The 58,235-nt window shown below is 45.0% G+C and overlaps 1 protein-coding gene across 1 annotated transcript; it reads right to left on the bottom strand.

The window, feature by feature from the left end:
* Positions 1-8,504: 8,504 nt before the first annotated feature.
* On the bottom strand, positions 8,505-32,705 carry Dhcr24 (24-dehydrocholesterol reductase). Its single transcript, XM_076860295.2, has 9 exons — positions 32,381-32,705; positions 29,729-29,884; positions 22,249-22,354; positions 21,473-21,591; positions 19,321-19,584; positions 16,281-16,424; positions 11,824-12,021; positions 11,345-11,523; positions 8,505-11,229 (listed from the first exon to the last, which is right to left on the bottom strand). The coding sequence occupies exons 1-9, from the start codon at positions 32,609-32,611 to the stop codon at positions 11,076-11,078; spliced, it is 1,551 nt and encodes a 516-aa protein (XP_076716410.1). The 5' UTR covers positions 32,612-32,705; the 3' UTR covers positions 8,505-11,075.
* Between the last annotated feature and the right edge of the window lie 25,530 nt (positions 32,706-58,235).

The following is a 58,235-nucleotide window of genomic DNA, read 5'->3' as shown; positions in this document are numbered from 1 at the left end:
CAGCTTCTTCCCTCACTGTTTTTCGTCAGTGAGGGTTGGATGGGATGGGGGAGTAGGTTGTTCCTAGAGGAGAGGAGGCTGGGACCCCAGACTGAGCCACAAAACTCACATAACAATAAAATATATTTCCAATGCTTCCTTCAGAGGGTGTCTTACAGAGAGCAGTTGCTTTCTCAACCGTGTCAGACGGCACTCCTGGAAGAAGTCAGACCATCTTTATTCACGGACAGCAACATCAGCTCCGTAAAGTCCTCCTGAATCTTCCAAAAAGCTACAAGGTCTGAGAAGTCATTTTTGTAAGATTACAACAAGTAAGATCAATCTACCCAAACTGTTTTCGTATATAGCAACACACAACAAAAAGTTGGAAATTTAAAATACAACTTATATGGCATGAAAAACTATGAAACACTTATTTTGAATTTCGGCAAAAGAGATAACAAGGTCTGTACACGAAAAGCAAAGCAATTATCACTGCGGGGACATTAAAGAAGACAGAAAGGGAGAGATACCACATTCATGGACCACAAGATTTGATATGGGTGTTAAGCTGTTTTCCCCAAATTAATCTATGGATTTAATGCAATGCCAATCAAAACCTCAGTGACCTTTCTGTAAAAGTTGACCAGCTGGAGCTCTGGGGGTGTTGCCTAGGGAGGCCCTTGGTTTGATCTCCAGCACTGCCAAAAACAAATACCCGCAGACTGACAAGCTGATAGCAAAACTCATACAGAAATACAAAAGACATAAAATATCCAAAATAATTTAGAAAAAGAACAACGCTGTAGGACCAACCTTATCTTATTTCCAGACTCATCATCACAAAGCTATAGGAACCAAGACAGTGGAATAGGTGCCAAGATAGATCAAAGGAACAGAGCAGAGAATCCGGGAACAGGAGATATGGACAACTGCACTTCAACAGTGGTGCAAAGTCAGCTGGGGGTGGGGTGGGGAGTCTTTCCACCAAGTGAACTGTGCTCAGCAAGTCCCTCATGGATAGGAACTAACTCCATCTGTGATACTCAGAAGTACAGCATATACTTGGTTTTCCTCTTATTTCATGACTCACAGCTCCTAAAACCCTGGGAACCTCCAGAGCGATGTCTTTCATATGCTAGTTAGATGACTGGTCGCTGAGGACCCTTAGATAGCTTTAGGGTGGAGAATTGTCACCAGAAAGACCCAGGCCTGTTCAAAGAGTTGAAACCTTTAACCCCACACCTCGGAGGAGGGGAAAGAGGCTGAAGGTTGAGTTGATCACTAATGGCTAAGGATGCAGCAATCATGCCTAGTAATGACCCCTCATAAAACCCCCGACAGGCTAGGTGTGGGGAGCTTCCAGATAGCCGAACGCACGGCGGACACACAGAGAGAGCAGGGAGGCTCCCCCTCTTTCCCACATGCCCTGCCCTCCTCATCTCTTCCATCTGGACTGTTGATCTGCATCCTTCATAATGTTCTTTATAATATATGGGTAGACATATGAAAAGCATTTCCCTGGGGGCTGTGAGCCATCCTAGCAAGGCAGCCGATCCCAGGATCCCACACATCTGGCATCAGAAGTGTTGAGTGGCGTGTGAGGGGAGGAAAGAGTTGTTTTCCCCTCAAGATCACAGACCTAAATTTAAGACCTAAGCTGTGAAAATTCCAGAAGAAAACACAGGAGGAAAACCTTTGGACATTATGTGAGGCAAAAAGTTCTGAGATGCAGATTTAACTTTTTTTTAAAAAAAATGAATCATACATATTGTTAAATTGGACTTAATTGAGATTTTTTTTGTTCTTTCAAAGGTGCTATTAAAAGAATGATAGGTCACAGGTTGGGAGAAAATATTTGCAAATCATATATCTGATAAAGGACTTATATTCAGAATATGAATATATATATACATATACATATATATGCATATATATTTTAAAATATATATATTTCAAGAATAAGAAACAACAAAATAGAGGCTGGGGTTGTGGCTCAGTGGTAGAGCACTTGCCTAGCATGTGTGAGGCACTGGGTTTGATCCTCAGCACTGCATATAAATAAATGAATAAAATAAAAGTCTATCAACATCTTAAAAAATTAAAACAAAAGAAACAACAAAAAAAAAAATGTACAGAAGATATAATAGATACTTTACCAAGAAGATAGATGGCAAATGAGCATATGGAAAGAAACCTGAACTCTCATTAGTCATTAAGGAAATGCAGGTTAAAACCACAATGAGCTACCACTGCTCGCCCATTAGTTTGGCTAAAATGAAAAAGGCTGACCCTACCGAGGCTGGAGGAGGACGTGGGGTTCTCATGTAGTGCTGGGGGACATGTGTAATGGTACACCTCCCTTGGAAGACAGGGTAGCAAGAGAAGGAGTGAACCCTAACCCCATCTGACCCCGCTCTTCCTCTCCCAGGTGTTTGCTCAAGAGAAAGGAAAGCATATGTCCATGCAGACTGTTCACAGATGTCTTTGGCTGCTTGATTTCTAAGAGCCCCAAACTAGAAACAAGCCATCCATCCATCAGCCGGTCAATTAAGAGACATCAGTGGTGGTTTTTACCCATACACATGTCAAGACTCAGCCAGTTGATACCTTCAGCATGTGCAATTTATCATATGCTAGTTGCACCTTGGTAAACAACTGCAATTTGAGTCAAAAAAAAGAAAGAAAAAAAAAAAGAATGGGCAGGTGCGATGTAGGATACTGGATAGGATTCTGGAAAGAAATTATGGAGTTAAAGTTGGTGAAATTCAGATACGGTCAGTGGTTTAGTTGACAATGTTATGCAATGTGAATTTGTGGGTTTTGATAATTTTGCTGTGATCATGTAGCCAGTGTGAACATTAGGAGAGAGTGGGGGAGAGGGGATGTTGGAACTCTGTACTATCATTGCAGCTTTTCTGTTAAGCTTAAACTAATTCAAAATAAAAAATACATTCAATAAAACTTTTGTTAAAAGACAGTTTACCTTATAGAATGAGTACATTTCTTGGAATGAATATGTCAACTATCATATTACTGATAGTCATTGACCCCATGGAGGTCAGCAGATTTAGAATACTCACTTTTATATAAGAGAAGACTGTGTAACAACTTGCACTTAGTTCTTTTAAGTATTTTGCTGGAGATAACCAATGAACTTGCATGTTGTTCTGAAAGTCACGTGTGCTGGGGAGGAATGCCCACCTCTGAATGCAAAGGTTGGCTGGCTGCCAGGTCAGGTTTATCAGTGTGGAGGCTAAAGGCACCACACCCTCAGGGGCTGCCCTCGCTGGTGGAAGTTGGTGTATCTGACACCCAGCTCCTTCAACCCCTGAGGGGTACAATTTGAAGTGCATGTTTTACATTGGCTTCTGAAGCTTTTCCCATGCAATTAAACTGGGTAACTGATCCTGTACCCATTACTGGTTGTCATCCCATCCCTATTCCTCTTCTGCTATTTTCTTCACCTCCCAAATAAGCAACTTGCCCTTGAATTCTTTTCTCAGGGTCGACTTCTAGGGAAACCTAAACCAGGACAAATGCTAATATTTATTCTGGCATCATTCCGGTGGATCATCTTGCACACCTCTGGATTTGGTACCTCATTTTGAAGACCATTGTTCTTCTCCCCGACAATCATTCCGTCTTCCAGTCTCCTCTCTCATTCCCCAGACAGCCTCTCTCATCACAGAGAAGCAATGATTGCAGTGTCCTTTGATGTTGACTTGAAATCTTGCTCCTGTGACCTTTGCCCTTTTGCTTGGGCAAGGCCAGAAGAGGACATGAGATGTGAGGTTTATTAACAGGGCCCTGCTGAGGCCTCTAGCACCCCTTGGGGAATGAGGGCACAGGGGCTGGACTTCTGGCTCTACCCTGCTGGAATCAAAGAAGTTCCATGTTGGTTATACAGTGGACTTTTCCTAAAAGCATTTGTTTGGAAAAAAAGAGTTCCATGGCCAATAAATAATAGATGCTAATAGCCACCTATTCTAGTTTGATCTTTTAACACAGTTCTGTAGAAGACTGGGTTGAACACTCGGGAATATAAATCTAATAAAGTTAACATAGATTCTAGCACCTCCCCAGCTGGTCAGGAAGGTAGCACTTTATTCCACTCCAGTGTGAGATCCTGCCAGGTTGTGAGAAGCTCTGAGCAGAACCAAAATTGCCTTTCCCAAGCCACCAGACCTAACATCCAGGTTCCTCACTAGGCTTCCCGCACTGTCCTGCCACACAGACTGCAGGTACTAAAACAAGGAGTGGGCATCACACTCAGACAGTCCTGCTGCAACCAGGTCCTGGTGAACAGCTAGTGGGTGTGGCAGGTGGGCATTGGCCATGCTGTGGCAGCACCAAGAATGAATGCCATAGCTGCTCACTTGACAAGGAGAAACCGAAGCCCAGAGAAGAATCCCATTTGCCTAGTTGACACAGTGTTGGTGCTTTAGTGAACATATAGAACAAGGTTTTCCTTGGCTATATGAGGGTCTTATCAGTTTCTGAGGGCAATGGTTTTGACCCCCAGTGTCTTATTTGGCTTTATATTCACAATCCACAATATTCCAACAACCAGGGTAGATGAGAGGAGTACTGTTCTAGGACCCAGGGTCACAGGCATGCTAGGCAAGTGTTCTACCACTGAATTACATTCACAGCCTTTCTTATTTTTTTTTATTTTGAGACAGGGTCTTGCTAAGTTATCCAGATTGGGCTCAAACTTGGGATCCTCCTACCTTAGCCTCCTGGGTGGCTGGGATCTTCAAAGTTGTTGGCTGCTGGGTATGTGTCCTGGTCCCGAGTCAGTGCAGCCTCACTGCTGGCCCTGCCTGCTGTGGTCCTTGGGCCCTGCAGGCAGCCTCACTCATTGAGCTTGACCCTACAGGTCCTCCTTAGGGCTGTCTCTGTGTGTCCTGGGTTCCATTGTCCACTCTCTCTTCCTAGATCTGCTACAGTATTGGCCAGGGAGTGGGGATTCAACAAGAATGGGAATGAGCGGCTGGGGTGTGGGGAGGATCTCAGAGATGCAGAGGTTCCACAGCCTGAGAGATGAGTGTGCTGAGGCCAGAGAGCTGAGGGATGAGGCCCTTTCCTGCTGAGCTTGCAGTCGGGAGGGTGTCAGGAGCAGAGCTATCTAAGTGGTGTCTGACAGTTGGTTCTCAAAACGGAGCACCTGTGATAGTTAAGGTTATATGTCAGTTCACACCATAGGGTGCCCAGACCCTGGAGCAAGCATTCTTTTGGTTGTCCTATGAGGGCATTTATTGCTCTCCCCAGTGTGGGTGAGCTTTATCCAGTCAACTGAAGATCTGAATACAAAGACTGAGCGAGGGAACCCCTCCTGCCTGACTCCTGGAGCCCGGGCTTCAGTCTTTCCCTGCCTTTGGACTTGAATGGAAACATTGGCTCTTCCTGGGTCTTGAGCCTGCTGGCCTTGGATTAGAACTACAGTATGGGCTCCTCTGGGTCTCTACTCCGATGACTGTAGACCTTGGAATGGTTTAGCCTCCGTAATCATGGGAGCTGATATCTTATAACTCTCTATGTACATCTCCTGTTGTGCTGGTTCTCTGGAGAACTCTGACTCTCATAACACCAGAGTAAAACAGGCCCTGATCTGTAGTGATTGCTAATTTCTGTGGTATAGACAAATGATTTCATGCTGCGGGCATCACTGAGCACAGAGGTGGGAGAAGGTGTGTACAGTGGCTCTTGAAGACAGTTTAAAGCAGCCCAGTACACCGCTGTCGCCTCCTCCACACACCTTCCACATTGCTCCCACTGAGGAGTCAGACTTGGAGTTTGTGGGTGAGGCTTCTGGGAGTTTCAAGGTCATGCATGGGAGGGCTCTTCTCTCTGCAGCTCCACAAGGCTGGGGAGTGGATATGCTGCTGGCCTGACCACCTTGCTCTTCCACCCTCCTGCATGGCTGAGTTGACTGCAAGACAGGGCAGTCCCCTTGCTCCTCTCACAGTCTCAGTGCCAGGTCCCGGGCTTCAGGTCAGGAGCCCACTGCTTCTAAGATTCAGGATTGGAACTGGAGGAGGACACAGCAGTGTGCAGACTGAAGTGCAAACCCAACCCATCAAGGCCTCTGGTCTGAGCTCTTGGGCATCAGCCCAGTTAGCAAGTGGTTCAATTTAAAACAAAAAACATTCCTTGGATCTGCTCCGTAGGAGGCCCGTGGGGAGGTGGGGTGATGGGCAGAGCCAAGTTCAGCTCTTTCTGAGTCACTTGGCTCAACAAAATTAACATCATCAAAAGCTCACCTCCTTACTCAGCAGGCCTCGCAATCCTCCTCCACACAGCACAGTTAGCTATGGCCACAGGATGCTACCTGTGGGCCATATCAACACTGGGACACAGCCGAGAAGCATGTTGTTGAAATGCATTCCATGTAACTTGCATAGTGGTGTGTGATTTTTCTTTTTTTGGTACCAGGGATTGAACCCACAAAGTCTTAATGACTGAGTCACATCCACAGCCCTTTTTGTTTTGTGCCAGGGTCTCCCTAAGCTGCTTAGGGCTTCACTAAGTTGTTGAGGCTGGCTTTGAACTTGCAAACCTCCTGCCTTAGCCTCCTAAGCCGCTGGGATTATAGGCATGTGCCACCACCCCTGGTTTGTGATTCTTTCTCTTTGGAAAGCCAGCTATTACAACTCTGGCATGAAGGTCATTATCTGGACACTGCCCTGGGGACTGAGGATCTGGCTCCCAACAGAAGGAATTGCTCCAGGTCAAAGCAGAACACTCCTTGTTGACCACTAGTGGCTTCCCTTCTAAGCCAAGCCCAGTGCTGTGAACTCTGACTACCTGCCACCCACAGGCTCAGACACAGGCCTCCCCTCACCTCGGATGGAGCTTCACTTCCGATGACTTGGGCTCTAAAGTGCTTTGATGGAAGGCTAGTCGATGAGTCTGCATCCTTGCCTAACCCATGAGCAGTCTCAATGTGGCTTTTTAGGCAACTCATTTAAGCTTTCTTGAACTTCATTTTTCTTCATTTGTAAAATGGGGATAGAAGCTGACCCTTCTAAAATTGTGAAGATTAAATAAGATATTGTACTATTAAAATGTAAGGTGCAGAGGGAAGTTCTAGGGAGTGATACTGGTCAAATTTTGATGTGACATTGTGTGCATGGACAAATACCCGACAATCCATCCCAATATGTACAGCTATTAAAAAAAAGAGAGAGATAAAATATATTCAAAAATCATGGAAGCTGCAGGCTGTTCTAAGGAATGCTTTGGCTTGGATCTGGAATGCCCCAAGGGCCATGTGTCAAAGGCTTGGCTCTATTGGTAGGTGGTGGAACCTTTGAGAGGTGGGAAGTCTTTAGGCCTCTGGGGGACCTCAGTCCCCTCCTGGCTCTTCTTTTTAGTCCCTGGCTGGTGAAGTGAGGGTCTAGGTCCACCACACACTCCACCATGATGAGCTGCCTCACCACAGGCCCAACTGACCATGGACTGAATCTTTTCAAAACTGTGAGCCAAAATAAACCCTTCTCTGATAGTCTCAAGTGTTTTGTTATAATGCTGGAAAGCCGAGAACATAAAGAACCTTAAAGATTTCTCCTTTAAAGAGAATATACAGAACCCAGTTTGTGAAACTGAACCACTGGAAAAGGAATTTCCTAAAAGCATCTCTGGAGAGAACCTTAGAGTAAGATTCACACATTGCATATATTTTAGGAAAATGACCACTGTGTATATACTTGTGTTTGCATAAAACATTTTTTGCATTAAATTCAACTTTTATATCTATTAACTTAGCCTATAGCATTTGAGGTGAACTACTATACAATCTTGTTGAGGTGGCTCAACTGCCATAGAAGTTTTTCTTGCTCCCATAACTCAGGATAGGGTTTGGGTTGGTGGCCAGTTCTCCATACAGTCACTCAGGGATCCAGCCTCTCTCCAACTGAGGACCTTCCTGCCACCTATGCTTGGAAGACTGCCTCTTTCAGGCAAGATGTCATTTTCACCCAGCTTACATTCCACTGGAGAACACTCTTTTCAAGGACACACCTGACTACAAGGGAGGCTGAGAAACACCATCCAGCTGTGTGTGTACAAAGGGAGGGATGTGCTCTGGTGGACAGCTAATGGTTCCTGAACTAACAGATGAGGAAAACACTCAATGGATTAACTAGCTTGTCAAAACCAGTCGGTCACAACCAAGTGATAAAGTCAGGACGGCAGCCAAACCTCCTGATGACTCTGTCTGGTGCCTTAAAAAGGACAGCCCCACCCTGACCTGAGCAGCCCTCCTCTCATTTGGACTCCGGCCTTTTCTCTGGTCTCCTCATTTCCGCCTGTTCTCTACCTGGCAGAGGGACTCCAGGAGAGCCCAGTCCAGACCTCAGTGGGATGACAGAAATGCAGCTCATCCCCCCATGTTCTTGTTGTCCTGCCCCTGGGCACGCAGGTTTGGAGAAGGCATCTGAGGGGCAGAGCAGCATGGCCTGCACCTAAGCCCAGGTGTGACTGTGCATCGTGGTCCCGAGCAAGAAATGACAAAGGCTAGCTTCCAGGCCATACTTTTATTTTGACAGAAGCAGCAGCCCCACAGCCACAGGACGCGTGTTCAAGTAGGCACAGTGTCTGCAGCTGCAAGAGCCTAATAGGAGAGACTCATGCCTTTCTCTTTGGTCCCCATGACCAAAGAAAAAAAAGTAAAAATCACACACCACACAACGCCACACCCATCCCCACCCCTCTCTTCTCTGTCAGTTAACAGTCAACAATTCATCCTTCAAAAGAAACTGGATTTTACATGAAACCTCAAGCAACCAAGAAACCAGGACCCTGGAGGGGAGAGGCTCACTGTTCCTTTCTACACTCACTGCCCCGTGGCACCAAGTTTAACTCTGCCCAAAGCCACCACATGGATGGACAATGACAGGGCTGGCTACAAGAAAAGCTAGAATGCAGCTCAGCATGCTTGGGAGACGGCCTCTTTCAGGCAAGATGTCACAGGGGCCAAACGTCAACCTGGTGGGATTCCAAAAACCTTCCCTTTGAAGCCCTGGGTTCTGCCTAAGGTCTGTGAAGGGCTGGACTGGGGTTATAGGACTCAGGGTGACACAGGATGCTGGCATCTCTGGCCACCAGTGGCTTTGCGATGGGGCCTCCACTGGTGAAATGATGACACTTCAGCTGCTGGATTAACCTCTCAGGTCAACCATTCATCCACAGAAGTGGAGTCATCAGTTGACACGGAGTGAGGAAGCCCGGGGCCCACTCAGAGCTCAGGCCACAACGTGCAGCTTTGCAGACTAGAGAATGAAGGCTACTTTCTTCTGCCTCGCCCAGAGGCCAATGGGTAAGGGTGGCTCCTTTGCCTCCTGAGTGCCACAGCCAGACCTCACAGGACCACATGAAGACACGGCAGTGTGCCAAGGCCTGGATGGGAAGGTCCTTCAGTAAAAGTGTGACAAGATCTCAAGAGGACACTGGCCCTGGAAGGGACAAGACAGAAGCCAGCTGAAGATGAGCCGTTCTGAAAATGAGATGGGAACTGGCCCTGGGGCTGAAGGAAGGACCTTAAATGACGGACAATCCCTAAGGGTCACCTGCCTCATTTATTCTTCCTCTGACTTTCAACACAAATAAGGGTTGGTCCTCATGGGTTTTGCAACCATGATATCGAAGACAGAAAGGCTCTAGGGAGGTCTTATCTGTTCCGATGTGACAGATGAGGAAACTGCAGCTCGGAGGGACAAATGATTTGCCCACGGTTGCACAGCTCATTGACGGTAGAGCAGGGACTGAAAGCCGCCCCCTGACTCCATCATCATGGCCTGACTGGCTCAGCTCACAGAGTCTGGCTTCCCTTTAATAGGTCCTTCCCACATTCTGGGTTTCCAGCTGGGCCAGCAGTTCTCAAAGTGGAGCTGCGTAAACAAACAGGCTTTGATAACAAGGCAGAAGGACCTAGGAAGGTCCCTTCCCTCTGAACGGAAACTGAGCTAACTTTCTCTGAGCTTAGGATTTGTAAGGCACTGAAATTAACTACAGCTGGGGCGGGAGAAAGAAAAAGGGGATTAATGATTGGAGAAATCCAGTTGATGGTCTTTTCTTTCAGCCCCACAGCAAGACTCCTCACAGAAACACAATGATGGCAGACTCCACTTTCCCACCTGTTGCAGTCCACCTGTCCTGATGCCACAGAGCAGCGTGGACTTGCCCCCACCATGCCTAAGTGGGGTCTGCATATAAGAGGAGGCCTAGGGGGTTGGTGAGCCATGGAGAATGAGCCTGGTGCTCTGGATCCAATCAGAACCAAGGCCCTTCTCCCCACCTGGGCATACTGGGCCGGGCCGGACAGGATCCCAGATGTCTTCTCCAGGAACACAAGTCCTCTGAGTGAACTTGGTGACGGCTGAGGTGGACCCACAGGCTTGAGCATGCAGGAGAAAGGGATAGGACATCACCAAGGATGGCAGAGAGAACTTTGGAATCGAATCTGGCTTTGGCACGGCACATCTCGGGCCTGCCCACCCTATGTGTTGCCCTCCTGAGACCCCAGGGGTGGAGAGTAGTCTTCCTTCTCCCCACGAGGAGCTCTTCTGACTCAGGCAATGGCAGTACAACTCCAGGGCGTCCCCTTCATCATTCCAGCCAAACCTGTGCCCAGGGGACCTAACCCAGGTGGCCTTTTTGGACTCAGCTGCTGAATCCAAAGCACTTTAGTCAGAATGACACTGAATGGGAAGCACTAATAACAGCGCCTGCTCACGCAGCCCCTTCCATGTGACAGGTGCATGACTTTGAGGACAACCTGCAGGTAGGTATTACTGCCCCTTCAACAGATGAAGAGGCTGGGACACAGAGGGATTAAGTGACTCACCCAGAGTTACACAGCTAATGAGTGGCTAATCTTGAGCCTGGATTCAGGTGTGCCTGATTCCAGATCCCATGTCCTTGCCACCTGATTGGGCTGCCCCTAGAAGCCAGTAGGAAGCGGTCAGGGCTCTCTGGATGGGATTTCTGCAGGGGATTCTTTCTGAAAATGTGGATCTGGGAAAGCAGCCAAGCTGGAGTAAAGGGAAGACGCCGGTCCCTGCCACGTGTCTGTCTCTCCAGGCGGCCCCCCCTCAGTGCCTCGCGGCCTTGCAGATCTTGTCGTACACCTCAGGGAAGGCGTCTTGGCAACCTAGCTGCTTGCGCAACTTGTGGTACAAGGAGCCGTCAAACATCTCCCAGAACTCCTCCCGGTTCATGTAGCAGTCGGCATAGAGCATCTGGAATCTGCAGAGGGAGACAAGCGGGTGAGGGCACAGGTTGATGGCATCCAGAAGGGTAGGAGATAAGAGGCACGTGGGAGAAGCCACAACTCCCCTGGCACCCTGAGACACCTGCTCACCCATGTACGCTCCGGACGAACTTCTCCAACTGCCTCATGCAGGATCTGGCTTCAAAGTGCTTCACCCGCGGCTCTCCATATGCTCCAATGTCGACGTACAGCTCTGCCTCGTCTCCCTTGGGGTGTACCAGGCCTGGCTGGCTGGGCAGGATGAACGGACACAGCCAGATGGGGTAGACCTGAGGAGGGTATTGGTGCTTTTTCTCCAGCAGGTGACAGTTGCATGGCTGTAGCCCGCCCCCTCCAGTCCTGCCTAAGACTCCTGACTCCCCCACATGAGGCGACCCACCCGAGCGGTCCACAGAGGTGCTCATCACCAGGCCATCACTGAGATAGGCTGAGGCCCCCATAGGCCTGGGATGAGCCCCCCAATTTGTAGTTGGGGAAGGTGAGGCCCAGAGGGCAGGCCTGCCAAAGTGGGGCATGTGGCTTAGATAAGACTGGGGATTCGGTGGGACCCCGCCCGGCCCCTGGCTCACGTGGATGTCGTTGTGGAAGGTGAGCAGGGCCTGCCGCAGGCACTTCATGGGCACCAGCATGTCCTGCACCACGTGGTGCTGCTCGTACAGTTTGCGCAGGGTCTCGCCCTGGGTCAGCTTCAGGAGGGAGATCTTGGGAGGCACCATCCAACCAAAGAGGTAGCGGAAGATGGGGTTGTTGCCAAAGGGAATGATATCCTGCAAGATGGAGGCGGGGGTGGAGAGCAGGGCTGAGGGTCCACGTGCATGGATCAGGGCCAGGTCCTTGTTCTGTGCTCCATGTAAGTACTCCATGTACAATCTCCTCATGTGGGGGGCGTGAGGGCACTTAGGACTTGATCAAGCAGGTGTGGGTTTGGTTGTCAGCTCTGACATTTACCAGCTGTGATGACCTTGGGCTAGTTATTTAACTTCTCTGAGCTTAGTTTCCTTATCTGTGAAAAGGGACTTGTGAGGCTAATAAGACATCAAATGGAAGACACTCTGCCCAGTTCCTGGAGCAAAATGATAAGGTGGCTATCATCCCTGTTCTAATAATTGAGGTCAGGGTGGCTGGCGCAGAGCAGGCATTCCATAAATGTCTGAAAAATGAATGCTGTTGAATGAGAAGAGCAATACCCAGAGAGCTTAAGTAATTTCCTTCAGGTTACACAGCAGGGAGCCTGGCTCAGGTTTCATAAGGAGTCCACTGACTGGCACTTCCCTTGCTCACAGCCTGACACTTGCCTGCCTTTCCCAGCTTAGGGCTGCTGGCCACCCTGCTGAGCAGAAGCAGCCCTTCCTCTTCCACAATGCTGACTGCCAGGAGGGATGAGCCACCTCACACAGTGCTGCTGCTTTCCAGTGATGCCCTCTGCTCCCTGCCAGCCCCTCCAGGGCTCCCATAGCTGGTGATCCTGCCGACCCCAGAGAAGACTTTGGCCCCCCTGGCTAGCAATGTTCCTCAATGCTGCAAGTCCTGCCGTCTTCCTGAGAGCCTCAGTGCCCAGGGGGAATCCCTTGAAGCCATGGCTGCTCCATTCTTTAGACAGTCACAAGGCACCTGTGAGATCAGTACCAGGTTCTATGCTGGGCACTTGTGCTACCTGTGGCAATGGAGACATGGGCCCTGTCCTTATGACATTGTTCCCTCAGGTATGGAAGGAACAGGCCACTGGACTGTGGTGTGGATGAGCTGAGACAAATGGAGACAGAAGCAGCTCATCAAAGAAGCCACACATGCCAAGCACTGAAGGCACGTGAGTCTTCTGCACCCCCTCAAATTATCAGACCATTCCATAAGGGCAGGGATCTATCTGCTTCCTTCTCTGTTGAATCCCTGCGGCTCACCAATGCCTGTACACTGCAAAGGCTCAATAAATTATATATATCTTTTATTGTTTCCTGGGAAGCTTTAAAAAAGCAGATATCCCATTGGACAAAGGTTAAAAGGCCTCCTTTCACACCCTGACTCTTCCCAAGAGCAACCGCTAGTGTGAATTCACTTGTGTGCACTGCTGAGCTGCAGGGGCCACTAGGGACCCAGCCAGGCCAGGACCCTCATTCCTAGAAGCAGAGCCTATGGCAACAGCCCCCCAAGAAGACCAATGACCAAGGGCCCAGTATCTGCTCTTACCTGTGCTAACTGCCTACAGGACTAGTCACCTTCACCAAAAACAAGAGGACTCCTCTCTTGGGATGCCATCTTCTCCTGGTTTTTCTCTCCCAGCTGCTGGGTTCCTTGGTGGGTTTGCCCTCCCCTAACCTACAGGCCCCCCCAGGCTCTTGCACCTTTCTTTTATCTACCCTCACTCTTCTACTCCCCTGGCTTTAAATAACATTCATCTGTTACTGACACCCACATTTATTTTTATAACCTCAACCTCTGCTGAATCTGAGGTCCTGACCCACATACAGGCTGCCTGCAGGTGTCCCATCCAGGTGTCAGGAGGCATCTCAAACTGACACGCCCCAGACTAAACTTCTGTTTGCTCCTTCCAGAGCACCCCTGCTTCTTCCCGTGGCAGCCAAGGGCACCTCTGTCCACCCAGTTCTTGGGCCCCTAACCTCGGACTCACACCCACTGCCGATCCATCTAGAAAGCCTGTCAACTGGCTTGTCTCTTACAGTATATCTCAGGTCCGACACTTCTTTCCAAAGCTGTCACCTGGTCAGCAGAAATCTTTCCTTTCCTCTTCTACTTTTGTCCACCCGCCATGCCATCAAGCTGTTTAAAAGTCATTCTTTAAAACAAAAATCAGGTCATTGTCACTTCCCTGCTCGGATCCCCCACTGACTTCCTGCCACACTTACAACAGCCATAGGGTCCAGCCTCTGGCTGCCATTTGACCTCATTCTGCACCAAGGCTCTAGCCCTGCGGCCTTCGTGCTGTTTTCCAAACATTCTGCCTGGACTGCACAGCTACATGCAAAACAATGGAGGTCGACTCCTACCTCACACAGCATAGAGAAGTTGACTCAAAATGTGCAGCAACCTAAACAGAAGAGCTAAAACCTTAAATAAAGCATTTATGGAAAAAAGGGCAAATTGTGATCTTGCGTTTGGCAATGGATTCTTAAATAGGACACTAAAAGCATAAACAACAAAGGGGGAAATAGATAAACTGGATTTTGTCTGAATTAAAAACTATTGAGTACCAAAGGGCATGACCAAGGAAGCGAAAGAACAACATACAGAATGGAAGAAAATACTTGCAAATCACATATGAAGAACATAACAAACTTAGAACTCAATAACAAACAGCCCAGTTAAAAATGGACATAGGATCTAAATAGACACTTTTGCAAAAAAAGATATACAAATGCTCAAGAAGCACACAAAATGATGCTCAACACGGTTAGTTAATAAGCAAATGCAAATTAAAACCAAGAGATAAACATTTCACATTGACTAGGATGGCTATAATTAGACTAATACTTTAAAAATCATGCTGGATGTGTTTGCGCATGCCTGTAATCCCAGAGACTTGGGAGGCTGAGGCAGGAGGATCACAAGTTTGAGACCAATCTCAGCAAGTTATCCAAGACCCTGTCTCAAAATAAAAAATAAAAAGGACTGGGGATGTGGCTCAGTAGTTGAGTGCCTCTGGGTTTAAATCCCTGGTACCAAACAAACAAACAACCCCCCCCCCCACCCAGCCAAAACAACCAATCAGACATAACAGGGAGGGAGGAAGTGCTGAGGAATGATAGTGGCCAAATTATATTGTGCATGTGAAAATATGTAATAAGAAATCCCATCATTACACGCAACTATAATGTACCAATAAAAATTGTGGAAAAATAAAACAAACTAAACTGCAATAAGTAAATAATAAACAAACAAATAAATAAATAGCTATCTATCTCAGAAGTAAGTGTTGGTGAGAAGGCAGAAAAATCAGAACACTCATATGTTGTTAGTGGGAATGGTAAATGGTGTGGCCATTGTGGAAAACAGGTAGCTCCTTAATTAACCAGACAGAATTACCATATAATCCAGCAAATCCACTCCTGGATCCATGTACACATCCCTCCAAAGATCCAAAAACTGGCCCTTGAACAAACATTCATGCACAAATGCTTTCAACAGCACTGGTGTAAGAAGGCTGAAACCCAAATGTCCACCAACAGGTACATGGAAAAAACCAATGTGGGACATCTATCCAATGGGGCATGATTCAGCCACAAAGAGAAATACTGATATCTGACAGCATTCTGGTAAGTGAAAGAGCAAGTCCCAAAGGCACATACTGTATGTCCATTTTTATGAAATTTCTAGAATAGATCAATCCACAGGGATAGAGAGCAAATTGTAGTTGCCACAGGCTGGGGGAAGGCAGGATAGAGAGGCGCTGCTTAATGGGCACCAGACTTCCTTGTAGGACGAGGAAAGTGTTTTGGAGCCAGAGGGGTGGAGGTTCCCCTCCTCTGTGTGCCTGACACGGTGAATTTTCTGTTGGTCCACCTTAGCTGTTCAGCTGTTCGCCTGCCTGGGCACTCTCCAGGAGGTCCTGCGTGGTCTGCCCTCCTCACGTTCATCTCCTAAGGGGCCTTTTCTGACCCCATTTAAAATGTCACTGCTTTCCATCTGCCCACTCCTCCCTACATAAAGCACAAATTCTTGCTCACCTTTCAAGGCCAAGGCCAAGTTTGACTGCCCCCTTCCACTGGAAGGAGAACAAGCCACTTCCTCCTCTTGTTCTCTAGCCCTGTACTAAGCCAGAATCCATCAACTTGATGAGGCTAACTGCTTCTCTAAGATAGAGCAGGTTTCTATTCCCCAAAACACCAGCCCAGAGACCCACTGCCAGACCCTTGAAGGAAGTTTACTGCTCTCACTGCAGGGATCACAACTATTGCAGCTTAAGGAGTTTGTCCCTCAGGACAAACAAGGCGTCAGTGTAGCTACAGTGCTAACCATCCTGGTTCCTGCTGCTGGCCAGGTGGACCCAGGACTGTGCAAAGCCAAGCCTCACCTGGAGCTCCCAGAAGATGCTGCGTGTGTGGCGGTGGTAATAGTGTCTCAGGGGAATGTACTCCAGGCCCTCTCGGTTTGTCTTCAGGTAGTTCTCCACATGCTTGAAGAACCACGGCTTGTAGTAATTGCCAATGCTATTCAGCTGAAATGACAGAGGCCACTGTGATCAGCATGTAGACAAATGCCAAATGCCACCAGGGAGTGACAGCGATACGGGCTGCCGCTTGGCACTCTTGGCCCTTTCAAAGCTGTCATGTTGATTGCTGCCTTTGAGACTTGAAAGCCAGGTGAGGTTGGGCATTAACAGTATCTGCCACCAACAGAGCTCCGTGCAGGTGGGCTCCTTCCTGCCCTCACTAGGCCAGCATGGGGCACCCATCTCATTGCAACCACTGCCCACAGTTCTAATTGACCATGGCACCTCCCCGCTGCCCCTGGACCAAGCTCCACCATCCTCTGGGCACAGTACTTCCCCAGGCATCCTCATCCCCTGGAGAAGCTCAGCAGTACGAACCAGCACACTCTGTGGTCTGCAACATGCAATTCTTACAGTGAGCCATCTTCTGCAGTTATAAATGGTTCAGACTCACTGTGCTGTGCACCCTGAGATGACTCAGCTTTTCCACACCTCAGCTCCCTCATCTATGAAACGCATTCTGGGCAGATGCTCTTGGGGATTGGTGGGGGTGGAGGGGCATCCTGGACAGAGTACAGGCTCTGGGGCTGGGTGGCTGGGGCCAGATATTGTTCAGTCATCCCCTAGCTATGTGACTCTGGACAGGTCACTCTCTGAGCCTATTTCTTCATATGTAAAAATGACAAAAATACATATTTGTGTTCTTTGTGCCTTATAGATAATATACACACATACTCTCTCACACACACATGCATGCAGTTGTTATAAAAATAGAACCATTCTTAACATACTGTTCCAATTTGCTTTTTCCATTTACAACCTACTTGGCCGCTTCTGTGCAGGCTACTTAGCCTCTCTGAGCCTCACTTTCTGAACAGGCAAGATGGAGACACTGCTGCCCCCTGGAGTGGTTGAGGAGGCTAAAAGAGAGAACACAGGATGTGCCAAGCCTGGTGCCTGGCCTGCAGCAGGGCTCACCCTTAGTTCTGGCCCTATACAGGGTAGAATCCATTTGCTCGGCGAGGCTCGCCACTCCTCCAGGACAGAGCAGGTCTTTGTTCCCCAAAGTATGGCCCAGTGGCCCACTCCTGGCAATGCAGCAACTTGGACCACGCCAAGCAGGGTCCAGCCACACTGGCAGTGGCACCTACTTTATACTGAAGTTGAGACTTGGGGTGCCTGGCTACAGGGTTCCCGGTGTCTAGACACCTCAGGTACCTTATGTGCCAGAGAAGCTTAGGAGACAATAAAGAAGCTAGATAGTGTGTCTCTCCTGGAGTGCGTGTCAGCTGCGGAGGCCAGGTGGCAGCACCAGCCTCAGTTCATTGCTTCATTAATTACAATCATGAAAAAACTGGAAGCAACTTAAATTTCCCACTACAGGACAGTGGCATTAAGTGACAGGGCACTCGCTCAGTGCAGTGTTCTGCAGACATCAACTAAGGTGGTGACTCACTGTTTCTCGGGCAATGCTTACCATGCCCAGTGAGACGAATTTGAAGAGGTGATCACAGACGAAGACAAGACTGGAAAACTCTGTAAAGAGATGTCCAACCTCACGAGTAACCCAAGAACTGCCAAATAAAAAGACCTACTATTTTTAGCTTATCAGATTGGCAAAAATGAAAGAGTAACACTATCATCACTAGTGCTGGCAAAAATGTAGGGGAAAAGAAATTCTGCTACCCCACTGCTGCCAGCAGACATCGAAGTGACTTTTCTGGAGGGCTGTGTGGTCCTATTTATCAGTATTTAATGTGCTCAAAGCCTTAGATTAGGAATTCCACGTATTTGACTCAACTCTACAAAAATGTCTGTATGAAAGGCCAAGGACAGATGTGAGAGAATCTTATATCTTCAGTGTCATCTTACTTGTAGGAGCAAAACAACTTATGCAACATAAATGCTCATCAGTAAACGATGAGTCAGGCTATTTCTAAACAGCAATGGATGTAAAGGAATGAAATCAGAGCACACTCACGTGTGCACACACATACACACAGAAAATGGGTCTGGAAGAATGCACACCAAACCCCCGAGTGGTTACCCTGGGGGTAAAGAGATACCCTTTAACTTTTCTCTTATATATTTCAATATCATCTATCACTTTTATAATTTAACAAGTTAAACTCTATGCATAGAGAAAGACAGGAAATAAATAAACTCTGACATAGAGTTTCTATGTCTATTGTCTTCTACCTGAAGTGGCAGCTGGCTGTGGGTCACATTTACAGATGAAGTCTTTTTTTTTTCTTTTTTTTCCTTTTACTTATTTCCACCTTCCAAGTCTCTTTAAGAAGGACAATTCAATTCCTTTCTTTTCTTTTTTTTGGTTTTGGTTTTGGTATCAGGAATTGAACCCAGGGTTGCTTAATCACTGAGTTACAATCCCTTTTTATATTTTATTTAGAGACGGGGTCTTGCTGGGTTGCTTTCGGCTTCACCAAGTTGCTGAGGCTGGCTTTAAACTCATGATCCTCCTGCCCCTACCTCCCAAGCTGCTGGGATTATAGGCATACACCACCTCGCCCAGCTTGGGAGGGACAAAATCCTTTCTAAATGGAGAAAAAATGGCTACTAAAAAATGACCTGGTGTAAGTTGAAGGAGTGTGGATCTGGACTCTAAGGCATCAGATCTTGGCTTTGTCACCCTGTGGAAATTTACATCACCTCTTGGAGCCTTGGTCTCCCCCACGGTCTATAAAATGGTGCTGCTGTGAGAAGCAAAGATCACACCTACCAAGAGGGGCCCACAACCCTGGCAGGTGGCAGGAGAGAGAAGACAGAGGCTTTCATCATTGCCTAAGCCACCTCAGGAGGTCGAGTCCAGGTGGGGTGACCCAGGCCCCCAGGCCGTCTTCTCCCCGAGTCTTGGTCTGGGGCAGAGGATGCCCTGGCCTACCTTGCTGGGTTCTGCTTCATCTGTCATGACCCCTGTCATGATGACAGCCTCATCCAGGGAGTAGAGCAGCCCTTCCACGAAGTGGTTCTCCGGCTGCTGGGACTCGCGGGTGAATTTTTCACAGATAGCCTCCAGGCCCCGCACTGGCTCAAACCGAAGCTTGACATACTTCTTGGCAGGGATGATGCGGATCTCGGCAGCCACCAGGAAGCCCAGGGTCCCGCAGGACCAGGGCACAGCATAGAACAGGTCCGAGTTTTCAGACTAGGAGACGGAATTGACACACATTGAGAACTTGAACCCTGGACCCCACATGGTGGCATGCAGCCACTGGGAGGACCTGGGGCTGGGGCTGCATTCCTGACCTGTCACTATCTCATATACATCTGAAGAGGAACTTCATAAACTGTACCCAGCTTTCCCTTTCAAATTCCACATGATACTTATCCCAACGCTGCTCTCTACAGTAGGGCTGTTCACTGGGACAGCATCGTCTTCTTCCATTGAGCGAGGAAAGCCCCTGAGCCATAGGACACCCAGGAAGAAGGCCGTGACAAGAACTGTTCAGATCCCAAACAGGGACTAAGAGGCAGGGGGTCCAAGCCAGGCTAAAAAAGAGCCGAACCTTCACTAAGAGTCAAGGTAGCCGAGCGACAGGACTGCCTCTCTTCTCAGCTGGCACGAAGAGTTACCCTGCCTTCCTGTGTCCACTAGATTGGGAGATCGTCCTTCACCCTGATACACACACACAAAGCCCGTGGGGGGCATTGCCTCTTTCGATAGCAAGGAAAGTGAGCCTCTAAGAGGTGGCCTACCTTCCCCAAGGCTTCCCCAAAAGCCAGCTGCAGCGCTGCTAGGCTCAGGCCAGGCTCCCTAACTCTGGGTCCAACATTCTTCCTGTAGGATCTCATCTGGTCCCATCAATCTGTTTCTTACTTCACAAATTTCTTGCTTTGACATTTGTCTCAGAGACAAACTGCTGGCCTTTCCTCTGGCCATTCTAACTCAGACTCTTTGATTCTAAAACAACTCCTTTTGCAAAAGTCCTGCCCTAGTTGCCATTACCAACAGACTAGCGCTGTGGATGCTCTCCTAGACTGGAACACCCTAGGTGGTGGACATGGAGGAGGCAGTAGAATAGGGAAGCCAGGGCAGGAACACTCGGTAGTGGGCCAGGAGAAGACTCTGGAACTGCAGAAATGGACCAGCCCCCCATCTGGGCTGCTAGCTTATTGCACCATTCTGATCGTGGCAGCAGAAACTGGACACTCATTGTGTGCCTATCTCAATGCTAGGAGCTTTGAACACACCACCTACTTATCCTCCTAACTGTGCATCTGAAGCCTAGCCTCAGAAGAGAGGCCAATCCATAGCATCTGTCTCCTTTCTCTGCTGGTAACAAGTAGGCCAAAAGTGGGGGCCCAGGCAAGTGTTCAGGAAAACACGCTGAAACTGATGGAAGTGCACCTGTCCAAGACCAGAGCTCCAAGCAGGCTGCGAGTGCCTGACTCTGTTCTGTGAGGCCAACAGCTCTGGTGGCTCTCTGAAATATCCCCTTCAAAAGGATCAGAATGTCCTTCCTATCCCAGGGGCCTCTGGCCTATGCCAGGACAGATCTGAGGTTATTTAAAGCTTCAATTCTGTCTCATTCCTTAGATAAATTCTTCAAATGTTTGTGTCCCACAGCCCCTCTAATTGCTTTTAATTACCTCAAAACATCTGACATAGAGTTTTAATGCAGAGGCCTGACTTCCTTCAGAGAGGCAATCTGGAATGATCCATGGAAGCTTCATTATCTAGGTTTGAACCCCAACTGTGTAGGATTTACTGTCTGTGTGATGTAGGGTAAGCTTATTAACCTCTCTGTGCATTAGTGTTTTAGCCATAAAAATGCAGATAATACTAGAACTCAACTTACAGACTGCTGAAGAATTAAATGCCTTTATATCTATCTATCTATCTATCTATCTATCTATCTATCTATCATCTATCTATATATATAAATAAAGCATTCTCAAGAGTGCTTAAACACATATAAGGGGCTATATAAATTTTTGTTATTATTATTTGAAATGATAAATCAGGGAGCTACTTCTCTGACCCCAGGATCCCTAATGACCAGAGCAGGCTGGTGCAGATGTCCCCAACTCACTGGCGTGCATCGCACAAAGCTGCCATCAGCCAGGACCAGTTCATAGGCGGTGCAGATGTGTTGGAACAGGCCGTACTTGTGGGATGATGACTCGATGCCTGTGCCCATGATCAAGCCCCCTGCAGAGACACAAGCGTTAGCCAGAGAGAACAGCGAGCTGCAGGTCAGGGCCGAGATGGGGACGCTGACCTAGGGGAGACTTCCCATCTCTGCCAATTTAGATGGACTTAGATGGGAGCTTGAGGGCTTCCCCCAGACCAGAGGAGGGATGGGCAGACCCCTCCAGGTGCTCACGACCTGACCTCCAGCACCTCTCCACTTGGACACCCGTGTGCATTCATTTTAAGAGGGACTTTATGGAAAGGGCTGTTGCTGGGTGGGCAGGAAGCCATGACTCCTGGGAATGGTTCAAGGAATGGAAGGTGCTTCCCCTGGACAAGAATAGGCTCTAGGGGCCATAAATGCTGTGCAAAGGAAAGAGGGATTAGACTGATTGTGTGTTCCACAGGTCGAACTGGAGCAAGGAGCACAAGTCACAGGGAAGCAGATTCAACCTAGAAATTTAGAAGTGCTGTCTGTTAACCTGAGTTGCTCAGAAATTGGGTGGTGGATAGGGAGGGCCCTGTCATTGGCTCCAGGCAAGTAAAAGACAGGGTGTTTATATGTCACCGACAGAAGAGTGGCCATTCCTGGACCAAATGGAAGGTGGCCAAGGACCCTTGGCTCGGATCCTGAGATTGTCAGACTCCTCTTGCCCTTGAACATGGACTACTCACCCACTGTGAGATCATCAAGCTCAGGTAACACAGGCAGGGTCCAGCCAATGGAGGTCAGTAGGGCAGTCACCTGACCCATGGACACCAAGGGCTCTACACGGACAATCTGTAGACACAAGAAAAGCATCCTAGGTCTCAAGAAGGTGGCCAGTCCTGTCGAGGGCTCTTGCATATGAAAGTGTCATCCCAAACTTTCCTGAAAACACTCAACGTATGGATTCCTATGCAGTTGTTACAGGTGATCTCTGGCTCTAGGCTAACCAGAGTTGGATTGTATCCTTTCAAATATTTTCCAATGAATGCTTTCTTAATTTTTTTCAAGATAACAGGAAAAAATATTCATTTGGAAGATACAACAAAAGTGAAAAAGAAAACAAAAATAATCTATCCTAGCTCTTCAGAGTTATCAGTGTTAATGATGGAGTGATTTACATGTTTTTCTTCCATATATGCCTATATATTGCTATTTTGTACTCACACCCTGCTGTCTTGCCTGTTAAAAAGTTAGCACAGTACTGTGACTTATCATTAAATATCCTTGGAAAACATGCTTTTAATGAACATGTTAATATGCTGTCACCTGAACTTCTCTGCTTCTAGCTGAGATGGAGCAACAAAGAACAGATTTACACTGCTGTCTGGGGAAAAAAAAAAAAAAAGCATGAAAAAAAATATATAAAACAAGTTTTTGACCTGGTGGACACAGGCCCTGAGACAGAAAGCAAACATGGCTAGCTCTGCGCATGCATGCCCCAGCTGTCTGGAGTTAGGCAGTGTGGGGAAGCGAACCCAGGTGGAGCCCAGTGCACTGAGCCGTGGAGGTGGAGGTGAGAGACCTGGAAGACTAAGGGGAAAGTGTTCGCAGGACAGAGTACTAGGAGGAACATGTTGCAGAGAGAGCACCTTGAAGAACTGCAAAGGGTGCCGCTGGCTATCAACTGAGTAGGACTGGTGCATTCAGGCAGACAGTACCTGAGGCTGGGGCTGAGGACGAAGCAGGGAACAACCATCAGAAAAGATAACAGGTAAAGACAGCTCACATGGGGCAGGAAACAGTATCTGTTCCCAGAAGCCAGCCTGGGGAACCCTCATGATCCCAGGGACTTGGACAGAGGACTCAGAATGGTCTTGCCTCAGCAATGGCAAACGATGAACCCCAGGTTAAATGCTACTGTGGTCCCACCCAACAAAATCAAGACCCAGTGGGATCAAACTGTTTCCAAGTAACTCAGCTGCCTCCTAGAACAAAGCTTAAGACTTACAGGACGACAACACCTAGCTCCCAATGAGGTAAAACATCAGAATGTCTTAATGTCAGAATCTACTTGACATTTACCAGGCATGCAAAGAGGCGGGAAAATTCCAGCCACAGGGAGGAGAAAAATCACTCAAGCAAAACAGACCCAGAACAAAAATGTGTGTTAGAATTAGCAATCAGGAATACCAAAACAATTATTCTAACTGTATTTTCTATATTCAAATACTTTAGTAGGAAACATTCCAAACGTATCAGAAAGACCCCAATCAAACTTCTAGAAATGAAAATCACAATGTTTGGAATGAAATATACACTGAATGGGACTAACAGCAAATGAGATATTACAGAATAAAAGATTAATAAACTTATTATACAGAAATTATCCAAAATGAAACAAAGAGAAAAACATTTAAAAAAATGAACAGTTCATCAATGAGCTGCACTATGGAACTTGAAGCAGCTTAATATATATGAGATCGTCTCCAAAGGAGAGAAGGAGGAGACAGAAAAAAAATATTTGAAGAAATAGTGGCCATCAAGCTTCTAGATTTGATGAAAAATAATAAATTCCAAACCTAGGAATTATGAAGAAAACTATACAAAGGAACATCATCGTAAAATTGCTCAAAGCCAGTAATTAAGAAAAAAAAATCTTAAAAGCAGGCAGATGTAAAAATAAACACAGGAGACACAGTGAAGCAAAGATGAGGGTAACAGATTTCTTGCCAGAAACAATGCAAGCAAAAAGACAGTGGAGTATCTTCTTTATGGCATTGAAAGAAACACCTGTCAACCAGGGGAAATAAATGGTATGTGTGTACACACACACACACACACACACACACACACATCAAGGCTGACAAGTATACAATGGAACACAGAGATGGCAAGTACAAGGACAAATACGAAAGGTTCTTCCTTATTAAATTTCTTTAAGCTGGGTGCAGTGGCGCATGTCTGTGATCCCCGTGACTCAGGAGGCTGAGGTATGAGGATCAGGAGTTCAAGTGCAGCCCCAGCAACTTAGCAAGGTCCTAAGCAAATCAGCGAGACCATGTCTCTAAAAATATAAAAAAGGGGTAGGGATGTGGCTTGGTGGTTAAGTGCCCCTGGGTTCAATCCCTGATATCAAAAAAAAAAAAAAAAAAACTTTAATAGATAAATTGACATTTAAAATAATAATATAGTGTGGGGTTTATAACATGTAAAAATATGACAGCAATAGTACAAAAAGATAGGAAGAAAGAAGTGGAAGTCGATTACTGTAAGATGATTATGTACTACATGTGAAATAAGGTAACTGCACTTGAAGGTGTACCCGAGTAAGTAAAATGTGTATCATATACCTTAAAATAGCGGCTAACATAGCAAAACAAAGAGTGAATAGCTAATGTCAATAAAGGAACTAAAACAGGGTCTTAAAATTTTTTTCAATAATCCAAAAGAAGATGGGAGATTAAAAAAGAAACAAGAGAATAAAAAATATATAGGATAGATAGAAAATAAATAACAAGATGTCAGATTTAAACATCATATCAATCACATCAAATGTAAATGGTCTTACCACCCCCAGTTAAAAGGCAGAGGTTGTCAGATTCAATAAAAAAGCAAGACCCAGGGGCTGGGGTTGTGGCTCAGTGGTAGAGGACTTCCTAGCACGTGTGAGGCACTGGGTTCCATTCTCAGCACCACATATAAATAAATGAATAAAATAAAGGTCCAGCAACATCTAAAAATATATTTAAAAAAATACATCATTTCTTTTTTTAAAAAAAATAAATGACAGCGGACTGCATTACAATTCTTATTACATGTATACAGCACAATTTTTCATATCTCTGGTTGTATATAAAGTATGTTGACACCATATGTCTTCATACATATACTTTGGATGATGATGTCTATCACATTCCATCATCTTTGCTAATCCCCTGCCCCCTCCCTTTCCCTCCCACTCCTCTGCCCTATCTAGAATTCATCTATTCCTCCCATGCTCCTCCTCCCTACCCCACTATGAGTCAGCTTCCTTATGTCAGAGAAAACATTTGGCATTTTTTGGGGGGGATTGGCTCTCTTCACTTAGCATTATCTTCTTCAACACCATCCATTTACCTGCAAATGCCATGATTATATTCTCTTTTATTGCTAAGTAATATTCCATTGTGTATATACATATAGACCACATTTTTTAAATCCATTCATCCACTGAAGGGCATCTAGGTTGGCTTCACAGTGTAGCTATTGTGAATTGTGCTGCTATAAACATTGATGTGGCTGTGTTCCTGTAGTATGCTGTTTTTAAGTCTTTTGGGTATAAAGCGAGGAGAGGGATAGCTGGGTCAAACAGTGATTTCATTCCCAGATTTCCAAGGAATCTCCATTCTGCTTTCCATAATGGCTGTACCAATTTGCAGTCCCATCAGAAATATATGAGTGTACATTTTCCCCCACATCCTCGCCAACACTTATTGTTGTTAAATAAATGAATAAAATAAAGGTGCAGCAACATCTTAAAAAAAAAAAAGATATTTTAAAAATAAATCATTTCTTAAAAAAAAAAAAAAATCAAATCAAGTCCCAGGGCTGGGGTTGTGGCTCAGTGGTAGAGCTCTTGCATGAGGTGCTTGGTGTGCTCCCAAGCACCACATATAAATGAAGAAATAAAGGTATTGTGACCACCTACAACTAAATATATATATATATATATATATATATATATATATATAAAAAAAGCAAGACCCAACTACATGGTGTCTACAAGAGAAATACCCTTTAAAGATTAAGAGACATTAGTCAAATGAAAACTGGGTGGTTTTTTTTTTAATATCAAAATAGATTTCAGAGCAAAGAATATAGAAGGATTATAAAAGCTAATTTCATAATGAAAAAGGGATTGATTAATCAAAGACATAAAAATATTAAAATGTTTATACCTAATAACAGAACATCCAAATACATGAAGCAGAAATTGATGAAACTATAAGAGAAATAAGTACACAGTTAAAGGTAGAGATTTCAATATCCCCTCTCTTAATAAATGATAGAACAAATAAAATTTGTTAAGTTCATAAAAGACTTGAATAAAACTACTAATCAACATGACCTAATAGACATTCATAGGACATGCCATCCCCAAATATCAGAATATATTTAAAAAAAAATAAGCATGAAACATTTACCCAGATAGAGCATATTCTGGGCTATAAAGGTAATCTCAGGGCTGGGGGTGAAGCACGGTGGTAGAACATTTGCCAAGCATGCATGAAGCCCCAGTTTCCAGCTCCAGCAATGTAGGAAAAAAAGTTAAGCCTCAATAAATTGAAAACATTCTAATCTGAAAGTGTTTTTGACAACTGAATTAAATCAGATATCAGAAATATAAAGATCTCTGGAATATTTCCAAGTATTTAGAAACTAAGTAACATATTCGTATAATCCAGGGATCAAAGCACATGTCAAAAGAAAAATCAAAGTATTCTGAACTAAATGAAAAGAAGATATACTGTGATTTGTGTGCTGTCTCTTAAAACAGTGCTCAGGAAAAAATTTATAGCATTAAACATCCCTATTAGATAAAAATAAAGGTCTAATGTATGATTTATGCCGTAACCTTAAAATAATACAAAAAGGGTCTGAAGATGTAGCTCAGTGGTAAAACCAAGTGCTTTGCATGTCCTGCTTTAATCCCCAGCACTGCAAAAAGGAGAGTAAAATTTAAAAAAATAATAATAATAAGGAAAGAAAAGATCACAGCAAGATCTCTATTTCTCAATGAATTAGAGAAAAATCAATGAAATCAAAAGCTAGTTTTTTGAGAAGCTCAATAAAATTGACTAGCCTTTAGCCAAACTGATCAGGAAGAAAGGAGAGGACTCAAAAATTACCAATATCAAGAATGAAGGATGTCGCCAGGCATGGTAGCGCATGCCTGGAATCCCAGTGGCTTGGGAGGCTGAGGCAGGAGGATGATGAGTTCAAAGCCAGCCTCAACAACTTAGTGAGGCCCTAAGAAACTTAGTGAAACCTCGTCTCTAAATAATATAAAAAAGGCCTGCAGATGTGGCTCAGTGGTTAAGAGCCCCTGGGTTCAATCCCCGGTTAAAAAGAAAGAATGATGTGACAATAGGAATGGGAATATTACAAACAAGTCTGTCAATAGATCATACAATTTTGTGAAATGAATTAATGCCTTTGAGAACAAATTACCAAAGCTCCCCTAACAAGAAACAAAGAGAAGAGCCATATCTATTAAAGAAATTGAACTGGTAGTTAAAATGTTGCACACAACTCCAGGCCCAGACAGCTTCACTTAAATCAGATATCAGAAATATAAAGATCTCTGGAATATTTCCAAGTATTTGGAAACTAAGTAACATACTCGTGAATAACCCAGGGAATCAAAGCACACTTCAAAAGAAAAATCAAAATAATAATAATCATTAAATCTCTGAACTAAATGAAAAGAAGATATACTGCTATTTGTGTGCTGGTTTCTATAAACATAGGAGAAAACCTTTGTGACATTGGATTAGGCAAAGATTTCTTAAATAAGGCACCAAAAGCATGATCTAGAAAAGAAGAAACTAATGAGCTAGATTTTTATCAAAATTAAAAACTTTTTGAAAGACAAGCCACAGACTGGGAGAAAATATTTGCAAATTGTTGGTTTATAGAATATATAAGAAAAGAAATAACGCGATTTTTAAAAATTGGCGAAAAGTCTGAACAGGCCTCACACCAAAGATATACAAATGGGGCTGGGGATGTGGCTCAAGCGGTAGCGCGCTCGCCTGCCATGCGTGCGGCCCGGGTTTGATCCTCAGCACCACATACAAAGATGCTGTGTCTGCCGAAAACTAAAATATAAATATTAAAATTCTCTCTCTCTCTCTCTCAAAAAAAAAAAAAAAAAAAAAAAAATATATATATATATATATATATATACATACAAATGGCAAACATGCATATGAAAAGACTCCCATCATTAATACAAACTAAAGCCACAATGAGATATTAGTACACATCTATTAGAATGGCTAAGATTAAGACTAACCATACTGTGCTCTGATGGTACACAGCAATGGGAACATTCATGCTACTGTTGGGAATGCAAAATGCTACAACCCCTTTGGAAAACAATTTGGCGATTTCTTTAAAGATTAAACATACAGAGCCTGGCACAGTGGTGCACACCTGTCATCCCAACAACTAGAGAGGCTGAGGCAGGAGAATTGCAAGTTTGAGGCCAGCCTGGGCAACTTAACTATGTGAAAAACTAAATGGGAGTGTAGCTCCATGGTAGAGTGCCCATGGGTCCAGTCCCCAGTACCGAAAAAAAGAAAAACATAAAGATAAAGAAAGTTAAATATCATAAGCTTCAGCCACTCAACTCCTAGGTATTTGTCCAGAAGAAAGTCTTTATGTGCCTATAAAGAGACTGCTCACTCAAGTTCCTAGTCATTTTATTTGTAATAGTCCCAATCTGGAAATAGCCCATGTGTCATCAACAGCTGAATGGATGAACAAACTGTATATTCACAAAATGGAATATTACAACAGTAAAACAGAACGTACTACTGATTTATGCTTTCACCCCAAATGAATCTCAAAATAATCATTAAAGCAGTCAAACCTTTCTCCCCCAAAGAGTATATATTATATGTTTCCAATGATATCAAACTCTAAATATGAACTAATTTATAGGGAGAGAAAGCAGACCATGATTTGCCTAAGGATATGGGAGAAGAGGCAGGGAGTTTAAGCCAGGCTTCAAGAAGTAGAATTACTGGTGGGCCAAAGAGTAAGCCTATTCCTAAGACTGTTATAAATGAGTGAGTCTCAAAGAAGCTCGTAACAAGGTCCCTTCCTTCCAACACATTTGTAGCCCATTTTTTTTTTTTTTACCAGCACATACCAGGTAGGGGTAAACAAATGCTCTTTTGTCTCATCTTTACTCATATTTCCCCATCCTTGATTTTCTGTAGAAATGAAGACAATCAAAGGACCCACCCCCACCCCCTTGAGTTCTGAGTTTGCCTTTTTGTGGAACGGGGCTGACCAGTCCCCAAGCTGGGAGGCTTGGGAGAACAGCAATGGTAGACAGACACTTTCTTGATGACCATGGGCCTTGGCCTTGTCCACTCTGGGATGCTCTTGGCTAAAACCATCATCCTATGAGTCTGTCCCCCCTCCCAGAGCTAGACACCCACAGTGCATTCTCACCTGCTTCTTGGTGTCCACCTCCAGGATGTCCATCAGATTGATCATGATGTTTTTGTGTGTCTTCTTGTACTTCCCAACGCGCAGCGAGACGGTGAGCCAGCCGGGGCGCCCGGTGCACATGAATGTTTTGCTTCCCTGCTCCTTCCATTCTCGCACCTGCAAGGTGGGACAGAAGCTGAGCTAGTCCCACCAGGGATTCCCAGAGAGCCGCAGCCTTGTTTCAGGGAGGGAGCTGGCAAAGTCGCCTCCATTCAGGAACTGATTAAGACAGTAAAAGGCCTGCTGGCCCCACCCTTTGGCATCTCCCTGCTTGGCAAGGCTGACAGAAACAGCTGATTTATTGCTACACCTCAAGGTAGAATGAAGACAGAGAGAATACATAATCAGGGTGTTTTGAAAATACTAACTGGAAAGTTCAGGAAAGGTTTTGCAATTGTAATTAGTGCAATTACAACAATGATCACCATTTACCATGTACCCCCACATGCTATGTAACTGTTGTATGCAGTCTTTCACAACAATTCCAGGTGGTTGAGATGACTCTCTTTTGCATATGAGGAAACTCAGAGGCAATAAAACTTTCCCAAGGTCACACAGGAAATAACTGGCAGGGCCTGGATTTGTAGCCAGGACTGTCTGACAACATGTCTAGGAGCATAGCTGGGCTTGTGATGGTAGTCACAGATCAGCTAACACTACTGAGGCCTATTCTGCACATGCCCTGTTCTCAGCATTCACCCAGGTGAACTCATGACCATTCTGATAGGAACAAAAGGGGAGGAAAAGACTAGAAAGCCAATGGAAGGGACAGCTTTGGTTAAGCCTTGACTATAAGTGACCAGCGTACAAAATAGGAAATGAATGACCCTGATGATGACAAGCCTTCAGGAACAGAGGAGGAGGCATCTGCTCCTGCTGAGAAGGAAAGTGCAGGGGAGGTGGATAGCTCTTGTTTTGACTGGCAAACATTGAGTCCTTGGTCAAGCTGGAGGGTAGGCCAGCCTCTACCGAAGGGTAGAAGGGTTGAATAGGATTCTAATGGAAGGTGACCAACATTTTGGGCAGGGAAGCAATGCTGAGAAAAACACTCTTCAAACTACACAAGACAAAGGTTAGGGGTAGGTCCTTGGAAAAGGGTAACTGGTCAGGCAGCAATTTACAACAACCAGATTTACAGGATGGAATGGAAACGATGGGAAAGAAAACAGACCAAGAGCTCAGGCTTTGAATTCAAGCTAATCAGGATGAGCTTGTCATCCTGGGCACGTAACTCAGTTTGAACCTCCATTTTTTTCCATTAGTAAAACAGGTATAAGACCTATGACGTGATATGAGAATTATAAATAAGGGACATTAATAGCACAGCGGAGTGGGACATGGCAGGTCCAGGGCAAGAGGCTGGTTTAGCTGAGCCCTTGTTTTCTGTCCACAGTGCATCCTTCTGTTGAGTTTGAGTTCATAAGCACTCCCCAAGCTGCCTGGAATCTGGCCCCAGAGGCCAGAGGTGAGTCAGATAACAGTCCTTGCCTTCCAGAAGCTCACCATCTGATGGGGTAGACCAGCAGGTAAATCAAGAATCTGAACTCTAGGAAAGAGCTGGGAAAAAGAATGCACCTGGAGGGAGGGCAGGCAGAGCTCTTATGCTATGACTGCTCAGGAAAAACACTTCCAAAACATTGCATTCTCTCCCACCAGGCCTAAGGTCTCTGCATCGTCACCCTCTTGCCTGCAGTACCCAGCGTGAAACAGACAGAATATAAAGGCTGCTGCACCTGCAACGAAGGTGACAGCAGGAAACAGAAGCTCTCTGCAACCTGATGCCAGTAAGAGAGGAACATAAGAAGGGACAGAGGGGACCAAGAAACTGCCCAGGCCAGAATTCCAAGCCAGCCCTGAATGTGAAGAAGGTGGTTCCACCTGGAGCTGCAGCAAGGTCCCAGCAGGGTGCTGGGAATACATAGAAGTATATCCAGTTACTGGGAAATGGACTGCCTGGGTCAAAGAGTGAACCCTGGGTCACCAGAGGATGTGAAGCTCTTCACTAGGGGTTGTGGGCTGGACTCTACCTTTATACTTTAGTCTTCTACTCTAAATGCGTCAAACCACCTTGTTGCTACAAGATACACTTTAACCTCTAACCTGGCATCAAGGACCCTCTCCAAGGTAGCTCCAAATTAACTATCCAACCTTATTCTGTCAGCACTTTTCTTTCCCTGCCTTTGCTCACACCAGTTTCTCCACCTAACATAACTTCCCCAATAATTTCCCTTCCTTCCCAGCCCCACCTCCCGGAAGCCTTTCCTCCTCTGAAATGCTTGGGCCTGGTGAGAGTTACCTGACTGTTGCGCACCTTCCCCTCAACTGAGTGTTCTTTATATCCGTCCAGGTACCGGCACATGCCTTGCACCTAGTGGGCACTCCATAAACATCGGGGCAATGTTTTGTTGCCCCCAAACCTTTCCTTATTCTCTTCCCTCTCCAGAAAGCCCCCATCACAGGTTTGCTTCGTCCAATTCACCCCCCCTCCCCCGCTCCAGCTCCTCCTCCGCCAGATCTAGGGTGCCTCCTGCACCGTTCTAGCCTTCGCAGCCTCGCGGACCGCTATCTCCGAAGCCCGTGGTGCTGGGCCCTGGTCAGGCCGGCGTCGCTCACCTGCTTTTGGATGTCCCGCACGCGCTGCTCGTGCAGGCGCGGCGCGCTGCTGAGCTTGAATACCACCCAGGCGCGCACGGAGTAGTAGATGTCGAAAATGAGCGAGAGCGGTAGGAGGAAGAGGCACACGAACACCCAGCGCTGGTGGATGAGCACGAACTCCAGCCCCTTCACGCGCACCCACAGCAGGAAGAGCAGCGCGCACACGGCCAGCGACACGGCGGGCTCCATGGTGCAGCGGCGCGCCGCGCGCGGGGAGCGTGCGGGCTCGCGCCGCCTGTCACCGCCACCCGCGCAGCGCCTGGCCGGCTCAGCGCCCGCCGCCGCCGCCCCGGGAGCCGGTAGGTCGCCCGCCGCCTCGTGATTGGCTTAGATTTCCAAGGTTCGGTGGGCCGAGACCCAGGAGGCGACCAATGGTGAACCGCGCTGGGGATCGGACCAGGAACCCGCTTTTATGATTGGCTGCGGGAGCCGGACCGCTCCACCCTCTTCCCGCCGACGCGCGAGGAGGGGTTGACCCGGGCCGGGGACGCTGGTGGGGTTGGCTGCGTTTAGTCGCGCAGGGGGCGGCAGGGACTCTGGTTTCCCGGCCTTGGGGTCTGCAGAGCCGTCCCTCCATTTCCCCTTAGGTGGCGCCTCCTGGAGACGCGTGTCGAACGGTCACGCGTTGGGTTGCCTCCCGAGAGTGGGAGGCGCACCAGGCCACGAGTCAGGCACCCCGCCATCCCACAGGTCTTGGCAGGTCTTGTCACTCAGGGCGAGCTAGGCCCAGCAGGGGCACCTTTTCATTTTTCGAAGTGCTTTCTCCATACATTCATTTGAACTACCCAGCAGTACTAGGCGATGAGTAGTTTGTGAGCCCCGTTTTTTACCCGAGGACCCAGCAGGTAGAGGGTGAAGACCCCGACATGAACTTTAAAGCACTTTTTGAAGTATAGAGGCCACTGCTGACGCCCTTCCACTTTTCCCACCCTTGAGGCTCTTGGGGAGGCCTGAGGAGAAAAAAGGAAGGAAGGAATTCCAGCCAGTGTAAATAAATCCTCCAGGGCCAGGGCCCCTTTGCAGGCTCTGGGGTAAGGTGGTGAACAAAGCAGAAGGCCCCGCCCTCCCAGAGCAACCAGGAGCAGCCTGGTGTGATTTGCATTTCATCTGGAATTATAGGAAGTTTTTGAGGTGTTTTATTTTAGAAGCCAAACGTGACCTACCCGGCCTTCTCTGTCTGGCCCTCCTATCTTTACAGTTGCCTCTCCTTTCACCTTTGCCCCGACACACATTTCTAGGAGGTTCCCTTGGCTGGCTTTCTGGGCTCCTCATTTCAGCCTCTTTGGTTAAGGAGCCACTTCAGGGATAGTTTCCCCATTTCCTTCACAGAGCTAGCATTCCACAGCTCAGACCCACCTGAAGCTACATTTATGGCACTGGTCTACCCTTTCAGGTGCTCATAAAATAATGTGCATTATTCTGCCACATTATTTTATAGTTGTCTCTTTATGTGTCTCCACCCCCATAGACTGAGCTGTAGGGCAAACATCATCTTGTTTGCTTTTGTATTTAAGTTTCTAGCACAGTGCTTGGAGCATAGTAGACATGCCAGGATGTGTTGACCAATGGCTGAGTAAAGAATATAGGCAAAGGCTCAAGTATTCAATAGCAATTGAAGTCCAAAGAGTGAGAGGTTGTTTACACTGGACCTGAAAAGGGAACAGTCTAGACTTGTCTTAACATAACCGCTATGTATGGCTACATGTATGTGGGAAACTCAAATTGAGAAGCCTCGAGAATAAAACACACACTAGGTTTCAAAGACTTAGGAAAACAAAAAAAAGATGGTGCAAAATACTTCATTAATATTTCTCATTAATTATATATTGAGATGATACATTTTGATATATTGGATTGAGTAAAGTAGTAAAGTCATTGTCACCTGCTTTATTTACTTAAAAAATTTTTTGTTGTTGTTGTAGATGGGGACTATATCTATCTATCTATATATATATATATATATATATATATATTTATATGTGGGGCTGAGGATTGAACCCAGTGCTTCATATGTGCTAGGCAAGTGCTCTACCACTGAGCAAAAACCCCAACCCCTTTATTTACATTTCTAAGATGGCGACTAGAAATTTTAAAATTTAATATTTGTCTTGCATTATATCTCTAGAAGCTGCAGTCTTGAGGAGGCATCTTCAGTATGCAAAGGGTACAAAATAGTTCCATCACCTCCAAACCTCCCTCCTGTTGCCTATTTGAAATCCCACCCAAGCCCCATGCATCTGCTGCTCTGTTCTTGGCCTCAATAGTTTTGTTTTTTCCAGAAGATCAAATGCATGATTATATGAAAGCCAACTGGATCCCATTAATTTTTGCTAGAGTCAAAGCTTCTCTCCTTCATAGGGTATCTACACATAATTGTACCTTATTTACGGACTTGATAACTCATGAAAACAGTATGTGTAGGAATAGGATGTTCTGAGCAATAACTCCTCAGGTTAACTGGGAATTAAGCAAAATCCTTTTCTCTTTTGTCATATTGTAATCCTTATGAAATGTGAGTCTCTATTTTTTTCAATATAGACCCTAATGAACTCAATTTTTTTTTTTAATTAAGGAGCTCAATAAATACCAGAGTCCTAGAAACAGCATTTTCTTATATTTGTACAGTACAGATACTGAGATCATTTGGTCTTTACAACCAGCATGAGGGCTGGCAATGCAAAGAACTATTGATCTGTTATTATTAACAAATGGAGACATTAAGACTAAGACTCAGAGGTTAAATGATGTCTTGTTGTAAATAGTGAAGCTGAGATATAGCTCCCATCTTCTGGATATTTGCATCAGATGAATCTATTCCCTTGATTATGGTGTGAAACACATTTTCTTGAGTTTCCATTCCGTAGATAAAAGTGAAAGTGTTATATAATAGGAGTTCTTGTGTAGTTTGCAGACCAATTACATCAGAATGCTTATTGAAATACAGATCCTGGACTCCACCATATCCCACTGAATCTAAACTTCCAGCAGTGGGACCCACGAACCTGCTTTTAAAAAATGGTTTCAAGATATTCTTATGTGTGCTAAATTTAGAAGATGGGACTGAGTATATATTGATCCTGGAATGTCTCCAAGGATTTTACTCTTGTTTTAAATAAAGCCCCATTTGGGGGATTTCTTTTCCCTCACAAAGTGAGATTTCTACCAAAAAGCCAAGTTTATTCAGAAAACTATAATAAGCTAACTTTCAGATAATCAAGACTTTTATTCTTATTGCCTTGAGTTTCTCAAGAACTCTTAGAAGTTTTTGAAGTCTCCAAGGCAAGACTTGAATGGATCTAGGGGAGTTGGCTTTCTTATGCTAGTGAATGTCCAGTTATCATTGGACATTCATTCACTCATGTTCTGATGATTTTGGCTGCATGTAACAGAAAACCCTGATTCCAGCAGCTCCAAAAGCAGAGGTGCTTGTTAGTCCGCATAACAAATCTGAATGTAGATGGGCCCAGAGTGGTTTAATTTGTTAGTCAGGGGCAGTGTGAAAGACCCAGTTCTTCCTATCTTTTGCCCACTCCTTCTCAGGTCACCTCCCCTGGCAGTAGTGAAAAACAGCCAGAGTTCTAGGTGCTGTAGCTGATAGATCAGCTTCCAGCAAAAGAAGGGGAATGGATTTGGAATGGAAGTTAACCACATTTGCAGCACATTCATTCTGGGATTAATGATGTGTAGGAATTGTGCAAAGTGCTGAGGATACAGTAGTGAAATAGAAATCTTGCCCTAACAGATTGTTGTGGAGGATTCAGACAGATTAACAAGCAATTATAAACCAATGTGATAAGTGCTATGATAAGGAATTATAGGATGCTATAGAAGCACATGAAAGTGTGTGTGTGGGGGTGTATGCAGACTACGCAGAGATGCCATGGGGTGAGTGGGAGTTAGGCAGGTGAAACAATGCATTGGGTTTAAAGGGATAAGATCATTCCAGGAGAGTAATGCCACATACAAAAGCTCAGAAGAGGGCTAGGGATATAGCTCAGTTGGTAGAGTACTTGCCTTGAATTCACAAGGTCCTGGGTTCAATCCCCAGCACCACAAAAGCCCAGAAGAGAACAAGAGGATGTGGTATTTGGATAATGAAAAGGAGAGCAACTGGCAGACTTTTAGAAGAGTCATCCCCGTGTTTGAACTGATCATTCTGGCTGCAGGAAGGGGAGTGAATCAGGAAAAGTGGTGAGCAGGTGTGAGGCCAGTTAGGAGGACATGATGAAAATCCAGGTAAGAAGTGATGGGCTTATAAAGCTCAAGTGGTACTGGTAGATATGGAGAGGAGATGGACATTAGAGATACTGAAGGGGAAGACAAGAAAAAGGAGGTGGAGCCCAAGATGCCTTTCTGGGTGTCTTGCCTGGATGACAAGGTAGATGGGAATGTTTACCAACAAGTCAGAGAGTAGGTTTAGGGCCAGACTTGTAGGTAGAGTGGGAGGCTGGATGAGTCAGAGGTCTTCTGGTCTGATGCAAAGAAATGATAACCTGACATCATCAGGGTATGAGGAAAGACAAAGCTGTGGGAGCTCATCTCCTGTATCCTTTCCATTTGGACACTGTTGTTGTCTTTCCAGAAAGTCAGTGAATCAAACTGAGGAATTAACTACAGCACAGTCATCTCAGAAGGCATCATAGATTTTGAAAGGAGACAATAACAGCTATAACATATTTCACATAAAAATAGTTTTATTGCTTTTTAAATCATGGGATATACTCTTCTAAACAAAGCAAGTTATACAGGAAAGTACAGAGAAGAAAGTAAAAATCATCTCCAATTTCCTCATGCAGAGCTAACTAAGGTTTCCATTTTCATGACTTTGCCTTTAGACCTGTCTCTGCACCCATATATATGCGTGCGTGTGTCGTGTGTGTATGTAATCCATATATGTGTATATCTATCTATATATTTATATGACTTTACAAAATGTTAACTCTACATGAGTTTTACAGTTTGCTTTTGAAAAACTTGACAATATGTAACAGTTATTTCAAATGTTTTCTTTGTATTCCAATGAGTGTGATTGTGTGTTGTATATATAGGTGTGTGAGTGTTTGTGTGTGAACTCGTATGTGACTTATTTTAATCAATCGTCCTATTATTAAAGGACATTTGTTTCCAAAGTTTTGTTACAATGAGCAAAATTTCATTGCAGTTTCCTTATCATTCGTGTTTCCCATCTTATGAAATTATCTTAAAATACACATAGAGAAGAGAGATATGCCCTCTTCCTCCCTTAATTCTTATGTAAGCTTTTTGGCTGGATCTAGGAACCCAATAAATGCAAGAGCTAATAGAAAGAGAAAAACATAACAGTTTTTTTTTTTAAATTTTAATGTGCATAAGGAGTCTTCATGAGAAAGTAAAGCTGGAAGAAATGACCAAAGTATGATGTTTTTATAATTTAAGACAAGGAACAATAAATTGGTGAAGGAAAGACAGGTATCTGGTCCGGAGTAGTAAATTCTAGGGATCTTACTAAGAGTTATATGGGGGAAGGGTTCAGAAGCCAGTAGAAGATAGGGTCACTTCAAAGAGTTTGTTTATTCAGATTCACTGCAGCCTCAGTTGCCAGTCTCTGATGATGAAAGCTACCTTCTGACCTTGGTATGTGAAGTAAATCCCTCCCAAAAGAATTGTGATGGCTTGTTCACACAGGACAAGGGAAGTCAAATGGCCCTTTCTGACATTACAGTTCCTCAAGTGATTGCAGCTTAACAGCACATCCTTCCACCTTCATAAAACTTTTTTTTTTTTTTTTAAATTTTAAAACCTATTGCCAAATTGCTGTCCAAGAGTGCTACCCACAGGATATAAAAATACCAGTTTCTCCTTCACCTTACCACTGTGTGGCATCCCGTCATAGTTTAAACAGGAGCCTTTCAGGGGAGCTGGTTGCTCCGTTTGGTCTTTCAGTATCTCTCCCATCACACAGGTAAGTAGTTTTCTTAATACCAGCAAAGACCAAAGGAAACTTGGCCACCCACTTCCTTTCCCAGCCTGCCATCATGTCCACATTCTAGATAAGAAAGACTGAAGCAAACATCCCAAGCTGACTGGTCTTCTGCAGTCAGCAGAAGTCCTTGGTGCTGTGGCAGCCCAGACTGTGTCATTTCCAAGCACAGTTCTTACAGTTGCTTTGTGGCTACAACCTTCTGTGCTTAGGTCAGTGACAAACTTTCTGACTACTGTTCATGAATGCCACTCAGTCATCAATAAGTCATTAAATATTTATTAAACATCTACAGAATAGTCAGAAAACCCCTATATATTGGCTCATGTCTCTGTTTTTTTAATTCATTTTTATTCTTTTTTTTTGTGTATGTGTAGAACTTTATGATGTCAGGAAGTTTCTTCATACCCTCTAGCTGTCACTATGAGAGGAAATGTACAGAACACAGATGCAGCTAGAATCAGGATGGAGAGTAGTAAAAAGCATGCTTACAACCTTTGTGGCCATGCTGAACTATAAGCAGGCACTCTGCCAGACTCTGGGGATTAAACAGAGAATAAAACCTTGTAGTTCCTACCCTCAGGGACTGGGCAGGCTACTCAACCTTGGAATCATTGACACTTTGGGCCAAATCATTCTTGGCTATGATGTTATCTTGTGTATTTTAGGATTTCAGTAGATAGATGCCAGTATCACCCTTTCCCAGGTTGTGTTAACCCAAAGATGTCTTCAGGTGTGCTGAGTGTCCCCTGGGAGGTGAACTCTGCCATGGTTGAGAATTACCAGTGTGAGGAGGAGACAGACTGAATGAGCAATCACGAGTGGAACTCTTCTCAGGTTGCAGAGTGAGATCAGTGGGGAGAAGCAAAGGGCCTGATGATGCTACTCAAAATGATGCCTGGCTACTCAAAATGCAGGCTTTTTGGACAGCAGTGTCCACATCACCTGTGTCTTAGTCCATTTGAGCTGCTATGATAGAATACCTAGATTGGGTGGCTTGACATTCTGGAAGATGAGAAGTCCAATGTCAGAGTGCTGCCAGATTTGATGTCTATAGAGGGCTTTCTTCCTGGGCTTCTTTCTGGGTCCTTAGTGAGATGAAGGCACTCTCCTGTTTTTTTTTTTTTTTTTTTTTTAAATAATAATAGTAGCATCGATCCCATTCATAAAGTCTCTACCCTTATGATCTCATCACCTCCCAGAGTCCCCACTTCTATAACCATCACATTGGGGGTTAGGATTTCAACATGTGCATTTTGGGGTGGAGAACACATATTCAATCTTCACTTTAACATGATCTTGTCTAGAAGAGGAGGGACAGTTTGCCTGAGAAAATAGTATTTAATCTGAAACCTGAGAAGCAAATAAGCATTATCCAGTAAGAACTAGGGGTGATAATTGGTCAAGAAGGAAGAAATAGCCTCCCTGAAGGAAGGCCTTGGACCTGAGAGGAACTGTGGAAAAAGTTCTATGTGACTGGGGCTTCATGTGATTTAATCAGATTTTTATTTAAAAAAGAATTAGCCAATATCAATGAGGCTATTTCCAATTTCATGGAGCCTAAGTGAAAGACCCCAGCCCAGAAACCCCAGGCCCCATTGTGAAACCATCAGGGCGTGTTGCTAACCCACGTAAACACCGGAGAGGTCTATCTGTTAATCAGTTAAGGGTAGTCTATTGTGAGAGGACAGGATGGTTGAGAAAGAACAGAAAAGCAGATCCCAAGGCATGCCTGAACAAACAGGAACTGATAATGATAAGCAGGAACAGAAAAACCAGAGTGTTAATAGGTAACTGTCATGAGGTTTATCCAGGAACATAAAGTGAAAAACAACTTTGCCCTTTAGGTAATCTATATGTTGGGTTCAAAATAACCAATAAGAAACCTGTCACTTCCCGCGCGCGCGAAACCTGCCCCATTATCCTATAAAAGACCTGTACCCCAAAGCCCGGTGTGCCAGTTCACCAAAGCTCCGGCTGAGGTTTTGCTGAGCACCCGCAGGCGTCTGTGTATTAATAAATTGCCTCTTGTTTTTGCAGCCAGTGTCTCGTGCGTCTTTCTTGGACAGGGAATCGGAGAGTCTTTCATAAGGTATATACAATTTGGGATGCCCTTCTTAAGGAAAATTGTGAAATATAAATTTGATTATTCATTTATAATTTTAAAAAGCACAACACATTACAATTTTTAAAAGCTGACAAATGGTACAAATATAAAAATCTAGAAAAGTAGCAGAGTATTTTTATAAGTTGCCAGATACAGTTTTCTAATACTTTCCCCCTATATTTGGGGGCTACATTCTCTTTTAACGTTTCTGCATGTGACAACAATTTTAAAACACCATTTTATATGCAGAGAATAAAGTGATAATTCAGTTCTCCTTTGTCTGGGTTTTTAGCCCGCTGTTCCCTCCTGACCCGCGGGAGAGATTGGGGAAGCACGCCCCAACCAGGGGGGACCAAGAAAGGTAAAGGTCAACTGGCCGCCCACACCCAGCCCTCCCTTGCAGGAGGACAATCAGACGTGCCAGGGAGAACAGTCAAAGCAGGATCTCATTTATTGAGAAAACACTCACAGCTAATATAATGTACAGGAACCAATCAGGGTAAAGGTCAGCAGGGTGGGGAGAATTTACATCTACACCCATCCTACAGGCAGAATGGGAAAGGGCAGAAGGGTTCTGAGCCTATCCTAGAGGTGGTCTGATTCTTCATCACTACCCAAGGCAATGCCTTCTGGCTAATCGCTAGGTGCTCTCTTAGCCACATGTGGCCCCAGGACTGGGAAGGGGGTAGCAGCCAGCAAGTTAGGTTTCCTCTTTTCAGATGCAACACGTCCCACATTACATCATTCCCTACACTCCTTCCTGCATGGTGAATTAAAATTTCCTTTTTATTACTGATAGTTTGGGAAAGTTTTAGGTACACAAATACTTGTTGTTAAAGTCATGCCAATCTTTTTAGGGGTTTTCTCCAATTTTGGTAAATCTTTATTGAGTTTCTTTCAATTATGAACTGTAAGGTTTTCAAATGTTTCAGATTTTCTCACGTAGTGGTTAATCTCTACTTTCTGAAGTGCGTGTGTTCATTAACCAGAGCTTTGGAAAGTGTTCCATCAAGTGAGGAGCTCGGAAGCCTAAGCTTCACTAATTGCATACTTTTCTGAGTATTCGGCTTCAACTACGTATGGCACACTGAGCTGGATCTTAGGTAGTAGAATCTCCACCTTTACCCTGTAGACCAGTCCTGGATGAATGGAGCAGACACCTCTAAGACTATGAACCAAAACAACCCTTTTATCTTTATAAGTTATTATCTCAGCTATTTTGCTATAGTGGTATAGTTTCCACCAAGATTTCAAAGGAAAGCCTGGGAAACCAGTGTGCTACAGGGTCAGAGTCTTGCAACCACCTCCTGCAGGGTGATTTGTGGAACTATGGGAGTGAGACTGTAACTGTAATGGAGACCCCAGGAAGGAAGATGTGCCAGCAACATGCAAAGCCTGTGAAGGGAAGAAGCAGGCAGTGAGCGGAACCCCTGAAGAGCGGCCATGTGGGCGCAACCAGCAAAGCCATGGGTCAGAGCTTCCCAGGCTCTTGGGAGCCCACATCCTACCATAGTGTGCCCAGGCTGCTGGACACACAGATTTAGGATTTAATGTTTTCCCTGCTAGGTTTTGGTCTCGCTTTGGCCTATCCCTTCATACTGTTTTCCTATCCTTCCCTTTTGAAATGGGAACGCTTACCCTCTCCCTGCCCCACCACTGTTTCTTGGAAGTATGTAACATTCTTTTTTATTTTTTAGCAGGGGCTCATGGCTGACTTTGCCTTGAGTCTTGGAGGAGATTTTGGACTTGGATTTTGGAGTAATGTTGGAACAGTTAAGACTTTGGAGAACCCTTGAGGACATACTAAGTGGATTTTACAATGTGAAACAAACAGGAATCTTTGGGGGCCAGCCATTAAATGTAATAGTCTGAATGTTGAATGGCCCCCAAAGGCCTGTATGTTAAAGGCTTGGTCTCCAGGACAGCACTATTGAGAGGTGGTAGAGCCTTTGAGATGTGGAGCCTTGTGAGAGGTCATTGGTGGCATTCCCCCAAAGGAGATTGTAGGACTCTGGTCCCCTGTTTCTCTCTCTCTCTCTCTCTCTCTCTCTCTCTCTCTTCCTGGCTTATAAGGTAAGTAGTTTTACTCCACCATATGTTCCCACCATCATGTGTTGTCTTGGTACAGTTCTAAAGCAATAGGGCCAACTAATCATGGACTAGAACCTCTAAAACAACCCTTTTCTATTTATAAGTTAATTGTCTCAGGTATTTTAATATAGTAACAGAAAACTGACTAACATATATACCCTCAATATATAAGTGTTCAGTGAAATTAGGGAGCTAATTTAAGGTACAAACTGGTAGAATCAAGTTCCAGACATTTACTTTCCTGGAGAAGTTGAAACCACAAACCAGTCACAGATAGCCAGTATGGGTTTTGGCTTTGATCAACTTTAATAAAGGTTTAAGACAATTAAATCAATTCCCAGTTCTGCAAAAATTAAATTAAATTTAAAAATGAAATAAAATAAGATTCCTGAGAATCCAGAGTGTGCCTTTGGAAGAGCCTTCTGAGAGGAATCAATCACTATAAATGCTTTTACTGGCATGTAAATCCAACTGGCCAAAGAAGTCTCTCCTGCTTCTCCCTGTACTGTTTTCTTCTCTTGTAGCTGGTTCCATTAGGCAAAGATCCCCTTGAGGGCAAGCGCTCTGTCCTAATCTCTGTGGGCCCAGTTCCCTCAAGGCCAATGCCCTTAAGTTAACTGTTTCTCAGCTTGGTTCTTGAATCAGAATAATATCAACTTTTTCTGTCAGAATTTCCTGAAAAAAGTTCTATTATCATAGAAGCCTAACATATGTAGAGTAATATATATGTATCTTCACTTATTTAGTGTCCAGACTTTAGCAACTTACTGTTGAAAACACTAACAGGATTTAGCCATAGAAACGTCATTCGGGGATTCCTAGTTTGAATCCTAACTTTTCCACCTGTTAACCTTGGGCAAGTTACTCAGCTACTCTAGATAAGGTCTGTCTTAAGTTATGGATGATTCTGTCATTACCATGTCTTAGCAGAAGGGGCAAATCTCTTTGGTGACTTATTGAGCCCATGCCCTCATTCCTAGACAGAGATAAATCGTCTTATTAGAGTTACAGACTATTGAATCAAATTGATGTGCATAAAGAAAGCACCGATTTAATAAGTTTGGTGGCCTGACACTCTGCGGCATGGGGACAGGAAAAAGCTGACATGAAGAAGAGATGGCTAATGGGGCGAGTAAACTGCAGAGGTACTGACGTTGCCGTGCAAAATTAGAAGCACACCCAGGGTGGCTTAATGGGGGACAAGCAGTCCTCCTGACTTAAGTAGACTCCTAGAGGGCACGGCTGTGGGTCTGACAGCTCTTTTTAGTAATAGATGTATATAATGAACACCATAAGAATTCATAAAAGGTCAAATATGTTCAGAGGAAGCATTCAGCTGAGCAGAAAGGTGTATAATGCTTTCTTAAAAGACACCTGAAAGCCGGGCACAGTGGTGCACGCTTATAATCCCAGTAACTTAGAAGGCTAAGGCAGGAGGATTGTGAGTTCAAAGCCAGCCTCAGCAATTTAGCGAGACCTTGTTTCAAAATAAAAATAAAAAAGGACTGAGGATGTTTTTAGTGGTTGAGTACACTGGATTCAATTACTGGTTCCAAAATTTAAAAAAAGACACCTGAGGACTGGGGGTATAGCACAGTAGTAGAGTGCTTGCCGAGTATGTGTGAGGCCCTGGGTTCAATTCCCAGTTTTACAAAAATTAAATTAAATTTAAAAATGAAATAAAATAAGATTCCTGAGGATCCTGAGTGTGCCTTTGGAAGAGCCCTCTGAGAGGAGCCAATCACTATAAACTCTGATACACTGAGGGGCAGCGTTTACTGGAATTTTTAACAAGTGAAGGACCACCATGGTGTTGCCGGCTTATTATTTTGCCACATAAAGATGATAAGAAGTAAACCAATAAAAGAACTACCATCTACTGTTGCCTTCTTCTCATAAAAGGAAGGAAAACAGTAGGAAGCTCACAATCTTGGGATAAAAGACAATCCTCAAATTGGATGTGTTGAGTATGAAGAAAAACTTGGGGCATTTCAAAATTTTTCCAACCTGCTGCAATTTCTGGAAGCATCATTATGGACCCCCCCAAATGGGCCCTGCACTTAGAAGCTACTCTGTTCTAGAGCAATGGTTTTCCAAGTGTCGGGTCCAGAGCAGCAGGGTTGGCATTCCCTGGGAACCAGCCAGAGATACAGATTCACAGGCTCCGTGCCAGGGCAAGTGAGGCAAAGATTCTGGTCACGGGATCAGAATTTAGGAAACCCTGCACATAGTTCTGACACACCCTGTTCGAGACCGTTACTGCACCTCCCTTCTAGACAGATCACATAGGCCTTTTCTAGACAATCTTCAGAAACAAGATCCACTGCCAGCTTGGAAGAAAACTGGTTTGTCTCCTAGTCCCACTTCTGCCCTCCTGATCCACATGGAATGGGTCTTCTCAGTCTCTACTCCTTGACAACACTGTGTATACTTGGACATGATCATTTCCTCTCCCCTTTCCAGGTCAGCACAGCCATACCTCTTAGTTGGTCCTCACCTGGTTTGATCTCTAGTCTTCTCATCAGTCTGATCTGGATGCCCATTGTTTATGAACAACTACTATTACTGGAAATCTGTTACCGGGTGCCAGTCACTACCTAGAAGTTCCATAGGGCTTGACTTTAATTGTTCACAACAACTTTATGAAGTAGGTCTGCGATGTCCAACGTACAGAAAGAAAATAAGCTTGCACCCAGCACACTTAGCTTGTAAGCGGGCCAGGATTCAATACTTAGGTCTGTGGTACTCTGGAGTTCATGCTAGTTACACTACACCAGGCTGTCCTGAAGTTTCTATCAAAAGATGAGATCTTGAAGTGTGGGAGGCCAACATAGCATGTGACAGTGTTTGCCTCCCCTTTTGATGGGTGTGGCATTGTCAGTTACACTGTGATCTGGTTGCTTAGATAACCAAAGATAGTAGCCCCCATCTTTAGGGTTGAGAAAACTTAAATGTGTCTTCAGGCATGGGCTTGCCTTCCTACATCCCCAGGGGTCGAGCTATGCTCATCTGTGCCTTTGTGATATTACCCTTTGCCCTGTTGGGATAGAATGTTCCATGGAAACACCCTTTGTGTGTCCCCTTCTCTTACTCTGCCCTTGGGTGTGGCCTACCTAGATGTCAGTCAACCTGCTGACAGCAGATATCATGAAGCTAGACTCAGCCCCTTGAAACCTGACCCCTTGTGTTAGACTAGGACGCAAGAAAAGACCACTGACTCCAATTAAAATCAAATTAAAGCAAGCTTATTATTTCGACTGGCCGGGCTGCCTCTCCCACCCAAAACTGCGGGAACAAGACAGCAGCCGCAGCTTTCCTGCAGCCCAGCTTTATAGCCCAGAAAGTAACACAAAGGGTGGTTACAGATAACAAAACTCTGAGGAGCATAACACTAATGGTAGTTTACATTTTTGCTGGCCCCGACATCAGAATTTATGAAGGTCATTAGAGCCTCAGAGAGGGTCGGTATCTGGCCAGGGAAGGCCAAGATTTGTGAGGCGTCACTATAGTTTTAGAGAGGGCTGCTATCTGGTCAGAGAGCCAGGCATGGGTGAGTTCAAGGCACAGGCACGGGCAGGCATTCCAAGCAGGTTCAGAATTTTCAGTAATTTATAGTAAAGCTGAAATTATCTTTTCATGGCTTTGTGGCGAGATGGCTCCCAATTTTAAGAAAAGATCAGATTGGTTCTATCACTTGCCTCATTTGAATAGCTTCTCCTCAATAAAAGGGGTCAGCATGTATGGGATCTCTCTCTTTCTGCAGACCCCTAAGGTCAGAGGAGCTGTCACAGCACCCCCAAAGAAAAAAGGTATTTCTGTCTCTTGTGTGGTTATTTCGCACAGCCCAGTTCACCTGGAGTGACCCCTGAGTGTTTAAGTTTCTGGGAATGCGACATTGAAGTATTTCCAAAAGGTCAAATATGTTCAGGGTAAGCATTCATCCAGGCAGATCAAGGAGAGCCTGAGCCAGGAAGAGGTGGCCACAGGACAGAGTGTGTAGTGTGGTGGGTATGACATTGACTTTGGAGTCAAACAGATCTACACAGCGTTAACTCCTGTCTATAGAATTACTGATTATATGGACTTAACTGTGTTTCTACTCTCTCTGAGCCTCAATTTCCTCATCCATACAATAGAGATAATAATAGCATCTACCTCATAAAACTGCTATGAGTAGAAAATGGATTAGTGCTTAAAAAGCACTATACCAAGTTCCTGGTAGACAACAATGTTCAGTAAATAGCTCTATTACTGCTACTGAATGTATATACTCAGCAATCATGTAACTATCATATAGATGGGGTGTGTCCAGACACATGCAAGTTACAGTGACATAAATCAGCGTCCTTTGCAAGCCCCCCTCCAATACCTCCTGCTTCTGATCCTGGTTAGCAACCTCATAACTGATTGTCTGAGCACAATTTCTCTCTCTTTTGCAAACCAATCTCTATGAATTGACAAGTTAATTTTTCTAAAACCCAGCTCTGATTATGTGCATCATTGCCCGGTTGAAACACCATCTTCAACTTAAGTCCAAGTTTCTCTTTTAGGCTTTCAAATTTTTTTTTTTTAAATACACAGTTCCAAATTCTCCCTCTCACCTTGTTCCCACTGTTGCCCTGTGTGGACTCTGGTTCTAGCTGGACCGAGTTTTAGCCTTTCTTCATACATAAAGTCCTGCATTTTCTTCATTCAAAATGGCACCCTCTTCACCTCCTCCCACTCCCTATACCTCTGGGCTTTTTGTGGAAAAAATTTCAATGAGTAGGAAGATCATTACTTTGCCAAGAAAGAGAATTTGGAGGGAGGAAAACAGGGGATTGCTGAAATAATCTAGAACCAGAACTAGGTGGGTGTTCTGTGGGGAGGGAAGGACACTGACTTATGTCACTTAAATGTCCATGCGTCTGGATATGCCCCATCTATATGGGGCATAATTGTTGAGTACATATGTTCAGTAGTGGTAACAGCTATTTATCAAGTGCTTGGGTGTGCTGGGTACTTTGCTAAGTGCTTTATAAGCACTAACTCATTTTCTACTTGTAGCAGCCTTATGAGGTAGGTGCTATCATTATTTCCATTGCACAAGAAGAAATGAGACCTCTTAAGGCCATATAATTAGAAATTGCTTGAACAGGACTCAACCCAGATTTGCTTGTCTTAAGTCGCGTTCATACCAGCTAAAATGCATACTTGTCCCACCACCTCCTGCCACAGTCTCTTGCTGGGCACAAATCACGAGTCTCCACACAGCTTGTAGATTCAAACAGCAATTCTTTATTCCCAAACTCACACCGGCCGTCTACAAACACGTTCTGGGGGAATCCACGGTCTCTTCCCAAATCTCCACTCTGCCCTAATCCACTCTCTCCCAAATCCTCTCCTGCCTAAATCCACACCGCATGGGCTTCTGTCTCTCAAAAAATACTGTTTGACCCTAAGCACTCAAGAGGAACTCAGCAGCAGGATACGCCCTATTCCAAAAGAGGAACACCCTAATCTCCTATTATACTAAACTGCCCTATTCTAAAGGGGGAACACCCTACTCTCCTATTATGCTAAACTGCCCTATTCTAAAGGGGGAACACCCTAAACACGGATCCTGCCCTGGTCCTTGAGCAAGGTCACCTTTCAGAAGTCCTTCCACTAGACAGCATGGGAGTAAGCTGGCAAGGAATTTGTCATACCTACTTGGCTGATGGCTCCCAGCATCTCCCCCCTTCTGATTAATTAAACAACAAGTAATGTGGCTTAAGGACCGTGCCTGGTAGGTTGTCCAGTTCAACATATGGCTCTTACCCGTCATTGGAAAACTGACCTTTAGGCGTCAGCCTCCTGTCTTAGGTTGATACCAATGCAACTGGATCATACCCGTCACTGACTACCGGTCCAGCATACAGCCATACTTGTGGATAGGTCTATGCACCAGTGGGGGGGTGAGGTTCTTTGCCTCACCTCTGTTGGCCCCCAAATTTGGCCTTGGTGCCAGTGGGGGAGTGAGGTTAATGTGGCTTAAGGACCGCGCCTGGTAGGTTGTCCAATTCAACATATGGTTCTTACCCGTCATGGGAAAACTGACCTTTAGGCAACTGACCTTTAGGCGTCAGCCTCCTGTCTTAGGTTGATACCATTGCAATTGGATCATACCCGTCACTGACTGCCGGTCCAGCATATAGCCATTGGCCCCCAAATTTAGACCATCACTAGCAGAAGGGAGGAGGATACAGAAATGCCACGACACCAAGCCAATTGACAGTTCCTTTGGAAAAATTGCATCATTGGTGACACCATCAGCAAAGATCACTGGTGACACCATCAGCAAAGATATGCCAGCATTACCACAATTTGCTGCACTAAACGTAGTTACATAGTCCAGGCAAGTTCTGTAAGCAGTTCAAAGGGGAGGAATCTATCAATCTGTCCGTCTCCTCCCAAAGTCCGTTTCCTCCCAAAGTAAGTTGACTCCTTGATTGAGCATACTTGTTGAGTTATATTCATTGGGATGAAGATAGGAATTCTGGCAATGATGCTAAAAAAGACATTATCCTGAAAAGAATTATTAAATATAATGAAAAGGAAAGGTGAAAGTAAACAAACAGATCTGTTAACCTCCTTAAAAAAAATTCTTAACAGCTGTTTACCTGATTTAAATTAGTAAACAAGCAGATCTGTTAACCACCTTTAAAAACAATCCTTAACAGCTGTTTACCTAATTTAAATTAAGCCATTTAAATCACGTGAATAAAAAAAAAATTCGGATCCATTTTCTCATGAGCGCTCCTCATATATGAAATATGGACATACGCACACACAGACATATAACACAAAACACAAATGTGCAAACAAACGTACAACACATAAGATAATAATAAAGGCCTTGTAGCTTCACCTAGGTGAAATCTCCATTGCAATGTTTAAAAACTCCACAGTCAAAAAATAAAACTGATCAGAAAAACATTAACCTAGGTTTGTATGAGCTCAAAAAATAAAAATAGAACCTTATGATGTGGGAAAAATGCAATAATAAAATAGATATTGAAAAAAGCATCCTGGTTAATCACAGTCGCAGATGTAAGAATGGCCAAGCTGGAGTTCTGGATATCAGCTGTTATGGATTTGAGTCAAATTATCTTCTTTTTGATCTGTAGAAATCGTTTTGGTTAGTCTTTCTGGAATCCAAATCGGCTGCTGTTCTTCCTGTGGAAAAACAAAAAGAACCCCGACTCCAGAAAATCACTGGGTCAGGATCTTTCCATTGTCCTGTTAGAATATCTTTCCAAAGTACCTTAGGCTTATGTACATTTTTTGGATACATATGTCTTTCCGCAGCATTAAGTCCTGATGAATCCAAATTTAAAAAGTTTAGAGTAAAAAGGGTTATTTTAAGTTTATCTTTGGGGGATATATACCCCTTTCCAATTTTTAAGATTAACTAGGCTTCGAATGACACAATCTTTCCTCCATCATGAAGGCATCTTAACCACCTTCAATTTAACCTTTTAAAGTCTTACAATTGTCATCTATACTGTACTTTTTCACCACCTACATTTTCACTCTTTTAAACGAGGCTTAGACTCTGTTTAAATCGCTTAATATTAGTTTACATGGCTGCCCTTCAACCAAAGGCCTTTTTTACTCCATTAAGAAGCTTTGTCTCAATCTGCCATGTACAAATACCTTTTTCTTCTTACTTCTTTTCTCACGCTTTTAAGGTAAGTCTAGTTTCCTCAAAATCTTTTTAAATGGCATTTTACAACTTTTTACTTTACCACACAAAGATTATTTCATCTAGAAACATTTCTTTTTCTTTTAACCTTCCATATTAAAATATATTTTCACATCTTCAATCTTTTAATATTTCTTTTCTAGCCATTAACCCTTTTTATAAATTCACATTCTGAAATAACCCTTATAAAATTTCTGAATTAGACAAATTACTCCACTTTAAGAAGATGAAAGACTTTCATGTTTTTTATGATACTATAATACTGTAATTGAAACCCAACTGAAACTTCTTATACTCTTTGTATATAAATTACACATGATAGAATCTTAACACTTAGTAACCTTGTTTCAGCAAAGACATAGACCAAAGCAATATTAAACATTTTTTCCATTTACCAATTTATGAAAACACACATAATGATTAAATATATTACCTTATGGAACTTAATAAGTAAAGAGTACTTGATTTCATATTTAGTGGTTGATATTTTAACACTTCAGTTTTGTAAATTAATTAGATGTCTGTAAAAACCAAGATTTTAGACAAGCATAGTAAACAGAACTAGCCATCTCTTTCTTGTTGAAGAAAAATCCTTCTACAGGATACCATGATGGTCCCATTGATATATTTAATAACTTCTCGTTTAAAAGCCATGGGCTGCATTTTTGTATTGTATCAACATATGCCCTAGCTGTTCTTGGTCTTACTGGGGTGCCTTTTTTCTCTAACAATTTTTCTTCCTCGGAGGCGAACAACTTAAAACCTTGGGTCAACCATTTTTTCCAGTTTGTATGAGAAAGTTCTAGGAACAGGCAACTTGAAACAAAAACAAAATAAATTAGAACAAGAACACATTGTTTTTTGAAATGCTCACCCATTCTTTCGCTCTCCTTCAGGGGCGAGTAATTTCACTTACCCCCAAGCTTCAGGTGTTCCCCGTACGGGCCACCAGATGCCACAGTCTCTTGCTGGGCACAAATCACGAGTCTCCACACAGCTTGTAGATTCAAACAGCAATTCTTTATTCCCAAACTCACACCGGCCGTCTACAAACACGTTCTGGGGGAATCCACGGTCTCTTCCCAAATCTCCACTCTGCCCTAATCCACTCTCTCCCAAATCCTCTCCTGCCTAAATCCACACCGCATGGGCTTCTGTCTCTCAAAAAATACTGTTTGACCCTAAGCACTCAAGAGGAACTCAGCAGCAGGATACGCCCTATTCCAAAAGAGGAACACCCTAATCTCCTATTATACTAAACTGCCCTATTCTAAAGGGGGAACACCCTACTCTCCTATTATGCTAAACTGCCCTATTCTAAAGGGGGAACACCCTAAACACGGATCCTGCCCTGGTCCTTGAGCAAGGTCACCTTTCAGAAGTCCTTCCACTAGACAGCATGGGAGTAAGCTGGCAAGGAATTTGTCATACCTACTTGGCTGATGGCTCCCAGCAACCTCCAAGGAAATGTGGGCAATTATATTTCTTTCAACTCATTTGACTTTTGCTTCTTGACTTATAATAGTGTTACAAATAGCTCAGATTTTGCCACCAGAGCATACCAAATTCCATGTATGTATGACTTTGTCAAAATGAATCAACTACTGTGTCTAACTATAATGCCCTGATTTTAAAAAGTAAATAATGAAAAGAAAAAGATTTTGCCACCAGTTAGACCTGAGTTCAAATGCTGAGTCTTCTTGTATATCATGTCTCTGAGATTAAATTTCCTTATCTGTAAATTTGGGATAATAAAATCTCCTTCATATGGTGTCTGTGAAGATGAAACAAGACGGAGGAATGCAAGGCCCCCTGCTCAGAGCCTCATTCACAGCAAGTTTCTGACTTTCTGTCTCTTACCCCTCCCCTGTTCTCCCTATTCATTGAGACATCGACTTCCCCTTAATCACCGTTCTATCCTTCGCGGTGCTTAGAATATTACTTTTTACTCAGAGCTCAATAAACACACACTGAGCCTGTCACAGAGGTGCACGCCTGTAATCCCAGTGATTTGGGTGGCTAAGGCAGGAGGATTGAAATTTTGAGGCCAGACTATGCAACTCAGTGAGACCCTGTCTCAAAATAACAAACCAAAACATCTGGAGATGTAGCTCAGTGGTAGAGCACCCCTGGGTTCAGCCCTCAGTGCCACAAAACAATGACAACAAAAATAATAAATCAAAATAAATACGTGCTAAATTGAATCAACTGCCCTTCCCTAACAGAGTGTCTCCGTTTGCTTATCCTCAACAAATCTTTCTGTTCCTTCTAGCTATGACCTTCTTTCATTCACCAGACAGACCTCTCCTGGGCATCTCCCGTATATTAGGCTGTGTCCTGGGTGCTGGGGATACAATTGCTCAGAAGTTGGACCTTCTATAGCTTGAACTTTGTTCCACGTAATGGGAATTCAGCCTAGCCCTGGTTCCTGACTGCAGGGCTATCATAAATGTGTCAGGAGAAAAACAGGTGTAGGCGGCTTGGCAGGGCTGGTGCCTGATGATTCAATTAAGTTCTCTTTTCACATCAAGATTTCTCAATGCTATCCTTTCATAACTCACTGGGCAATGTGACAGTAAGGTGAGGGAAGATGGAAATCTAATGTCACCCTCGGGTAAAAAAGGTGTTTTTTTTTTTTTTTAATTATTTTAGCAGATTTATTGAGATAGAATTTACATGTTACATTCACCCATGCACCCAGTGTATAATTCAATGATTTTTGAGCGCATTTACAGAGTTGTGCAACCATTACTCTAATTTTAAGACATTTTTATCCCTAAATAAATCAGCACCTTTATGAGACAGGCTGAGTTAGTACCTTCTCCCCAGCCAAGCCCCAGCTTTACTGGCACGAGTGCGGCTGGGCTCACTGTGAAGATGCCAGGTTTGAGGAGCAGGGCATGGAAGCCTATGTGGTCATTTGATGAGCTGGCTTCAAACAACCAGAGGCCCCCCTGGAGAGACTTGGTAAAAAGCAAACATGTCAGCCACATTCATCTCCCAGTGCTCAGCACAGTGTTAACAGCCCCTGGCCCCAGCGCCAGCTGCCGGCTCTGTCAGGGCGGATTCCTACTCCCACATCCACAGGGTGCCCTAAACCGGGCCCCACCCATGCTTCCTGTTTTTTTGTTTCTCTCTCTCTCTCTCTCTCTCTCTCTCTCTCCTCCCTCACTCAGGGCAATGATTCCTCCTCTGTCCTGTCTTCCAAAGTGCCCCTGCAACAACGGAGCCCTCTCTTGATCCTGTCTCCTACCCCACCCAGTGCTTGCCCTCACCTCTCACCCTCTCTGCCCAGACAAGCTCCTGGACACCCTGGCCACACTTGCTGCCCACTTCCACCCCTGTACCCACCCCGGCCTCCCCTCCCTCCTGGGCCCTCTCCTCACCACCCATCTGGATAACTGTGGAGGGCTCGATCCAGTCGTCCCTGGTCAGTTTTCCTAAATGCCAACTTGTCCTTGAAACCTGGTGCCCCCCTGATTCTGAGACCAGTGGCCTCCTTCCACCCCTCTGACGCCTTGCCTCTTGCCTGGCTCTGCCCCCAGCCCCACCCCTAGCTAGATGCTGCCAGGCCTTGGCTCACACCTAGGCTCAGCACCCGCAGGCGCCTGCTTGAATGTCAGTGTGACTTTGCAATGGCTGATGGCTTCATCAGGTGTGGCATGTAGGTGACATGCCTGAGAGGAAGAGGAGAGGCACTTTGTTGGCCCGCTCCAGGGCCCATTGCCCTCTGAATGCTGACCCCACCCCCACGTGGGCCTGCTCACCACCCAGGTAGAGAGGCTCCCAAGCCTTCCCGGGCAGCGGCAGTCTGACAGAGACTCTCAGGTAAAGTTGCTCTGATGCTGACCTCAGTGTGGCCAGGGTCTCTGAGCATGGTCACATGACCTGGGAGAAGAGGGCCCCAGCCAATGCTCCTCTGCCCTTGGTGTGTGGGGGATCTGAGGATCTGAGGGAGCATGAAGCAGTTTATGTAAGAATCCCAGCACCCCTGGAAGAGGAGGCTTGAGACGACACCTCCCCCACCCTTCTCCCTATGATCTGAGGCCAGTGATCATCATGACCTTCTTTGTGGTCCCAGATTTTTTTTTTTTTTTTTTTTTGGTATAAAGTTGTTTTTATTTGTCAACATCAGTTTGGACAGTCATCCAGTGTGGGGAGGTAGGGAGCCCTAGAACACAGCCCCCTAGCAGGGGAAGTGGGGTTGGAAGAGAGACTGGGGGTCAAGGGTAGGAATGAGGCCTGATGGCAGCAAGGCCAGCCCCCAGCCAGGCCCCAGACTAGGGGGGTTGGGTAATAGCCACCAAGGTGAGACACAGCTGCCACTCAGCAAATCAGAGCCACTGTGTGTCTGAATCAGCCAGGGAGGACATGAAGTCTAGGGGCAAGCCAGGCTCCAAGGCAGATTGCTGTGGCTAGGGAGGTCTGGGAAGGACCTGACCCCAGGGGCCCCTCATGGGGGGACAACGGGGAGGCAAGTTTCACCACTCCTGGGGAGTCTCTGGGTAGACAAGGACTTCAACCGAGAAAGCTCCTGCGGCTCCTGGGTTCCCCAGTTATAAGGGGGATTTGAAGGTGGTGGCACTGGGGGATGGTCTTTGAATCCATGACCAGATCACAGATGGAGGTCAGCACCAAGACACCAAAGAGGGCTGGGAGAAGGACCACCACGTGGGTGGTCAGTCACAGTGCTGACTGTGGCTTGTGGCAGTCCTCTGTACCTTTTTTCTTTTGAGGTCTAGGGGATTGAACCTGGAGCCTTGTGTGTACCAGGCAAGCCCTGTACCACTAAGCCAAACACCTGTAACATGTCAGAAAAAGGGGTCCACCTGGAGGGTGAGCCATGGGGGCTGCCATCAGGCCACATGGCTACCACCATGGTTTGCAGGGGGGCGGACAGGCAGGAACGTCATCTCCCCTACGCAGGCCAATGAGCCTTTTCTAATCAAGCCTCCCTGGAAGCCTTGGCTCAATACCTGCAGGAGGTTGGGGAAAGGGGCTCAGCCACATCATGTAGTGACCACATTTTGAGGAGGGCCCGGTACACAGGAGATGTGATGTCCCCAGCTGGCTTTCTAGACCTCATGTTGAAGACAGGCAAGGAATGGTCGAGACAGTCACGTTCAGCTGAACCACAGTGAGGAAGCTCAGGTGGACAGACTGGCGGGCCAGGGTAGCTGGCATCTCTACCCTGGAGAATGTTGCCCAGACCTGGATCTGCACTCACGATCTGTTCTGGAACTACAGGTATCTGAACATTGGCCAGACACCAATGAAGGAGCGAAGTCTTTCACAGGATGCAGACCGTCCAGGTTCTGTGTTATCTGATCCTTTGAGTTGTTCTACAGGTTTGGCTTGCCCTTTATTGTGATCAGGGAGCTGATCCCAGGGATCACCTAGGTGGTGAGGAGGTTCTTGGGTGGGCTCCCAGTGCTCCAAGTTACACCTATGATTCTGATAAGGCCGGTGCTGGGTTTCTGTTCTGCTCAGGGGTTACTCCAGTAGAACTGGGCTAACTGGGCTGAACGAAATAAGCACACAAGAGACACTAATACCTTTTTCTTTGGGGTCTCTGTGACGGCTCCTCTGACTTTAAGGGTCTGCAGGAAGAGAGAGCGAGAGCACACTCTGACCCTTTTATTGAGGAGAAGCTATTCAAAATGAGGCAAGGGATCAGGTTTCAGGGGGCTGAGTCTGTCTTCATGATGTCCACTGTCAGCAGGTTGACTGACACCTGGGTAGGCCACACCCAAGGACACAGTAAGAGAAAGGGACACACACAAGGCACTTCCATGGAAGATTCTACCCTAAACAGGGCAAGGGGTTATATTACAAAGGAAGAGGTGAGCATAGCTCCACCCATGGGGCTGTAGCAAGACACTCCCATGTGACTAGACACTGACCCTCGAACCCAAGAAGGGTGGGGAAAGCTCTGCCACATTTCTGTGACTGAGCGCCTCAGCACCCAGCTGGGGAGTGTGACTCAGTCATGTGCAAGGTCGGTCTCCCACATATTCCCCCTTTCTTAATATATAAAAATAATGTAACTGGGAAATGCTATCTTTCAATCACTTGACTCTTGGTCCTAGGTCATCACGATCTACTATTGAAACACAAAAGGAATTAGTAGAAAACATATCATCTTCATTACACAATCAACTTGGAAGATCCAGGTTATTATTATTATTATTTCGCCAAACACTCATCAGAAGATTTGTAATCTTTTCCCAATTTTATTGGGAAGAATTGCGTTTGGCCATAGTAACAAAAACATTTTCATTGGCATGGCATTTAGGCCTCTCCATAAACCATAGAGCAAAGGGCTCACTCACATTATTTATTACATTGTCTTCTAGAACATTATTACTTAGTTCTCATCCTTCCATCAGCACTTATCTGACCATGAAGGATTTTGGAAGTAATTTAAGTCGAACATTAAGAAAATCCAAACATTGTAAGTTTTAAGACATAGCCACAAAGGCTACGATTGAATAAACAATGGATAATATTTAAAGTAGTCACTTCAGGGATCATGAGACCAGAAACTTGCTTAGGTCTGGTTAATGGACATACACCTGTTTTAAAGCCTGAATATTAACTTTAGCATATTATAGCTCTGAAATATTAGCTGGCAATAATTAATGATACAATAAGTTATATTTTTACAGGCTACAGGATATTTATCATCTTTTAACTCTCACATTTAAGGAGTTAATTAGGTCTATCAGTAATATAAATACTCTTGGAAAAAATCTATTTTAATAATCTTTCCAACAATTGTCCATATAGGTAAATATAGACTTAGTCACTAAGTCCAGCATAATTGGCTAGCTGAGGTTTCTCATATGCTGTCTTGCATATGTTCCTGTCACTGGTGTGGCCAATTAGTTGTGCAGCTACTTCGGCTACCTCAGTCGGGGGGTGGGGAGTAGAGACACCGAATCAACACACAGACTCCAGGAGCTATGAGAACTGGCTGGTGACAAACCTCAAGTCGATGTCTAGTAGCTCAGTTTCTTTTTGGAATGCACACAACTGTTATAGGGATCGAGTGGGGCGAGCCCGTCAATCATAGTATCTATAAGCCAATCATCTTTTGCTTAATGTAACCACACTGTGAGGAAACTCCAAATGCTCCTAGCTGCTAGTTGCAACTGAAGGCTATTCCAACATTTCCTCCCCTTTTATTAAATTTATTGCCAAAGGAGAACCATGATGAGAGAAGAAAGGAAAAGGGCAGGGGTGAGAGGGCAGTCGCTGTTGACTAGGTCTCCGTCTGTCACTTGGGTTCCCGTCTGAGCTGGACGTGGGGAGCAAAGCAGCCACGGGACAGGAGACCTCTCTCAGAAGGGGTGAAGACTTGGGCCTTTGCACAGGTGTGTGTGGGGGTGAGGTTCTGTGCCTCACCTCTGTGGGCCCCCAAGCTTTCTCCTGATGGCCCCGCTGTGACTGTGCCTGTCTTAGGTTGCCCCTCCCTGGAGGAATCTTACCCGTCATTGACTACCCAGCCATCCTCCGGGGCCAAACAGGGTGATGTGGAGTGTGCACGGCATTGTCCCCGAGAGGGCTCTCTGTCTCCTTGACAGATAACGCCATGGCCTCCACACCGGCATTTACCCTAGGGTCAGGAAACTCAGGTTTCTTCTCCGTGGAGGGCCCAGAGCCCAGCACTGGGCTGGTGAGGCTGCATCAGGAAAGAAGGAGAAAGGCCATCGACAAACAGTAATATTGTGACAGAGCTGAGAGACACAGGTAGATGAAGAGGAGAGCAGTGCTAAGACTCAGAGCATGATCCCTCACAGAACTGGCTCTTAGTTGGTGTTACTCACATCTGGTCCATAGCCGCCATCCATACGGATGTGGAACAATCCGTTATTTCAACACTTTTTCTCAAAAGATACTTCCAGACAGTCTGTTTACCATAGAGTCA

This window comes from Callospermophilus lateralis, chromosome 7 (assembly GCF_048772815.1).
Source record: "Callospermophilus lateralis isolate mCalLat2 chromosome 7, mCalLat2.hap1, whole genome shotgun sequence".
NCBI lineage: Eukaryota > Metazoa > Chordata > Mammalia > Rodentia > Sciuridae > Callospermophilus > Callospermophilus lateralis.
This window is presented reverse-complemented; position numbering and strand designations above follow the sequence as displayed.

Excerpts from the sequence above, each read along its gene's own strand:
- Dhcr24 (XM_076860295.2), bottom strand. The coding sequence starts at position 32,611 with ATGGAGCCCGCCGTGTCGCTGGCCGTGTGCGCGCTGCTCTTCCTGCTG. Across the intron at positions 19,585-21,472 it reads GCTTTGTGCGATGCACGCCA|TCTGAAAACTCGGACCTGTT; the intron begins GTGAGTTGGGGA and ends TCCGTCTCCTAG. Across the intron at positions 11,524-11,823 it reads CCTTCCACAACGACATCCAC|GTCTACCCCATCTGGCTGTG; the intron begins GTGAGCCAGGGG and ends TACCCTCCTCAG.